At 41.1% G+C, this 60,611-nt stretch overlaps 1 protein-coding gene across 3 annotated transcripts; it reads left to right on the top strand.

The window, feature by feature from the left end:
• Positions 1-662: 662 nt before the first annotated feature.
• mapk8ip1b (mitogen-activated protein kinase 8 interacting protein 1b) lies at positions 663-52,984 on the top strand. 3 transcript variants are annotated; one of them, XM_067426690.1, is made up of 12 exons: positions 663-1,113; positions 7,954-8,065; positions 12,269-12,508; positions 30,888-30,969; positions 33,491-34,363; positions 41,104-41,179; positions 41,572-41,747; positions 43,953-44,056; positions 45,522-45,629; positions 51,339-51,409; positions 52,008-52,106; positions 52,198-52,984. In XM_067426690.1, the coding sequence occupies exons 1-12, from the start codon at positions 1,058-1,060 to the stop codon at positions 52,268-52,270; spliced, it is 2,070 nt and encodes a 689-aa protein (XP_067282791.1). In that variant the 5' UTR covers positions 663-1,057; the 3' UTR covers positions 52,271-52,984. The 3 variants fall into 3 exon arrangements, with proteins under 3 accessions (XP_067282791.1, XP_067282710.1, XP_067282875.1); XM_067426609.1 differs by having other exon boundaries at positions 664-1,113; positions 12,266-12,508; XM_067426774.1 differs by lacking the exon at positions 7,954-8,065 and having other exon boundaries at positions 664-1,113; positions 12,266-12,508.
• Positions 52,985-60,611: the final 7,627 nt, after the last annotated feature.

Genomic DNA, 60,611 nt, shown 5'->3' with positions numbered 1-60,611 from the left:
AATGTTGCCTGGTCTGATGAGTCTTGATTTTTGTTGAGCCATTCAGATGGTTTCCACTGTGCAGGCTGTTGGTGGTGGTGTAATGGTGTGGGGGGATGTTTTCTTGGCACACTTTAGGCCCCTTAGTGCCAATTGGGCATCGTTTAAATGCCACGGCCTACCTGAGCCTTGTTTCTGACCATGTCCATCCCTTTATGTCCACTATGTACCCATCCTCAGATGGCCACTTTCAGCAGGATAATGCACCATGTCACAAAGCTTGAATCATTTGAAATTGGTTTCTTGAACATGACAATAAATTCCCTGAACTAAAATGTCCCCCTACAGTCACCAGATCTCAACCCAATAGAGCATCTTTGGGATATGGTGGAACGGGAGCTTCGTGCCCTGGATGTGCATCCCACAAATCTCCATCAACTGCAAGATGCTGTCCTATCAATATGGGCCAACATTTCTAAAGAATGCTTTCAGCACGTTGTTGAATCAATGCCACGTAGAATTAAGGCAGTTCTGAAGTCAAAAGGGGGTTAAACACAGTATTAGTATGGTGTTCCTAATAATCCTTTAGGTGAGTGTACACCACATTTCTCTCGAACACTGAGGGAGAGGTGTGGGGGATGGGTGACTTTGGAGACAAGAGGCAGAGAGGAGGGGAGATGTTGTGAAATACACGCCTGCTATTGGATCGTCTGCATGATTATGTACAAGCAGAAGAAGGACGCTGTCATGCAGCATCTCTATCAGTGCTAACTCTGCAAAGCTTTAATCTTGCCATTTCTGGAATATTTTTATTTTATTGTTTGTCTCTTGTTGTATATTGTACAGCGAGGATGCAGGTAAACACATGAACAAAGGCAGAGAAATACAGTGAGAAAAATGCAGCATTCATCAAGACGTCATCATAAAGCACTGAACATAACAGTGGAGCTGCATGCGCTGCTGTCATTGAATTCAGTCTAAACTGACTTCAAATACAGCAGCTCGAATGGCAGGCACGGAAATATGAAGAGAGCTTTGACCAGATGTCAACACAATCCCACGCTGCACTGCTCACAGTATGGACTCAAACGGTGATGGCAAAGAAGAATGGTCGGAGGAGCAATGGGAGAAATGGTATGAAGCTATTTTTCTCTATAATACACACAAAAAATGTGTTGTGCAAAAGGAACAAATACTACGGTGCGTCATGTTAGTACATTTGTTTTGATGAGCAGCAGATGCAAAACACATAGCAGATTGTTATTTTTTTGTTGCATAGCAACATTCTGTTATGTCAGGGATCTCCTAAAATATTTTCTGAATTTTTGACCTTTGCCAGTTGTTTATTCATAGATTGAAATATAATATAAATATGTAAGGGCATACTATTTTCTTCACTACTTTCTTTTTAAATAGTGTACTTATAGTACACTATAGTGTACTTAAATAGTGCTTGTTTTTTTATTAATTGCCGTGTCACAGACAAAACTTTTATTTTGAAAGGGACTGAGAAATGTGAATGTGCACAACATGAACTCTTTCAACTCACATATGAGCCACAAGCTGCTTCTGAAATTCTGTAGGTACTCTGATTGATGAAGAGTTGTTAAAAAAGTATGAATTTTTGTAGTATGAATACAGTGTAAGAGAACTACATCCACCATGGTGAAATTGACATGTGACCTTCACTGTTCCCTGCCACACAGTGCATTGGAAAAATATTCACTCCCCTTTTTTAATGTTTCGCCTCATATTTCAAAATCAAATATTCTTAAGTATTCACACCCTTAACGCAGTACTTAGCTGAAGCATGTTTGGTAGTGATTACATGTTTTTTGGGTATGATGGGTCATCTTTAGTCTGCAGCAAGTGGTGCAAACATATTTTTCTCACCTTTTTCCTGCAGAGTTTAGCTCTAACCCCACTTAAACACACCTGAACCAGCTAATCAAAAGGTGCGGACACTTTCATTTTCCATTTAGTGGCAGGTTTTGCTTTGTTTTTTTCAGATAATGTGGATTGGATGCAATGTTTGTCATATAGATGTTTACATGTAGCAACAAAGCGCTTTATACTACATGTATCCGAACAGGCCTATATTAAAACCCTTGTGAAAAAGTACACTTTAGCATATCTTTAAAAATGTATTAAAGGGTTAGTTCACCCAAAAATGCAATTGCTGTCATTAATGATTGATGTCACAATTGATGTCATTACCATCCGGATCGGATGGTGGACCTGCCTGGACATGACCAACGCATCCTGGAGTGTCTGCTGAGCCGTGTCAAATGGTGTCTCCTCCGAATTTGGCATGACATGCTCAAAACCCGTCTTCAGCGCAATAATTCCGATCTTTCATGTATTCATACTCTTGTGTAATCAACGCCCCATCCTAAATAAATCTGTCTCTTCCTTGATACCCTGAAATTTTGAATATTCCAATCTAGTATGATTTCTGACCTGTAAGGTTGCCAGAATAATAATCTTACACGGTGTGTTAATAGGCCAGAGGAGAACTGGCACCCCGACTGAGTCTGGTTTCTCCCAAGGTTTATTTTTCTCCATCATGCACTGATGGAGTTTTGGTTCCTTGCCACTGTCACCTTTGGCTTGGCTTGCTCAGTTGGGGACACTAAAAATATGATTAAAGTTATTCAACTTATTATACAAATGGAATGTATGAATTAGGTCTTGTTTAATTCTGTAGACTATAGTGCTGATCTGCCAACATTGTCGCTATGTGATACATTGGAATGGGCTGATAACATCACTGTTTTCTCCAGAACGACTGTACAGCCAAATCTGGTTTTGTCGCAATATTATCCTGTTTGACACTGTGAAGCTGCTTTGACACAATCGTGATTGTAAAAGCGCTATATAAATAAAGTTGATTTATTGATTGATTAATTTTCCTAATGTCGTTTCAGACTCGTAAGACCTTCGTTCATCTTCGGAACACAGTTTTAGTCCCAGAGCATAATAAAAACTAGCCTAGAAATCTAGACGCACCCTAGCGGCAGCAAATCTAATCTGCCCGTGAGTGTCGTCTAGCAACTCTCACGCTGCGTTCACACCAAGCACGAATTGAGTATCAAAATCGCGTCTACCGCGTCTAGTTTGACACGTGAACATTTTGAATACATTGGACGTGCGTAGAAATCAAGCATTTGAAGCGAAACGTAGACGCGCGTTAAAGGCGCTCCAGGTGAAATAAATTAAGCATTAACAGCCACACATGTGGTTCAGCCAACGCACTACCTGGATTATCTTCACTGCATGTATATTTAAATATAATATAAAGTTATGAAACTTCACTTTGCCCTCATTCAAAATGATTTGGTAGGCAACAATAGATTAATTGGACCAAAGATCGCCCATTAGATGTACTCAAGACGAAGTATATGTCATGTTTAACCTCTACATAGACATCCGAGCCAGCGGCAAATGCCAGAAGGTCTGGCCAAGGAAAGGCTGCTCTCGCTGGGGTTAAGCGCTGAGCGCCTGGAGATTGCCTGGTTCTAACAACTACAAAAACGCAAGAGTGTTCTTTTTAAATAGGCACTGTCTTTATAGGTAAACCACATATTTTAGCATATGAAAAGCATTAAAACTACATTTAGTGACAAAATATCATTATTTTTTAATTATATGCAGGGTTTATCCACTAGGTCAGTGTTATATATTTTGTTCAGTTGAGTACTTATAATATCCAAAATGTTTCCAACTATTTGTAAATTGTAAGAAAATTGCTATTTAAACCAAGGACCCGGGACATTTCAGCATAAGCGTTTGAATGAGACGCCTGTCAATTGCGTCATATCTGCGTTTCCTTTGGTTTTATTTGGCAGAAGCACTTTTCTCTTAGCAGTGTGAACGTCATAACATAATTTTAAACACACTTAAATGTACCTAATATGATAAATGAGCTGCTTTACCTTATACTCATGACCGGAAACGTGGAAATAGTGTGCCCGGCGACTGTGTCCCGTCCTGTCATAATAAAAGTCCCGGTGCTCACGAGGTGGTATTTGTGTAACAATCGCTCTAGTGGCCGTGCTCAGCTCCACAACACTCAGTCCTGCTCTGCTTCACACTACAGTAACGTTAATAACCGCATGCATGATTTCTGCCCGTGTCCTATTTTCCACCGGCTGTGAGGTGAAGACCCATAGACAGTAAAAGAAATGGACCGAGCGATCCCATTGACTTCTACGGCGTTAAGTGATGTCAGTATAGGAGCACTCACTTCCTGATGGCTGAGCGAACTGCGCAGGCTCAGACTGAGCTTGACGACTTAGATGTGACGTGAGCCTCCTGTCTGACAGCTGTAGGTCTTCTAGTAGATGTGGAAAGTGAAAGCTGAATCACGTTGTTTAAATATTTTCTCCCATTGCTTTTGGCTCACTATGGGCTTCTCCCCATTCTTCCCCCTTGACTTTATCAGACTTTATGTCTCCACGTCCCACCGACTGTCTCATAGACAGTAAAAGATTGCCTGCGAGCGTCTCCTCAGGTCTATAGGGTAATTTCTCAACTGTGCGACAGGGTCGCGTTGGTTATGACGCAATCGTTAGCCTATTTTTACAAAAACAGCTTCTGCGGGGCGATAGTGTAAGATACAAGGTAATGGAGCCTTTTATACATTGTCGTGTTTCTTTAGAAATAAAAAATGGACAAATGGAGTCTTTAAACGTCTCAGATGTAAAGTTATTCACTGTCAAAGTGACTCAAAAATGAATGGGAGTCAATGGGATGCTAACAGCAGGTGATGGCTTGGTTAGCAATGGCAGCCCCTAGGGGTGGAACGCTTTCCGAGCGCTAGATTACCCCCTTGTGAAGACCACATGTCCCAGGATACTGCGCTAACACTTGGCGTCATCAAACTACGCATTTGTGTTGAATGGGCGACCTCTAGTGGACGGAAAGTTGCATAGTGCACCTTTAAAGGGATAGTTCACCCAAAAATGAAAATGTAATGTTTATCTGCTTACCCTCAGGGCATCCAAGATGTAGGTGTGTTTGTTTCTCCAGTAGAACACAAGTGAAGATTTTTAACTCCAACCGTTGCACTGCGCAAGTCGTATAATGCATGTCAATGGCAATATATGAGAGCAAAACTATCCATATTAAATGAATCCATATTAAATCCTGCGGCTCGTGACAACACATTGATGTCTTAAGACACGAAATGATTGGTTTGTGCAAGAAGCCAAACAGTATTTCTATCTTTTTTTTCTATTGTTTTACCTCGAATGTGATCTATGTCCAACAGCCGTCCGTGAGCTATCACTTCTGGTGAATGAGGTCAATGTACACGATATGGTGTAGAGATACACGCAAAAGATAATTTCCGGTGTTTGTATGATCCCATTGAGATATGTGCACATTGACCTTCTTTTCAAAAAAAATATATTTTCAAAAATAATTTGTGTTCTAATAAAAGAGACAAAGTCATCTATATCTTGGATGCCATGGGGATAAGCAGATCAATTTTTTGGGTGAACTATCACTTTAAATCAAGAATCTGTGATTTGTTAATTCACCTTTATTTAACTGACAAAGCTACAAATATTTTCTAAGTTTTCACTGACCAACTGACCAATATATTTTGTATATATAAACATATTTGATTGGATGGCTGCCGCACACTCAAAAAAAAAAAAAAGTTGTGACATTTCACTTACATTACCTTGCCTTTTAATTATATATTTTTTTATTGTTTTGGAATTGAGGATATATGTACTATCAGCCACTTAGATATCACGTCAAAAGCAAACTTGAAATAGCCAGAAAACATGAAGACTGTGGGGCTTAAGAAAAGCTGATTTAGTTCATTAAATAAAATATCTTGATTAAATTGTTACTGCCTTTAGTTATTATTTTAGAAAAAATTTAAAAATGCGTAAAAACACTACCTTGAAATTTATACTTGGTTTTTATAAATAGATCTTAGTTAGTGTAACATGCAAAATAGAATTGAATTTGGTCTTTGTTTTTATGTAAAGTGTAACAGGGACATCGATTTACATTTGATAGGCCTATGAAAAAAGTGAGAACTTTGCCTCCTCATTTAAAAACACCACACCACTGCTCAGTCTTCGGGACTGAGAACTTAAAGTCAGTGTTTCCCCAAAACAAGCTGAAACAGGACTTAGTCATACTCAATTCTAGTCAGAACATGAGTCTGATACTGCTTCATTGGGTTGTGATTATGGGCCATGTTTTAACCAAACCAGGAAAGAAAATGCCTCTGCACTCAATTGGATAGACCTACAACCAATCAGAGCAACGGATTAAGTGACGGGCGACTCATAGTTGTCAATAGAACTCTGCACGCACGCTGGAAAAAATAGAAGAGGAAGATGAGTGTAAACAATCTTTGCTGGTGTTGTAAAATAATTTAAGGATACATAGATTCCTCAACAAAACGATAATCATTTTTGAGAGAAACAGTAAATGTTAATGCATAAACGAACAAGTTCTCCGTTTAGGATTAGAACAAATTCAACCCAAGCACTCTTTGCGCATCTCTGCATTGAACAGATGTAAAGCTTTCGGTTAGGCTATAACAGGGATTTAGGTTGCATTTCTTGATGCAGCAGCACAGTGTGTTAAGTGTCAATGGTTTTCAAAAGTACTCCTGAGCACATGTGGCTATATTTAACACAGTAGCACAATCATGAGCGTCTGAGGGCTCAAAGGTCATGCACATTCAGAAGAGGTTTCCTGCCTTGCCCTACATATACTGATATTTGTCTGGATTCCCTGAATCTTTTCACAATATTATGTATGGTAGTTGGTGAAAGACCTACATTTTGTGACAATCTTGCATTGAGAAATGTGATTTTTGAATTCTCTGACAATTCTTTCCTGAAATTTGGCACAAAGTGGTGAGCCATCTTTGCTTGCAAATACAGGGTCTTTGGTGGATGCACCTTTTATACCAAAATACGATACCCTCACCTGTCATCAGTTCACCTGCTAATTGTGGACTGTTTTAAAATGGTTTGTCTTGGATAGTCTTTTCACTTTTATTTTGTCTCTGTCCCAACTTTTTTTGGAGTGTGTTGCAGCCATCAAAATGTTTATATTTACAAAATACAATTAATTTGGCCAGTGAAAACATCATTTTACTTTTGACAGTTAAATTAAGGTTAAAGCAGCACTTGGCTACTTTTGCTTTTGGGGTCCGCCTACAGTTTGGAGAAAAAAAATGTCCTCAACTACTGTCGTAAGATCTTTGGTTCAGTTGAGTACTTACAATATCCCAAATATTTCCAACTATTTGTAAATTGTGAGAAAATTGCTATTTTAACTAAGGACCGGGACGTTTCAGCATAGGGTCTGAGGGAGTCGCCTGTCAATTGCGTCATATCTGCGCTGCCCTCGGTTTTATTCTGCAGAAGCATTTAACTGTTAGCAGTGTGAACAAGTGAAGGCACGGAGTACCATCATAACATCATTTTCAACACACATAAATGTATCTAATATGATAAACAGAGCTGCATTACCTCATAATCATAACCCGGAAGAGCGGAAATAGTGCAGGTGCCTTTCGCTAGAAGGATAGAGACAGAGCGTATTTAACGTTAGACCATGCCCAAACGGAGGGAGACGGTTGGTGTACTTCTCTAGTATCAGACGCTGAGTGAAGCCTGCTATTGTCCAGGTTAGAAAAACTTTCCAAAAATGTTGGGGGGCTTACATATTAATGATCCCCAGCGATTGCGTCACAATTGGCGTTATGTCGAGAATCGCCTGTTTTTCTGTGGTGTTTTTCACAAACAAAATTTACATATGAAGGAGGTAAATATATTGTTTGAGACTCACTGTATGTGATGCCCATGTACTAAACTCTTGTTATTCAACTATGCCATGGTTAATTAAATTTTTCATTCTAGGGCATCTTTAAAAGCAAAGAAACAGACTGTCCATTAGTGCCCTGACCAATAACTTTGGTGGTTCTTTCTATAGGCTGACTCATGACATAGGCTTGGATGAATTTGAAGATGCGGACTTGTCTGAAATCACAGAAATCACTGATGAATTTGAATTCAGGGCCAGGCGCAACAACTCTGACATCAAGGTGAGAAAAGGTCTTAACGCGTAAAAATATTACAAATCAATAACAGCCACTGGTAATTACAATGAATTGAGCCTTTGTGTACTTTTGTCCTGAATTTATTTGACTTGTATCTTGTTCTTTTGTGTTTTTCTGTTGTCGTGTGGACTACATCATTAGACTTGGTAAACAACAGGTTTACCGGTATGTCTGTTAGAAATTCTGCCTCAATTGTACTTGCTGACAACTGATATATATATATGCGATATATATATATATATATATATATATATATATATATATATATATATATATATATATATATATATATATATATATATATATATATATATACACACAAGCCTGTATTTAAATATTTCATAACTTGTATGTTTTAATTTCACATTAACTGGTCCTCTCTAATGATTTGCTATAGAGTTGATTTATTTATTTATTTTCCCCTCATAAATTTGTTTTCTGCACCATAGCCCTGTATGTATGCTTGGACTGTTAAAAAGTTTAATATAAAACATATATTAAATATGAATATATAAATATAATTATATTAAATATAAAATATAAAAAGTTACCTATAACTTTAACTATATAAACTATAACTGTTTATTAAATTATAACTATAACTGCTTATTAAATGTTTTAAATGCGGTTAAATGTCAAAATTACTCCCATATCATCACTAGAGTTGTGTGGTGGGAGTAAATTAAGTCTTTGGTCTGTATTAGGTCTGTGCTGCTTAGCTTCAAATCGAGCAAGCCTAATGTGTTCACATAATATTGACTGAAACAGGAAGCTCATCCCCTTTTAAAAAATAGCCAATAGCGTAGCTGTTGATTTCGGTAATGCCAGGCACACGTTCAAGCTCCAACCGGTGCGCAACATTTTGCTATGCTTTCCGGTGGAACGACATGTTTCTTGAAAACATGTTGTGCAACAGTGTGTAACAGAGTTTGAGATTACCACTTTCTCTTGTTTGGAGAGTGTCAAAAATATCAGCCCAATCAGCAGCAACATGTATATAAACAATGTTTTTTCTTTTCATCCTGAAATGAGAGGCAAATATTGGATCACAATAGGGAACCACGGTTTCCACAAATCCTTTCGCTCGATTGGGATGTTCTCTTTTATTCTGGACAGCAAAGGACAGTTACAGTGACTGTAACATATAGCTTATTCTGCAGTATTAAACACATGTAGCCAATATCGACATGATTAGGATCTACAGTACATGAGCATAACCACAAACAACTATTTTATGTGTGACACAAACAAGGCTTTATTAACTAGACTAAATAGGCTAATCAAACATAAACACATACATATATACAGTTTAGCAATGGAAAGAGAGCTGAAGCAGAATGCAGGAAAGCAAGACGTTATCACACATCACATACCATAACTGAATTACTGATGAAGATCACACTTAATATTAGGTGTCTTTACCTACTGCAATAACATAATAATGATAAGTACAGTGTACTTATTGTGTTTATGTTATATTTTAGTTTGCAAAACACTTGTACTGCTGTTGAGGTGGGAAACAGGTAAAGCTAGAGACAGGTTTAGTGGTATGGTTAGTTTTAAGGGAGTGTTAAAGGGTTAGGTTCAAACGGTTATGAATCAGTGAATCAATCAATGATTCGGATCGCCAGTGTCACGTGATTTCAGTAGTTTGGCAGTTTGGCACGCGATCCGAATCATGAATCAATACACTGATTCATAACCGTTTGAATCTTTATTTGAGGATTGAACTCAAACAAGGAAGAGAAGACAATGATGAATAAAGTCATAGTTTTTGTTATTTTTGGACCAAAATGTATTTTCGTTGCTTCAAGAGATTCTAACTAACCAACTGATGTCACAAATGGACTACTCTGATGAGTAGTCCATATGTGTTTTATTCCCTTTCTGGACATAGACAGTATAGTGTGCCTACACTTAGATACGCTCTCGGACTAAATCTAAAATATCTTAAACTGTGTTCTGAAAATGAACAGAGGTCTTACGGGTGTGGAACGACATTAGGGTGAGGCTATTAAAGGTGCACTATGTAGTATTTTTGCAGTAAAATATCCAAAAACCACTAGGCCAGTGTTCTATATTTTGTTCAGTTGAGTACTTACAATATCCCAAATGTTTCCAACTATTTGTAAATTGTGAGAAAATTGATATTTTAACCAAGGACCGGGACGTCTCAGCATAGCGTCTGAGAGAGTCGCCTGTCAATCGCGTCATATCTGCGGTGCCCTCGGTTTTATTTGGCAGAAGCGCTTTTCTCTTAGCTGTGTGAAGTAACAGCAGCGCCGAGTGAACGCATAGTTACGTCATAACATCATTTTAAACACACTTAAATGTATCTAATATGATAAACAGAGCTGCTTTACCTTATACTCATGACCGGAAAAGCGGAAATAGTGCAGGCGCCCGGCAAATGTGTCCCGTGCCATCATAATAAAAGTCCCGGTGTTCGCGAGCCGTGTATTTTGTGTAACAATCGCTCCAGCGGCCGTGCTCAGATCCACAAAACTCAGTCCTGCTCTGCTTCACACTACAGTAACGTTAATAACCGCATCCATGAACATGATTTCTGCCCGTGTCGTATTTTCCACCGGCTGTGAGCTGAAGACCACATGTCCCAAGATACTGCGCTCAAACTTGGCATCATCAAACTACGCATTTGTTTTGAATAGGCGACATATAGTGGACGGAAAGTTGCATAGTGTACCTTTAATGACATCAATTTCATTTTTGGGTGAACTAATGCTTTAAGGTGTAAAGCAATGTTCGCTAGTGTAATTATAGATGTATTTACAGAAATTAAATACAGCTGAAAATATAGCTGCAAACAGCAATTATCAGGGCCAAGCACTAAGAACACAACAGGTCATGCCAACATGCTGGGAGCATCAGACCAAATGCAACAATGAGCATTTAAAGGCATTTTTAGATGATTTTAGACTAAATGGTTGAAAACCTAACCCTAACTATAGTCACTGTTAAAATTATTGAATGGTTTATCACTTTCAACCAATAGGTGGCGCTGTGACCAAATTGATTTGGTGTGGTCAGAGTGAGGTGTCTGACACATGCAAAGTTTGGTGTTACTCTGCCAAAGCATTGCAGAGATGTTCATTTTGGCATCATGCCTCAACTTTGTTGCTGTGGTATACAAAAATGGCAACAAACAACACGAAATTCATAACTTTTTGACGGCACATTCCGAAGATGATCTGACTCGAATTTGGTGAAAATCAGATAGCTACATTGGTATCTATGTTCTCAGCATGTCCCAATGAATCTATAAAGTTTCATTACCATAGGCAAATTTAATAAAAAGTTATTTGCATTTTTGGAAATTTCAATGTAACTTTCCCCGAAACATTTTAAATACTTTCAGGGCATGGTGCCAAAGACACATACTGTTTTGTAACAATACAACAATGCGTTCATACATTTTTTTTTTCTTTTTTTTTTACACAATTCAAAATGGCCGACGTAAGCAAGATGCTCATCTAAACTCATATGAAAAATGTCTTTAGGTGCCACATCATTGAATTCCACCTGGTAAGAAACATGAAAATTACCAACAGCGGCTACAGAGAACAATACACAAGAAGGCAACATGGCAAATGTGCTTGAATAAACGGAGAAACACATGACAACAACAAACAAAGAGAAACTTAAACTAATCAAACAAGAACCAATGAAAAGACAGAACTGATAACAAGGTAAAAAGACAATAAAACAATGACAACAACATATACTAAGGAACCAATCAGAAGATGACACATGAAAAAAGGACAAGATCACATGAGGGGAAAAGGGAATCACATGACAAATACAGAAAGTATTTTAAAAATAAAACACAAGAAAACATGATACAAGAACAAAATTCACAACATGCAGGTATTTTAACAATATGTATCAGATCATGTAAATGTTAGTACATAGTAGTTAAAAAACTTTTGCATATAACTGGAGCTGAAAGCATGCATCTCATTGTAATGCAGTGAGTAAACACCAACATGAATAGTCTTTGTCCCAAACCCCTCCCCCTGTCTCTTGTTCTCGTGGCTTAGCAGGCACCAAAATGCCAAAGTCTGATGTCATTGCTTGCTCTAATGGTTGGGTCAGTGGCCCTCATCTCCTCTCTTGCTTTTTCATTCACTCTCTTCTCTGATTGACAGCCACTCTTTTCAATCCCAGCAGGATCATGTGATTCAAGCACCCAATAGTGGCTTGGACAAGGTGGAGGCAGGCGCAGTGGGTCAGATCCAGGCAGAGACACATCCTTTACATCGCACTGATGCTGTCGATGGGAGCCAAAGAGTGGCTTGTCTATACGACAGCAAAGCGTCTATGGATTCTGCTGTTCCTTTCACCATGGATACCTACCGTCCAAAAAGACCAACCACTCTCAACTTATTCCCACAGGTGCCCAGGACTCAGGTAATAAATAGATGGGTAAAGATAGAGCAGTAGATATACTGCAGGTGTTTTTTCTCTTACTGCAAGGGACACAGTGCCTCCTAAAATATTTTTTTTACAGTGATAGCATCCAGTAGCAATCGACACCTTTTCAGAGGGAGGCATGTTTATTTTTGGGCACATTGTGTTCTACTAATGCAAATTGAGCTAATAGAGTAGGACAGGTAATACCACTTCCAAAAAGTCAAATGACAGGAGGTAATGCCTGAGTGCATTGTGATATGATTGGCTCATTACTAGAGATGAGTGTTGACACCAATTTCACGATTCGATTAAATTCTATTTGATATTGATTATTTTGGACATTAATCAGGTACTAAAAAAAAACAAACAGGTAACTGGAGCCATTGACTTCCATAGTTGGAAAAAAAAATTCCTATGGAAGTCAATTGCTCCAGTTAACTGATTGGTTACTGATGTAACAACAACGAGTTTATGAGTTTAATGTCTCGGGGAATAATTAACTCAAAAGGGGTTCAATATTCAATATTCATGAATTTATGAATATAATTTGCCCGTCATTCATTACGTATTAAAAATTTCCCGATAGGGAAAATTGTTTAATTAAATACAAGTAACCCTTTATGAAATTGCTTGAAATTATCCTACTAAGTTCGTCCACCAAATTAGTTATAGACTTTTCAACTCAATTCTCCATAAGGGATCACTGCTTTACGAGCGCATAGGAAACATTAACTTTACTGATCAGGACAAGTTCAATATTTCAAATGGTCATACAGTTTACTTTACTAACATAGTAGCATAAGCAGTTAGGTAACTTAGATCGCAAGTTTCATTGACTTTGTGTATGTGGGAGAACAACAGACCCAACTCATTAAATGTCTTTCTGGAGGTTTAATAAACACAGACTAAAAATAACACTACGATTCACACAGAGAGTACACACTAAATATGCATCAAGAAAGTAGACATGTAGGTATTAACGAAAGAATACATAAAAGAGAATAATGAATAGACTGAGATTAGAGAGAGATAAAAGAGAGAGATGAGAGAGAGAGAGAGATGAGAGAGAGATGGTAGGCATTTAGAGGTAAAAACACAGCTTTCCTTCAGTTCAACAACTACGACCTTCACGGAGCTTGTCCCAACGGGACAATACACACCTTCTTTACAGCAGTTTAAATTTTATAAGAAGAAGAGTACTTGCATTTCTTTTGGTTTCGTTTTGGCTTCTCGCTTGTGTGTGTGTATATATATTTCTGCGTCTCAGGTAATTCTCTCCGAGGTCGGGAGGTGACGTAGTTTTCCTTTAGCGGCGTTTCGGGTCCACCTCCTGAAGAAGCCTGTGGCTTAAGTTGATGGAACGAGGAACAAAGGATTGTTGAAGACGGAGTTTCCAGAAGAGAAGAGTTCAGAGGAGAGTTTCAGAGGTCAAACCGGGAAGAAGTTTCAGAAGCGAAGAGACCGATTGTGGTCTCCACTGGTCTTTTAAAAGAGTTAATCCGCGCCCCCTTCTGGCTAATTCACCCAATCCAGAGGGTGAATTCTGAGCGGGAGAAGTTCTCTTTGTCTTAGTTTTATGGCCTATTTTGCATGTTCCTGAGGTGTCGTAAAGGGGTGTTGATTTTGTATGGTTTTACTCCCAAGTCGGCTAAACATATTAATGATACATTTCACAATCCCATTTTGTGCATCATTGAGTAAGTCAAAGAAATAGGAATATTTAGATATCAAACACCTTATGGCTGGGAGATATTAAAACAGAGATACAATTTTACACAGGAATACAAGCATTTAAAATGAGCTTACATTGTTTCTATGCCATGACTGAGTAGGCCTGAGTCAAGGAGCATGCATATACACACCAAGCTACCTCGTATACAGTCTAGAATAGTCTTAATTAAAGCTTCATAAGGAGTGTGTGTGTGTGTGAGTCCTTGTGTATTGACAGGAGCCTTGGCGCCTTTCGGTCTGGGGAATGAAAAAGGGGGGGGGAAACAGGGTTCGAGTCGTGTGACCCGATCAGGGCCTGTGTTATTGGACGGGGTCGTAAAACTGCCGAAGTTGTCACTTCCCCCAGACTCTGTGGCGTGGCTCTTAATTTACATGCGGCTAAAAGCTACCCCCCCCCTTTTTACAATCAACACTGGGTTCCTCTTTGATCCTCATTGTAAGAGACCACAGACGCTACAGTTCCCCCTTTTCATCTGACGAAGTCCGTATGACATCGTCGGATGACAGTTATCGTTTTGGTCGGATGACAGGTGGATCATGAGGGTCAAGTGGCTAGTGGTTTCTTAATTGTTGTTTTTCTTCAGCCTTCGGTTCCTGAGGTTATTCTCGGACAGCCTCCCATCACGATGGATGGATGGTAGGTGAGTCGGGCAGTCGGGAGCAGGTGTTTGTTACGGCTGGGGCGCCAGCTCGATGAGGTCCGTCTCTGCTCCGGGCATTGTAATTTCCCTCCGGGGTTTCCATCGGAGACCCCCGGACACGGCCGTTGTGAGCTTGGCTGTGGAGGTTCTCATCTGGTTGAATTTTCAATGTTAAACAGAGTTCCGACGGCGGCAGCGGCTCCGAGCAGCGCTCCCAGGAACCGTTTGGGGCGGCGGTTGTGTCCACCTAATTCTGCCTGGGTGACGGTCATCTTCTCTAGTTGTTTTAGCATGTGCGTGACATCAGCATCGGCGTGGCGGAGAGAGTCCTCTGTCCAGCGAGCACCGGCCCAGCTGTACTGGGCTACTGCACGGGGGTAGTGTGCGTTGTAGACGTTGCGGGGGTCAAGTCGGACATACACCTTCTGAGTGTGGGTTCGGCAGTTGGTGATCAGAAGTCCAGGTTGCTCTCTCAGTACGATGCCCGAGGCTGGACCCGGTGTGATGATGTCTGGTGGTGGCTGGCCTCTGATTGTCTGGAGGCACAGGAGCAGGATCCACAGTGGCATCCTGTTACAGGCAAGAGAGAGAGAGAGAGAGAGAGAGAGGGAGAAAGAGAGAGTGTGTGTCAGTGAGATTTGTCCCAGGTGGGTGGGACAGTCTTCTCGTTTCGGGGACGGCGGTTGTGTTCAGCTTGCATTGGCCCCTAACTGTCTTTCTCTGTTAGTGGCCACATGTCTCTTGATCTGGTTCCTGTGAACCCATTTGAGAACTGGTTCTCTTTGTCCCTGGTTTAGCTGAATCTGGTATGCGACGGGAGAGAGTTTGTTCATAATCTCATGGGGTCCCGTCCAGTGGGGCAGAAATTTCTTTGACAATCGTCGGGAGCCTGTCAAAGGTGGCGGGTTGAAGTTGTAATACCAGACCTTGTTGCCCACCTCCAGTTCTTGGTGTGAGGCTTTGCGGTCGTAGTAGGCTTTCTGACCTTCAGCGCTCTTTTGCAAGTGTTGCTGAGCAAAGGCAAAAGTTGTTTTTAAATGTCTATGGAGCTCATCGAGGTACTGGAATGTGGTGTACGCGGTGACCAGGTTGGAGTCGCCGGGTTGGTACAGCAGGTGTAGTGGCAGAGTCATCTGCCGCCCAGTCATGAGTTCAAAAGGGGATACCCGTGTTGATTCCTGCGGGGTGGCTCTGAGGGCCATCAGCACGAGGGGGAGTTTCATATCCCAGTCTTTTTGGTTAGCAGACACGTACTTTCTCAGCATGGCGACTACTGTGCGATTCGATCGTTCAACTTGCCCTGATGCGATTGGATGGTAACTGACGTGCAGTCTAGCCTGTATCCCCAGGCATTTCCAGATTTGTTGCATGATCTCGGCAGTGAAATGGGTGCCTCTGTCTGAGTTGACTTTCAGTGGCAATCCGAACCGTGAGAAAACGTGGTTTAACAGGAGGTATGCTGTGGTCTGGGCGGTGTCGTTGGGTGCTGGTAGACACTCCACCCACTTGGTAAACTGGCACACCACTGTAAGAAAGTACTTGTTGCCTCTTGTGGACCTGGGCAGGGGTCCTACCCAGTCGATTTGTAGGTCTGACCACGGAAACGTGATTCCTCTGCGTTGCAGTGGGGCTCTGTGGTTCGGGTTTGCCGGTTGGAACTGACAGCAAACCAGACACTCTCTGACGTACTCCGCAACATCTTGCTGCATGCCGGGCCAATATGCCACCTGTTTCAGTGTGTCATACGTGGCTCTGGTGCCGTGGTGTCCCGCACATGGTGTGTCGTGGGCGTACATTAGCATCACCCCCCTTTGCGATCGTGGCACCACAAGCCGTGGCGTTGTGCTGCCATCGGGTGCAAACCACAGAATGTCGTCCTGTATACGCATCATGTGTTTGGAGTTGTATAGTTGCTTGAGGCTTGAATCCTCAGAGAGGTCAGAGTCAGAGATAGGGTGGTCGGAGGGGTCAGAGAGGTGGTCGAAAATTGTCTTAATTGCCGTGTCAGAGGCTTGCATGTCCGCGATGTCGTTGTGTGAAATCTGCGGCGTGAGCGCTAGTGACTGTGCGGCGGCCATCGTGGCAGGTGCTGGTCGCTTGCTGCGGGTTAGCACTGCCACGGCGGGGCTGGGTGTGGGGTTTGGAGGTTCCCACATCTCGCCGTGTAGTGCGCCCATCTTTGCGAGGGCATCGGTCTGGTCATTTAAGTCTTTGTCGGGGCCGGGTAGTTTCGAATGGCCTTTGACCTTTTTCCAGTACACCGTCAGTTCATGTGTACTTGTGATGTTGTCACATTCCTGGAACAGGTGTTGGTGCTTGACTGGCTTGTTGTTAGCGGTCTTGAAACCATTTTGTTTCCAGGTTGGAAGGTGGCAAATGAAACTGAGCCTGGCGTAGTTAGAGTCTGAGCAGATGAGTAGTTCTTTGAAGTTATGGGCTGACGCGATCTGACAGGCTATGAGAATGGCTGCTATTTCTGCATATTGCGATGACTGGGGGCCCAGCATGAAGTGTCGTGGTGGGCACGGCTGATCGTTCACCCATAGCACACCTGCACCTGCTTTGAGGGTGCCGTCGTGGTTGTAGGAGCACCCATCGACGTAGGCCGTGGGCATGTCTTGGCACGCGTTCAGTTCAAAGTACCTGTGACAGGTGAGTTGTTGTTGTTGGGGTTCTTGTTCATCAGCGGCAGCTGTAGGCGTGTCATCGGAGCAGTTCTGGCATGCAGCCAGGCCATTACCCAGCGCAGACTTGTGGTTCTGTGCATATCGTGCCTCAACGTTGCGGCCTTGGAGGGCCATCAGCCATGTGGCGATACGTGAATTAGTGACTACGCCATCTCGGATGCGTTGGCTATTGAGGAACATTACGGGCTGGTGGCAAGTCTCTATGATAACCTTCTGCGCCCCAATGTAGTTGGAGAACCGCTGTATGGCCCACACCGTGCAGAACAGAGCTTTTTCACAGTCCGAGAACTTGCACTCCGGTGGGAGAAGCGTTTTGCTGGCATATGCGACCACCTTTTTGTCTTGGTCATGTCGTTGATAAAGGCCAGCACTAAGACAGTGGTCGGAAAACCCGGCTTCCAGGTAGAATTCCTTCTGTGGATCTGGGTAAGCAAGGCATGGGGCTGTGCATAAATGTCTTTTTAGTGCTGCCATGGCGTGTTCCTGAGCTTCGGTCCAGACAAACGGTGAGTCTTTCTTTAGCAGGGCTGTGAGCGGTCTGGCAATGTCTGAATAGTTCTCGATGAATTGTCGGGAGTAATTGCATACCCCAAGAAAACTGCGTAGCTTAGAGACATTAGTAGGGGGCTTGATGTTTTGAATGGCATGAATTCGGTTAGATTGAGGTTCAATGCCTTGGGATCCGATGAGCAGGCCAACGTAGTTGACCTTGGTTCGGCACCATTGTCCCTTGTGGAGGGCAATCTTGACACCGGCTGCGGATAATTGGTTCAAAACATAGTCTATTTCTTTCAGGTGGTCGTCCACCGTGGCGCTCTTCATGAGAACGTCGTCTACGTAGATTAAGTTGCCTCTTACTCTGGCATCCGGGCAGGCTTTGTTAAGGAAGATGTTGAACTCAGCTGGTGAGTTAGCATATCCGAACGGGCACCTGTTGAAGGTGAATTGTCGGTTGCCAAATGTGAAGGCCAGCTTGTGTTGATCTTCTGGATGCACTGGGATGGTCCAGAATCCAGAGGCCACATCAAGTGTAGAGAAGATTGTGGCCCCCCTTATTCGGGGTATTTCTTGTTCCAACTGAGTCATTGGCCACCTTGACAGCGGCACCTGTTGATTCAATCTCCGATAGTCTATTGTTGGGCGCCAAGTGCCGTTGGGTTTGAGCATGGGCCAAATTGGGGCGGAGTAGGTGCTGTTACATGGACGGATGACACCTTTGTCGAGCATGGACTCGATAATCTTCTGCACTGGTTCGTATGAAGCGATTGGGATCTTGTACTGCTTGACAAACGTGGGAGGCGCACCAGGTTGTGTTGGGATGCGCACCGTGTGGAGGTTTGTGAGACCGCAGTCTAATGAGTCTTTGGCAAAGGATTCTTTAAACTTATAGAGGACTCGTCTGAGTCCCTGACGTTCTGTCTCATTTTGGAGCGCGTTAGCGTCTCGTAGAATTTGTTGCACTTGAGACTCAAAACCGGGGTACGGTTCCTCCACTTGGGTGTCATCAGGCAGTTTGGTATGGAGGGGTGCAGCTAGTTCATCCGTTTCCATGACAGGCTGTTGGGAGACTGTGTATATTACAAGGTGACTGTCCTCTGTCAGCTCCGTTCGGCAGACCTGGTCTTTGGCCGCCGGCATGACAGATGTTATGGCGATGAACTTGAAGGGTACAGTGAACAGGGTGTTGTCTGTACATCCTGCTGGTATCAGTGCGGGTGGAATAGGCCCAATGATGGGTAGCACAAGTTCAAAGTCATGAAAGTCATTGCTGATTAGCCATCCCAGTCGAAAGGCTTTTGGGATGTTGATGTCAATTGCTGTGCAGTTGTTGAACAGGATGTAAACAATACGAGATGACACTTCAGTGAGGGGTGTGGCTTCAAGTGTGAGTCCGAGTTCCACACATTCGGGTGAGGGTTGGAAGGAACTCAGCGTGTGGTTTAAGGTTTGACCACATCGCATGTTGAGCCGCACAGCGACCCCTTTGGTGTATGCTGGTATTGCAGTTCCTTGTTCACTGACAAGCGTGCAGACTTCAGGGATGGTCTGTCCCGACATGAGATTGTCAAGGCTGATGGGAAAGGGTGGCTGTGACGTTAATGGAGCCCATACCATTTCGTTACATACGTCCACATGAGCCTGGAGGCGAATCAGAATGTCTGCTCCGATGTAAACATCGTGGGGCGGGTCCGGCAGGACCAGAAAATAATGGGTAAGGCACCTGTGGTTCCATTTCAGGTGTAACGCACAGACTCCTTTGGCGGACTCCATAGAGGAGGGGTATGAGTTCAAAGGAAAGCGGGTGCGCTTGCTGGCGTAAAGAGTGTGTGGTGCCTTTTCACTGAGTGACTTGAACAGTGAGAGACTAATGGCTGAGTTATCGGCCCATAGTGCGAGAATAATGTTTGTGGTGGTGATGTCATTCAGCTGTAGGTCATTCATGACCCGGGGGCAGAAGGCATCAGAGTCTTTGGTTAGCTGAAATGTGCAGAGTAGCGAACTTGCACTTGGCTTTGGGGCTGAGGCTGGGTTGTCACAGTGTGCTGCAGGGGGTCCCGTGACCTTTGTGACCTGGCAGTCTGGCTCTGCGGGAGTTCCCGTGACCTCTGTGACTTGACAGTCTTGCTCAGACGATGTGTGTGTCTGAAGGGGCAGAGGGTCGCGCACTTGAGCCCAGACTTTCAGCTGTTTGAAGTCCAGTACGGGTTCGAAGCGGTCCAGCAGGTCTTTTCCGATGAGAAAAGGATAAGCGTTCATAGGGGAGACATAGACGGGATGTATCAGGCTCATTGGTCCAATTGTCAGGTGGATGGAAGCTACGTGCTTGAGCTGGATGTCGTTTTGGCTATACGACTGCACATTTAGCTTACAAGTGTGAAGGTTAAGGGTGCGATTTTGCCTCTGTGCTTCAAATCTGAGTCTTTCAAACAGTTGGGCGGATATAAGCGTGAGGTCGGAGCCAGTGTCAACTAGGGCTTCGAGCTTAAATTCCCTTTCCATAGTGATAGTCAGATAGAGTTTTCGAGCCATCCCCTTCTCGATTAGGTTTCCCAGGAGTCTTGGTGTGGGGACCTGTGTGTTGCTTAATAAGCCGTCTGGATATGTGTCAAGTGTCTCATTATGCGTGCAAATAATCAAAACAGCGCTTTCTGGTACGCTGGCCTGCCCCATGATGCTGTCTTGATCAGAGGCTGTTGCTGTCAGCTGTTGTGTGGGTGTGCTGCTGACGTGTGGGGGTGCAAAAGTTAGTTCATTAGTCTGTGGTTGGGGAACAGTGTTCAGGGTGGATGATTCAGTTGCAGGAGGGTCAGGCAGGTTGATTTCAGGTATCATGTCTAGTCATGCTGTGCCTGGTCCGTCCTTCTTGTCTTCCTTGTGAGGTTTCTGTCGGAGGAACTCTTTCAGGGTTTTTAAGAGCTCTGTAACCTCAGAAGCAGCTGCACTTTCTTTGCCAGACGTGGGTTCAGGTCTGGGCCTGCCATTGTCCCGTCGAGGGTGGCCTCGTCGCTGGCTTTCTGGGCTGGGTGGACCCGGAGGTTCGTTTCGGCTCCGTCTGGGTTGTCGGCCAGCTTCCCAGGTGCCCACCCCCTTTTGGTTGTGAAAGGGGCGAGGCGGTTCCCAGGATCTTTCAGAGCGATCGCTCTGATACCGTGGCCGGTCGCCATTATGACCACGCTGCCCTCTGCTGGCGTGGAGTGGTTTGGACTCTCTGTTGACGGGTCGGTAACTGTGGTTCTGTTGGGCGCCCTCTAGGGTTAGCTCTGGGTGGTGCTCAGAGACAGGGCAGATGGTGGGCTGTTTTACAGTCTTTTCAGAAATGGTTTTCTGTTTGACATAAGCTTTGTGAGCCAAGTCTCTTAACTGTTGCATGTCCATGCTGCGCGGGCACGCCAGCACTCCCAGGTGGTGACTGACGGTAGGGTGCAGGTTTCGGAGGAAAAGAGTTTTGAAGTTGATGTCCTCCTCCATGCCTGGGTCGTTACGTGCCCCGAAGTAAGCACGTCGCAGTCTGTTATAAAAGTTCTGTGAGGTCTCGAGTCGGGCTTGCTTGAGTTCCATGGCAGTGATGAGCCCCTGGTCTGACTCGGGATCGGAGTACTCACGAATTAGAGCTTGTCGTAGATGCCAGTAGTCCGCTTTGATGGCCTCTGGTTGTCGATCCAGAAAGCTGCGTACGTCCCGATTAGACGTGGCCCTGAGCAGGTACAGTCTGTCCCAGTTGTTCGCGTGAGCGACAGTTTGCAAGTAAAAGTCTATGTCTTTTAAGTATGCGTGGACGTCGTGTCCTCCTGCCGGGTCTGGGCTGAAGGTAGGAATATTTCTGGCCAGCTTATCAAGGTTCTTTGAGGCTTTGTGGCTGTCGACCTTGACTTCCTGGAAGGGCGTCCTTTCCTCTGCTGCTGACGGGGATTCGTGGAGACTGGCAGGTGATCTTTTACACAGGGGGCTGTCATCCCCCTTCGTAGTTCTTGCTTCTTGGTGCAAAGGTGCGGAGTAATCGGTCAGGGGAAACTCTGTGTTGTGTGTTTCCCCTTTCCGGTCACGTTGCACTTTATATGATTGTCTCAGTTCTCTGTGCACCATGTCAAGTTCATCTTTGAGCTCGTGTCTTTGCTGGATGAGCTCGTCGATCTCGGCTTGTGCCGACTGCAAATGTTTTGCACAGACTTTAGCGTTAATGTCTCTGTCTTTAAGTTCATCATGGGCTCTCTCCAGGAGGGCTTCGCCACGCCGAAGCTTTTCGTCGAGGTTTTTTCTGGCGTCTTTCTCTGACTGTATTCGTCGGTCGGTGTCACGACGGAGCTCCTCCAGGGTCTCTTGAAGTCTTTCTATTTCTTTTCTTTGTTCTTTGTCTGTTTCGTCATCTTTCTCTGTGTCCAGAAGCTGATCTAGACGAAGCTGGGTGAGGGCTTGGTCTCTCCGGGCCTCCTCGGCTTGAAGCTTTAGCGTTGCTGCCTCCTGTTCCAGGTTGGCGTAGCTCCCTTCGCTTAGCCGTGCCTGTGCGATGAGGACGTGGGCGAGGCTTCCGAGGATCTTGGCCACTTCCTTGTTGGAGTAGCTCTGCGTGGGGTCGTGTGTCATCAGCTGGTCTAGCTCTGTGTCCAGTTGTCCCTGGTTCAGCTGCCCCAGACTTCCTTGACTGGTGGCCGTTAGCGCTTCCAGCCATGTCGTTAGGCGGTCCCACGGGACGGCAGGGCTGGGGGCACGGGACATTACTGCGAACGAGAGAAACACAGCACACACACACACACACACAGAGAGAGAGCCAATGCAAGCTTGTTCTAAGCTAACGGGCTATCGTATGGATAGCTGGGAATTTTGGCTAACTGATGTAGACAGTTAGATAATTAGACAATTCAGACAATTAGGTGGGCGGTAGCCCTGGGGGGTCACTTGGTGAACTGCTGCTCGGTTGTCCCGGGACTATCTAATTCTCCTTGGGGTCTCTTGGTGAACTGAAAGAAACACAATCGTGATAGTCCAACAGTGAGGATAGGAAAGAGCACAGTGGAAACAAACACAAGATGAATTGGTCTGTAATGAAAGGAATGTCAGCGTGCGCGCCGGGAGTGTTAGGGAAATTAATTGGCTAAATGCTCAAGATATACTAAAATTCGGCTTGTACTATGGGTTATCCCATTTAGCTCATCCGGGGTGAATTGAGGTCGCTCAAGTGGAAACCCAGCGGTGTGGTTGGCCTTTCAAACGCTTCCAAACACCCACTGCCGTGTCCCCGGTCCCCTGCCACTCTGTGTCGCGTTGCGCCCACTCAAACAGCTTATGACTTTAAACACAACCCGACACACCAGTCCATCAACCGCCAGCCCGCGCAGCAAAATCGGAACGTCCCCAGAACCCTCTTTTTCAAGAGTGGCCCCGCTCAGGCCCCGGTTTAGGGATTAGTCCCAGAGATTGCCTTGCGTGCGTGAGCTGGACTGGTTGACTTCTTTGGAGTGTCGAATTGCTGATGTCGCCACTGCGTGCCGCAGCCGCGGACAGAGATACAAGAAACCGAGACTCACACACAGCCGGTGTCGGTTACGTCGGTCGGGCCACCCCCCCTCCGGAGACCAGCCTGTGACGATTCTCAATGCACCTCGGACGCGTGAGCCCTACAATGGATACACAAAGAGGGTAAACAGGTGGAATTAAAATGAATTAAAAGCTCCCCTGTTCACCGGATCAAAGGCCTTTTGATTGTAGGTGAGAAGGAAGTGGAAGTTTAAATATCAAGAGCAATTTAGCAAAAAGGCAAAAGTTTCTGTCAAGTAATGATAAACAAAAGCACTTTTGATACTGTTTGTAATTACCAGACTGAGCTTTATTCCCACTGGTAGGGGAAAAGAAAAACTTTTGCAGAGAGGAAAAAAAAAAATAATAATAATAATAATTAAAAAAAATAAAATAAATAATAATAATAATTTTTAATTAAAAAATTAATTAAAATTAATTAAAATTAAAAAAATTAAAATTGAAAATTGAAAATTAAAAATAAAAATAAAATTATAAATAAAAATAAAATAAAATAAAAAAATTAGAAGCTCAACTTAATTCAAATTAAATTCAAAGCAAGTTTAAATGAAATTTAAATAAGCCTGTAAGGAAAAATCAAATAAAAGAAAGCCAATCAAAAATCTTATCCTATAACGATTAATCTCTAAGTGGGAGTTATCCAAATAAAAGAATTAATCAGGAAGGGCGTAGGGATTTAGTGTTGCGCTGACTTAACAGGGTATAGCCACACGGTGGCGTCCTTCCTTCCAATTGGACTGTCTGTGACTTAAACCTAATTTCAATTTGGGTTAGAGGAAGTTATGTTTCTTTTTAAACTTCAAATTCGAATAAGGGTGTTTATTCAGCGAGAAAGGAGATTTGGTTGTTGCTAGAAAAATTGTATAAATGAAACTGTGTACAACAGTAAGCAATAAACAATTTATAGGCTCAAACTTATTTTGTTAAGGCAGAATAAAATAACGGAGAGTGAAACTATCCGAATTTATCCACACGATGGCGCTATTGCGCCCGCCCTAGACTACAGTTAGTTAGGCGGAAATGCTCACCAGATGGCTTTGTCTGGTTCTAGAGTCGCCCTCTGGCGGGTTGCAAGCGGCGTTGCAATTCTTGAGTCGCCCTCTGGCGGTTTGCAAGCGGCGTTGCAATTCTTGAGTCGCCCTCTGGCGGTTTGCAAGCGGCGTTGCAATTTCTGGGTCGCCCTGGCGTTCTTCGCTTTACTGGCTCTTGCAAATCATTTACAAATGACTGGTGCTCTAGATGCACGTAACAAGACGGGTGAATGCAGGAATTTTCCGTCTGCCTATTCACGCATTTTACATGGACTCCAATAGACATTTATCAATATGGCTGACGGTTTTCAGCATCTCTGATTCAAATGTTTTAGGTCTCAAGTCTTTGGTTAGCTAAGCCAGACTTAAACCAGGAGTTATCGTTTATCTTAACGATATAATAATTATTCTGAGGCCCCTTATATTGTACAGGAGAGTCTCGTCCTGTCCCAATCTTCCGCACAGAGAGAAACTTTTTGTAGTTCAGATCAAGCGGGATAACGCAACGTACGTGTCTACAGACATCATCAAAATCTCATTATTTTGATGGAACACATAATATATTGCTCGAGTCAAATGTATGGATTTTCTACAATACATTCGTTTGGAAATCACGCGGATAAACCCTATTGCGCCCACGGCTGCAGTTTTTCGTTTCAAAATTGGATTTTTGTACCGTTCATATTTTCATTAATATAATCCGGCTACTTCAACATTTCTCAGCATCTGTTTATGCTTGGGTTCGCCTTGCGCGTACCGTTCAATTCACAAAACAAAACGAAACAAAAACGCGCGTGCAGGTTATTAATACTCCAAAAATACACAATGAATAGAATATGAATATCATTCACACATACACAAACGTTTGAAACTTGCCCGCATTTTTCTCCACCATAAAATATGTAACAACAACGAGTTTATGAGTTTAATGTCTCGGGGAATAATTAACTCAAAAGGGGTTCAATATTCAATATTCATGAATTTATGAATATAATTTGCCCGTCATTCATTACGTATTAAAAATTTCCCGATAGGGAAAATTGTTTAATTAAATACAAGTAACCCTTTATGAAATTGCTTGAAATTATCCTACTAAGTTCGTCCACCAAATTAGTTATAGACTTTTCAACTCAATTCTCCATAAGGGATCACTGCTTTACGAGCGCATAGGAAACATTAACTTTACTGATCAGGACAAGTTCAATATTTCAAATGGTCATACAGTTTACTTTACTAACATAGTAGCATAAGCAGTTAGCTAACTTAGATCGCAAGTTTCATTGACTTTGTGTATGTGGGAGAACAACAGACCCAACTCATTAAATGTCTTTCTGGAGGTTTAATAAACACAGACTAAAAATAACACTACGATTCACACAGAGAGTACACACTAAATATGCATCAAGAAAGTAGACATGTAGGTATTAACGAAAGAATACATAAAAGAGAATAATGAATAGACTGAGATTAGAGAGAGATAAAAGAGAGAGATGAGAGAGAGAGAGAGATGAGAGAGAGATGGTAGGCATTTAGAGGTAAAAACACAGCTTTCCTTCAGTTCAACAACTACGACCTTCACGGAGCTTGTCCCAACGGGACAATACACACCTTCTTTACAGCAGTTTAAATTTTATAAGAAGAAGAGTACTTGCATTTCTTTTGGTTTCGTTTTGGCTTCTCGCTTGTGTGTGTGTATATATATTTCTGCGTCTCAGGTAATTCTCTCCGAGGTCGGGAGGTGACGTAGTTTTCCTTTAGCGGCGTTTCGGGTCCACCTCCTGAAGAAGCCTGTGGCTTAAGTTGATGGAACGAGGAACAAAGGATTGTTGAAGACGGAGTTTCCAGAAGAGAAGAGTTCAGAGGAGAGTTTCAGAGGTCAAACCGGGAAGAAGTTTCAGAAGCGAAGAGACCGATTGTGGTCTCCACTGGTCTTTTAAAAGAGTTAATCCGCGCCCCCTTCTGGCTAATTCACCCAATCCAGAGGGTGAATTCTGAGCGGGAGAAGTTCTCTTTGTCTTAGTTTTATGGCCTATTTTGCATGTTCCTGAGGTGTCGTAAAGGGGTGTTGATTTTGTATGGTTTTACTCCCAAGTCGGCTAAACATATTAATGATACATTTCACAATCCCATTTTGTGCATCATTGAGTAAGTCAAAGAAATAGGAATATTTAGATATCAAACACCTTATGGCTGGGAGATATTAAAACAGAGATACAATTTTACACAGGAATACAAGCATTTAAAATGAGCTTACATTGTTTCTATGCCATGACTGAGTAGGCCTGAGTCAAGGAGCATGCATATACACACCAAGCTACCTCGTATACAGTCTAGAATAGTCTTAATTAAAGCTTCATAAGGAGTGTGTGTGTGTGTGAGTCCTTGTGTATTGACAGGAGCCTTGGCGCCTTTCGGTCTGGGGAATGAAAAAGGGGGGGGGAAACAGGGTTCGAGTCGTGTGACCCGATCAGGGCCTGTGTTATTGGACGGGGTCGTAAAACTGCCGAAGTTGTCACTTCCCCCAGACTCTGTGGCGTGGCTCTTAATTTACATGCGGCTAAAAGCTACCCCCCCCCCCCTTTTTACAATCAACACTGGGTTCCTCTTTGATCCTCATTGTAAGAGACCACAGACGCTACACTGACATTCTTCAAAAAAATCTTCCCTTGTGTTCAGCTGAAGAATGAAATTGATACAGGTTTGAAGCAACTTGAGGGTGAGTAAAGGATGACAGCATTTTCATTTTAAAGTGAACTATCCTAGCCTGACGTAGTCATCTAGTCAGAATATGAGTCTGAAACTGCTCCATTGGGCTGTGATTATGGGGCGTGTTTCAACCGAACCAGGAAAGACATCAATTGGATAGACCTACAACCAATCAGAGCAATGAAGTGATGCATTGTCAAATGTCAACAGAGCTCGACTGCACTGTGTTGACAAGGCCGCTTTTTCTCCGTGGGTTGATTTCTATGTCCGCGGATTGAAGCGACTATTATGTGAGACCTGTGTAAGACCCATGAGTGCGAATTTTAGCAGGCAACCTTGCCAAAATAACACACATTTTACCCCCCAAATGCCATTTTTCCCCGGAGAACCCCCCGAGAAGCTATTGTTTAGGGCTAGTAGTTGGCGGGTTTTGTAAAAACTTGGCAACCCCGTCTGCACACGCTCTGGAATAAGGCTGGAATACACGATCTTTGCCGGTGCTGTAAAAAATAAAATAATTTAATGATACACAGAGTACTTACCCAACATGATCATCATTTCTGAGAGAAATTGTGATGGTGAATGCATAAGCTCTCCTCCGTTTAGGATTTGAACAAATATAATCCAAGCCCCTTAGATGACGTGCATGATTATGTTACTGTTGATCATCTGTCCGTCATCGTCTAAAGCCTGCCCTGATGATTTCATTGGTCTGAACAGTTTCTGTTCGGGGATAATTACTCCTCTATGGAGTGAGGCCAGACCGAACTGCCCGACCTAAAAATGTTGTGGGCGGAGCTAAGTTCGGCTGGCATCCAGGCTAGAACTATCCCTGACATTGTTTACAAGGGGTTTTTATTGACGTATTTTCACTGTTGTAATAGCAATTGAGCAATTACATCAGACATGAAGTGGATTTCGGTAAGCTGTACTGTATCTTTTATCATACCTTCAGATGTTCATTCATGTTTATTTCACGCTGTAACTGCTATTAAAGCAGAGGAGATGATCAGTTCACGTGCCGAATTCTCTTAAAATGAGCTACAAAGTTACAGCGATCTGTGACACAACATTAAAGTGTGCGATTCTTAGGATTTAAGAATCGATATCGGTTCATAAAAATGAGAAATTATGTATTTTTTACCCAGCCCTACTCATTACCCTCTCAGTGCAACGCTCTCCTATCAAACTGGCAACAGGTCAGCACAACGGCCCAAATTTGAGTAATTCGGTCAAACTTGAGTAAACGGGTTGAATTTAACACACACGCTCTGTCATGGAGTGGATAGAGTACTAAAAAAAATCACACTCAAATAAAAGTAATATCACTATTACCAAATAATATATTTATAACATTGCATGCTACAATTAAAAAATGCAGCTTACTGTAATTAATGTTCCTTTTATGGCTTTTGATTAAAAAAACAAAACAAAAAAAAAACTGAGAAAAATATATTTAAATGAATTGACTTTGGGCTTGTTTTTCCATAAATGTCTTTTTTCTAGAATACAGTCATGTGTTTGGTCATGTTAGTGCTTGGCCCCAATTGAACAAAGTATGAGCACTTCATTGTTATTTAGAGGGGTTGATGACGTTCCTTTGTTATTATCTGTTTGAATAAACACTGTGAGTGACACTGTGCTCTCCCCAGAACACGAGCTGAAATGCTGAAAGAGAAACCGCATTTGGTTATGACAGTTTTATTTAGTTTTGTTAAAACCAGTTGGTTATTTCTTTTTAGGAAGTTAAGTAGTAAATACAATATATATACTGAGTAATGCACAGCAAAATACTAAATACAGTACAAGTCCTCCTGAGAATTATTAATTACTTTTAAAAATAAAGTTTCCTAACTGGCATAAGTGTCCTAATTGAAGATTCCATGAATAACCTTTAACATCCATATGATAGAACCTTTTTAATGCACATGTTCTTTATAGTGCATTGAAAAAAGTTATTTTGATTTTCTTCACAAAAATGAGGAACCAAAAATGGCTCTTCTATGGCATCACTGCTAAAAAACAACAACTTTGAAACCTTTTTTAATAATGTATTGTAATGAGTATGTAATCAGTTACTTTACACCTCTTCTTTTATTCATGGTGGTGGAGTGATTTAAAGCTCATGACCTGTGTGGGGAATGTTAATATGGGTCTGTTTGGAAAAAAAGAGAGTGGGCATTATTGTAAGAATTGTAAGCGGTATTGAGAGTGAGAAAGAATCTGAGAAAGAAAGGGAGGCCTTTTGGAGTCCATCAAAACTACTTTTTTTCACATTTACAGAACACTTTTGTATTATTTAAATTCATTGAGTGCTCAGGTTTTGGTGGCAGGACATTTTTTATTTAGCTTTAAGTGTTTATGGTAGCACCAATAACTTCAACCCTGAGAAAATACAGTATGTGCATTGGAGTTCAGTGATCTCAAATTTTCAATATTACCACAGCAGGTAATAGTTGGGCTTATTTGTCTGCTTATAGTACTTAAACTGTAGCTTGGTCCAACCAGGCTCTCATAAATTTCATTTGTATAAAGAGTCTAGCTACTCTCCATTGAGAAGCATTTACTTTCTTGAAGGCTGGTACTCTGTTGAAGTTTAAAACTATTGGATCTGACATAACCAATCACTAACGTCTGGTCGTGACATATGTCATCTCAAACCATAGACTGTATTGCACGACATCAATGTCATCGTTCTCAGCCATTCCCTACGTTCGCTGATTAGACTGGTTAAAATTTGATCTGAAAACAAAAAACAAACAGAGAATATACTGCAATCCCAGACAGAGTACTGAAGGAAAATTAAAATTGAGCTGACGTACGTAGGAAGGCGGAGCCAGGCTACTAAAACTGGCCACGACACTAAAGACTTTATATATATATATATATAGGAAGATGCACTCCGATTACTTATGAATGGGAGAAAGTGCAACCCCCAATATGGCGAATAAGCCCTGACTTCTAAATGAAACAGACAACCGTTGATTAGTAAAGTCATCATGTCACTGCAGCTGCCGTTAGAAGCTCCGGTTTCTATAAAAAACAGTCAAGTGTTCTGAGACACAAGCTTTAAAAATGTGCTTTAGCTTCAAATAGGATTGAAAAAATGTATTATTTTTTTCATGATTAGAGCGTTTAGAAACAAAATGTATGAGACCATTATTGGCAGATTTCATTGTGGATTTCAAATATGAAAAGTAATCAGAAGTTTGGCAACAGTTTTGGAGAATTTGACGTTTCCCCATTCATAGAGATAGGAGCTGGACTTGAATGCCTGAGAGGTGTTTCAGAAATGACTACCGACTTGTCTTAAAGGAACTTTGATGATACCCAGTAAAACCGTGATGATTAATAATTGTTCAATTATTTTCGGTTATTTAACGCATTCTTTTACACTGATACAGTTGGTTAATAGGGTATACAAATTATACTACAGTATACTGATTAGTTGGTTATTCCATACTTTTAAATTTGCAGTTTACATATAATATATCGCAAGACCACTATAAAAGTATGCTTAAATTTGTCTCTTGCATCTCACCAACAGGACACTTTGAACAACAACTCATTTGCGAAGAAGTACAGCTGGCAGCAGAAAATCTCTCAGGCCTTGCCACCCCTTAAAAAAGGTGAGTGCAGAGATCTTTGTTTATGCTGTAAGCACTCAGCTGGAATTGGAAAGTTGGCATGACATGACAGCGACAGCAGTGCTCTCCATTTAAAACAAGTCATTTTTTAGAGAAAATAAAGTGCACTTAATTTTGCTTAAGTGTACTCACAGAAGGTACACTTTCATGACTGTTTAACGCATTTTAGTATAAGAACACTTTGTAATAATGTCAAATTTAAAGTTAAAATTGTACCTACATTTTAAATCCCTTATTCTGATGTGTTGACTAACACACTTATACACATGTAAATACTTAATTATAATTTGAAGTGTGTCATTTCATTTTACACTATTTTACATAACAAGTTAATATATTTGAAATGTACTAAATTGGGTTACACTATATTTGAATCTGTCATGTTGAAGTGTAATTAGACATTTAAGTACTGAGTAATATTAATGTACTTACTATTGGGTTAGGCTGGTTTTAGGGCTAATTGTATGTAATTATGGCTAATTTATAGTTATTACTATAGTAAATACATGTAACTTGTGTAAAAAGGACACATTAGAATAAAGTGTTGCCCTAAATCATTACACATCTGTACAAATATGTTTAAATACATGACATAGAAGTTTTAAATAGGAATGTCAATGATGAAATTACAGATAAAATTGTCCTTCAGTCCGTGTGTCAAAAAACACTCTAAGGTTCAGCTAACTGCATGTAATATAAATTTAAACTATAATACATTTTAATTTAGCTGGTATGCAAATAAGTGACTGAAACAATTCAGTTCCCACTTAAGTATATAATTTTAAAACTATATAATTTCAGTAATAAGTACATTTTGTAAGTAATTTGACAGATTATGAGCTAGCTCACTGTATGCCAAACATCCCTCACTCTGTTGTCTCAATGACAAAAGGGCAGCAATGTTTTCTGCCAACTATGGTCATGTGAATTTGATTTAGTCTAGTCATCTACAAAAACATGTTTGCATGTGCAGTCTAGCCTAACAATGGGTCACACTGGCATACCTAACTAATGTTGGTTCCTCTGTCTGTCAAGAACAACACAAGCCATCCATCAGAATGTAATACACTTCTATCACTGACCTCAAATAATATTTTACTAATTAAAGTGCACTGCCATATATTTGTGTGTGTGTGTGTGTGTGTGTGTGTGTGTGTGTGTGTGTGTGTGTGTGTGTGTGTGTGTGTGTGTGTGTGTGTGTGTGTGTGTGTGTGTGTGTGTGTGTGTGTGTGTGTACTGGCTTGACCTACATTATGAGGACACAAAGTCCTTATACAGTTTGTACAGTATAAAAACCATTACTCTTTAACCGCTCATGGAGACCTGAAAACCACATATTCAAGCATGTGTGCGTGTGTGTGTGTGCAGTATGAAAGCTTGTTTCTGCCTCGAAGAAAAAAATTAGCAACATTTTATCTAACAATTCTAAATTGTTCAAATTCCAAATTCCAATCAAAATCACATTTGTAATGCTATAAACTCGTAATTGAATGCTTACATCTCGCAATTTTAACTTATCTTAAAGGGTTAGTTCACCCAAAAATGAAATTTCTTTCATTAATGACTCATCCTAATGTCGTTCCACACCCGTAAGACCTCCGTTCATCCTCGGAACATAGTTTAAGATATTTTAGATTTAGTCCGAGGCCTTTCTGTCCTTTGAATGTAAGTGTATGCCCACTTGCTGTCCAGAAGGTAATGAAAACATCATCAAAGTAGTCCATATGTGACATCAGTTGGTTAGTTTGACTCTTTTGAAGCATCGACAATACATTTTGGTCCAAAAATAACAAAAAATACGACTTTATTCAGCATCGTCTTCTCTTCAGCGTTCCTCAAATAGAGATTTAAACAGTCATGGCTCAAGATTCGTATCGCGTGTCAAACTGGCAAACTTGCGACTGATTCGCGACTGTTTGATTCTTTATTTGAGGCTTGAAAACAAATGTGGAAGAGAAGACAATGCTGTATTAAGTCGTATTTTGGTTATTTTTGGACCAAAATGTATTGTTGACGCTTCAAAAGAGTCAAACTAACCAACTGATGTCACATATGGACTACTTTGATTATGTTTTCATTACCTTCTGGACGCAGACAGCAAGTGGGCATACACTTACATTCAAAGGACAGAAAGGCCTCGGACTAAATCTAAAATATCTTAAACTGTGTTCCGAGGATGAACGGAGGTCTTACGGTTGTGGAATGACATTGGGGTGAATCATTAATGAAAGAAATTTCATTTTTGGGTGAACGAACCCTTTAAATCTGAGTTTATACTTGGCTATGTTTTGTTGTTGTTTTTGTTTTCACAATAAAAAGATAAATACATAAAAAGAATTGCAAGTTTAAATGAATTTGCAATTCCAAAGTCCAAGAAACAAGTGTGAATTGTGACCTAAAAAGGCACAATTACCTTTTTAATTTGTTATTTTGTAGCAGAAAAAAGCTTCCATGGCTTTTACTTGATTGGTAATCTATCACTTTTCTGTGCTTCTGCAACCAGGTGAACTGACGCCATCTCGTGAGCACACATGTCTAAGCGATGAGGAGAAACACCAACCAGGCAGCGGTCGGAGTCGGACTCAAATCAAAGACTGTGGCACCTCTACTGACAAGCCCAAACTCACTCAAGCTCCGGCTCCTTCTGCTGTACTCTCTGTCCCATGTAAAGCCAGAGATGTACACAGAGAACTGGGGCATTGCGAGCGGATCCGTTATCATACGGACGTTCGGCTTGAGCCTACAGAGGAGATCTATCTGACGCCAATACAGCGTTGCACTGAGGCTCTGCAGAATGAGAAAGCGCCAGCACTTTCCCAGGTAATCTTAGTCAGCTCTGACAATGAAGCCCCCCCTCCATACCACGAACAGGATCTGCAACCCCCTTCCTATTTTTCTTGTGTGGATGCTTTGGCCGCTGACTGTAGCTCTGAAGAAGTAACTGGAGCAGAAGATCTGTGTTATAGAGACTGCGGTGCTGGCGAGGCTCATGCCCATCGCGAGAGCTTGTCAGGAATGCTAAAAACGTCCTTGAGCAACTCAGACGCAAGTGGACTTTCCTATGATTCGGTCAAATACACATTGGTCGTGGATGAGCACGATCAGCTGGAACTTGTCAGCTTAAAAGAGTGTTATCGCGGCTACAGCGACGACAGTGATTCGGCCACCATCTATGATAACTGTGTTTCCTCTCCATATGAGTCGGCTCTTGAGAAAGAGTATGAGGAAGATGAGAATGAGAATGAAGACAAAGGAAGAAAACAAAGTGGGATCAAAGCTCCAACGTGTCTGTCAGAGGACTCTACCCCGGAGGCCGACATGCCATTTTCTCGAAAATTTGTTAATGTTTTCATGAATGGTTACTCACGCTCCTCAAGTAAGTGGTATGCTTTTATATCGTTTTTATCATGTAAACTATTGGTCAAAATTGTGGAATAATTAAGATGATCACATTAAAATGTTACAAAAGATTTCGTTCAAATAAATGCTATTCTTTTCATCAAAGAATCCTGAAAAAAAATGGCTTGCACTTGCATATTAAGCAACTTTGATACCATTATTAATACCGGAGCACTAATAATTAGAGTAATAATAGGACCAAAAATGTATTAATAATGCAGAAAATTACACAATATATTTTTTATTTAAATGTAATTTATTCCTGTCATGCAAACCTGAATTTTCTGCATTATTAATACATTCTTGGTCCTATTATTACTCTTATTATTAGTGCTCCAGTATTATATATATATATATAATATATAATATATATATATATATATATATATATATATATATATATATATATATATATATATATATATATATATATATATAAAATTATAATTATTCAAAACGTTTGACCAGTAGTGTATATTTTTGTTTCCATCAAATGTCTAGATACAAAAGCCCTTGTCTTTTCTACATTTCAAAAGTTTTCTGCATGTTTTGCTGATCAAATGATGATGAGCGTGCATGTTTGTGACAAATGAACAGTAGGCTGTTCTGGTTGCAGTTGTTTTTGCCAGTCACAATGTGCTGCATTATGCCTGCTCGGCTGCTCGAAAAGTTTTGGATGAGAAAAAATGTACAGTACAAAAATTAAAAATATATGACAAATTGTGAGATCAAAAGAGCAAATCACTATTTTTGCTCAAGTTGCGCTTTCCAACAGATTTTCAGAGTTTTTAGAGTCTCTGATGCCATCTTTGAGCTCATTGTTTTCTTATTGTGATCAAATGAGGCGTTAATGTGATGATTAATATCAGTGTTTTCCGGAAATAGATGGATTGGTTATAAAGTAAACAGTTCACTCACTGGTATATGACCACTTTTGTTCATGTTCAAATGTAAATAAAATTCCTGGTTAAGTGAACTTCCTAAATCAGTTAAATAATCTACCTTGTTCAATGTTTATCATTAATCCTTGTTAAAACAAAATGCGATTAGAAATGTCATAATTACCGGCAGTATCAATCAATCAGTCTATCTATCTATCTATCTATCTATCTATCTATCTATCTATCTATCTATCTATCTATCTATCTATCTATCTATCTATCTATCTATCTATCTATCTATCTATCTATCTGGCAATCCATCTATCTGACAATCCATCTATCAGAGGGGATCAGCAGTCCATGTTGAAAAAAACAGCATATGCTGGTTGGGCATGTTTTGAAGCATGACAGCTGGTTTGAGCTGGTCCTGAGCTGGAGCTAGTTGCTTAGGATCAGCACTTGACCAGCTTAAACCAGCTCATGACCAACTAAGGATCAGCATATGATGTTTTTTTTTTTTTTTTTAACTGGGGTTTTATGCAAATTACACTAATGAGTTATTCAACGCAATTAAAAGGTTAGTTCACCCCAAAATATTTTTAATTTATTTATTACTCACCTTCATGTCGTTCCAAACCTATAAGATGTTTGTTTATCTTTGGAACACAAATGAAGATCTTTTTGATGAAATCTGCTAATCCATATGAATTTTAGATTAATTGAGCAGTTTAGGCCAAATGCTCAGAAGAGATTTGATCACTTTATATGATGAACAGATTTAATTTAGGCTTTTATTCACATATAAACATTGATCAGTGAACAGAAGCTCAACCGAATCTGCTTGACATGCAAGAACAAACCTCATTGGTTCTTGGCTGAAGCTTAAATGTGATGCATAACACAAGAATTAACCTTATTGGTTCTTGGCTGAAGCTGAAACGTGATGCGTAACGCAAGAATGAGCCTCATTGGTTCTTGCTGAAGCTCAAACATGTAGCGTAACGCGAGAATGAGCCTCATTGGTTCTTGCTGAAGCTCAAACATGTAGCGTAACGCGAGTATGAGCCTCATTGGTTCTTGCTGAAGCTCAAACATGTAGCGTAACGCGAGTATGAGCCTCATTGGTTCTTGCTGAAGCTCAAACTTTATGCGTAACACAAGAATGAACCTCATTGGTTCTTGCTGAAGCTCAAACGTGATGCATAACACAAGAATTAACCTCATTGGTTCTTGGCTGAAGCTCAAACGTGCTGCGTAACGCGAGAATGAGCCTCATTGGTTCTTGCTGAAGCTCAAACGTGATGCGTAACAAAAGAATGAACCTCATTGGTTCTTGCTGAAGCTCAAACGTGCTGAGTAACACAAGAATGAACCTCATTGGTTCTTGGCTGAAGCTCAAACGTGCTGCGTAACACAAGAATGAACCTCATTGGTTCTTGGCTGAAGCTCAAACGTGCTGCGTAACACAAGAATGAACCTCATTGGTTCTTGAGGAAGCTCAAACGTGATGCGTAACACAAGAATGAACCTCATTGGTTCTTGAGGAAGCTCAAACGTGATGCGTAACACGAGAATGAACCTCATTGGTTCTTGGCTGAAGCTCAAACGTGATGCGTAACACAAGAATGAACATCATTGGTTCTTGAGGAAGCTCAAACGTGATGCGTAACACAAGAATGAACCTCATTGGTTCTTACTGAAGCTCAATTGTGATGTGTAACACAAGAATGAACCTCATTGGTTCTTGCTGAAGCTCAAACGTGCTGCGTAACACGAGAATGAGCGTCATTGGTTCTTGAGGAAGCTCAAACGTACTGCGTAACATGAGAATGAACCTCATTGGTTCTTGCTGAAGCTCAAATGTGCTGCGTAACACAAGAGTGAACCTCATTGGTTCTTGCTGAAGCTCAAATGTGCTGCGTAACACAAGAATGAACCTCATTGGTTCTTGAGGAAGCTCAAACGTGATGCGTAACACGAGAATGAACCTCATTGGTTCTTGAGGAAGCTCAAACGTGATGCGTAACACAAGAATGAACCTCATTGGTTCTTGCTGAATCTCAAACGTGCTGCGTAACACGAGAATGAACCTCATTGGTTCTTGAGGAAGCTCAAACGTGATGGGTAACACGAGAATGAACCTCATTGGTTCTTGCTGAATCTCAAACCTGCTGCGTAACACGAGAATGAACCTCATTGGTTCTTGAGGAAGCTCAAACGTGCTGCGTAACACGAGAATGAACCTCATTGGTTCTTGAGGAAGCTCAAACGTGATGGGTAACACAAGAATGAACCTCATTGGTTCTTGAGGAAGCTCAAACGTGATGCGTAACACGAGAATGAACCTCATTGGTTCTTGAGGAAGCTCAAACGTGATGCGTAACACGAGAATGAACCTCATTGGTTCTTGAGGAAGCTCAAACGTGATGCGTAACACGAGAATGAACCTCATTGGTTCTTGAGGAAGCTCAAACGTGATGCGTAACACGAGAATGAACCTCATTGGTTCTTGGCTGAAGCTCAAACGTGATGCGTAACACGAGAATGAACCTCATTGGTTCTTGAGGAAGCTCAAACGTGATGCGTAACACGAGAATGAACCTCATTGGTTCTTGGCTGAAGCTCAAACGTGATGCGTAACACGAGAATGAACCTCATTGGTTCTTGAGGAAGCTCAAACGTGATGCGTAACACGAGAATGAACCTCATTGGTTCTTGAGGAAGCTCAAACGTGATGCGTAACACGAGAATGAACCTCATTGGTTCTTGAGGAAGCTCAAACGTGATGCGTAACACAAGAATGAACCTCATTGGTTCTTGAGGAAGCTCAAACGTGATGCCTAACACGAGAATGAACCTCATTGGTTCTTGGCTGAAGCTCAAACGTGATGCGTAACACGAGAATGAACCTCATTGGTTCTTGAGGAAGCTCAAACGTGATGCGTAACACGAGAATGAACCTCATTGGTTCTTGAGGAAGCTCAAACGTGATGCGTAACACGAGAATGAACCTCATTGGTTCTTGAGGAAGCTCAAACGTGATGCGTAACACGAGAATTAACCTCATTGGTTCTTGAGGAAGCTCAAACGTGATGCGTAACACAAGAATGAACCTCATTGGTTCTTGAGGAAGCTCAAACGTGATGCGTAACACGAGAATGAACCTCATTGGTTCTTGGCTGAAGCTCAAACGTGCTGCGTAACACGAGAATGAACCTCATTGGTTCTTGAGGAAGCTCAAACGTGATGCGTAACACGAGAATGAACCTCATTGGTTCTTGGCTGAAGCTCAAACGTGATGCGTAACACAAGAATGAACCTCATTGGTTCTTGAGGAAGCTCAAACGTGATGCGTAACACGAGAATGAACCTCATTGGTTCTTGAGGAAGCTCAAACGTGATGCGTAACACGAGAATGAACCTCATTGTTTCTTGAGGAAGCTCAAACGTGATGCGTAACACAAGAATGAACCTCATTGGTTCTTGAGGAAGCTCAAACGTGATGCGTAACACGAGAATGAACCTCATTGGTTCTTGGCTGAAGCTCAAACGTGATGCGTAACACGAGAATGAACCTCATTGGTTCTTGAGGAAGCTCAAACGTGATGGGTAACACAAGAATGAACCTCATTGGTTCTTGCTGAATCTCAAACGTGCTGCGTAACACGAGAATGAACCTCATTGGTTCTTGAGGAAGCTCAAACGTGCTGCGTAACACGAGAATGAACCTCATTGGTTCTTGAGGAAGCTCAAACGTGATGGGTAACACAAGAATGGACCTCATTGGTTCTTGAGGAAGCTCAAACGTGATGCGTAACACGAGAATGAACCTCATTGGATCTTGAGGAAGCTCAAACGTGATGCGTAACACGAGAATGAACCTCATTGGTTCTTGAGGAAGCTCAAACGTGATGCGTAACACAAGAATGAACCTCATTGGTTCTTGAGGAAGCTCAAACGTGATGCGTAACACGAGAATGAACCTCATTGGTTCTTGGCTGAAGCTCAAACGTGATGCGTAACACGAGAATGAACCTCATTGGTTCTTGAGGAAGCTCAAACGTGATGCGTAACACGAGAATGAACCTCATTGGTTCTTGGCTGAAGCTCAAACGTGATGCGTAACACGAGAATGAACCTCATTGGTTCTTGAGGAAGCTCAAACGTGATGCGTAACACGAGAATGAACCTCATTGGTTCTTGAGGAAGCTCAAACGTGATGCGTAACACGAGAATGAACCTCATTGGTTCTTGAGGAAGCTCAAACGTGATGCGTAACACAAGAATGAACCTCATTGGTTCTTGAGGAAGCTCAAACGTGATGCGTAACACGAGAATGAACCTCATTGGTTCTTGGCTGAAGCTCAAACGTGATGCGTAACACGAGAATGAACCTCATTGGTTCTTGAGGAAGCTCAAACGTGATGCGTAACACGAGAATGAACCTCATTGGTTCTTGAGGAAGCTCAAACGTGATGCGTAACACGAGAATGAACCTCATTGGTTCTTGAGGAAGCTCAAACGTGATGCGTAACACGAGAATGAACCTCATTGGTTCTTGAGGAAGCTCAAACGTGATGCGTAACACAAGAATGAACCTCATTGGTTCTTGAGGAAGCTCAAACGTGATGCGTAACACGAGAATGAACCTCATTGGTTCTTGAGGAAGCTCAAACGTGATGCGTAACACAAGAATGAACCTCATTGGTTCTTGAGGAAGCTCAAACGTGATGCGTAACACAAGAATGAACCTCATTGGTTCTTGCTGAAGCTCAAATGTGATGTGTAACACAAGAATTAACCTCATTGGTTCTTGCTGAAGCTCAAACGTGCTGCATAACACGAGAATGAACGTCATTGGTTCTTGAGGAAGCTCAAACGTACTGCGTAACATGAGAATGAACCTCATTGGTTCTTGCTGAAGCTCAAATGTGCTGCGTAACACAAGAGTGAACCTCATTGGTTCTTGCTGAAGCTCAAATGTGCTGCGTAACACAAGAATGAACCTCATTGGTTCTTGAGGAAGCTCAAACGTGATGCGTAACACGAGAATGAACCTCATTGGTTCTTGCTGAAGCTCAAACGTGATGCGTAACACGAGAATGAACCTCATTGGTTCTTGCTGAAGCTCAAACGTGATGCGTAACACAAGAATGAACCTCATTGGTTCTTGCTGAAGCTCAAATGTGCTGCGTAACACGAGAATGAACCTCATTGGTTCTTGCTGAAGCTCAAACGTGATGCGTAACACAAGAATGAACCTCATTGGTTCTCGAGGAAGCTCAAACGTGATGCGTAACACAAGAATGAACCTCATTGGTTCTTGAGGAAGCTCAAACGTGATGCGTAACACAAGAATGAACCTCATTGGTTCTTGAGGAAGCTCAAACGTGATGCGTAACACAAGAATGAACCTCATTGGTTCTCCCAAGTCAAGCAACCATGCTTAAGCTTCTGTTTCCCGTAACTAATGTTAAATGCAACTGTTCATGAAAGTTTGTGAATTGCGCTTAATTCAGTTTTACGATCTTTTTGATTCAAGTCTCTTCACAAAATATATTTATTTAGTAACTATATATATAAACATTATGCCTATATTATATTATTTTAAAGTGTTACATTCTATGAAGATCACATAACTACAGTGTTTTTTATTCACATCTTTTGGTGTAGCAGCTTAATTTAGAAGTTGGATTAATTCTTCAATTAGTAAGGGCTGATCATAATGCAAAGCTGGTGTTTAAGAATAGACAGTATGACCATAAGAATATACAGTACTGATTTTGTGAAAGGGTTTGTATCATAGGCTGAAACATTTTTTTGCTGATGTCTTTAGGTACAGAATCGTTTGGCTTGATTTCCTGCATAATTAACGGAGAGGAAAGGGAGCAGACACACAGAGCCGTCTACAGGTGAAACACATCGGCACGCCACTATCAATGAGCATTGCACATGTGTACATTTTAAATGCATTTGTATGATTTTCAAAAGATAATACTTTAAAAAAAAATATATATATATTTCTAAATATGTAAATGGTGAAATTTATTTAATAATGCGTCTTTACAACCCAAATATATAATTGATTGGTGGGGCCATGCAGATTGGATGATATGAACAAACAAATATCTAAAAATAAAATATATATTTATTGATATTTTATTTTTGCACTAAACTAAGTTTAAATATGCAAACAAGTTTAGTATCTAATTCATTATATCAGTAGTAATTCAATAGGACACAAACAAGATGCACATCTCACATTTGAGAAAGATTCCTCACCTCACGGATGTGTTTTTGCCAGATTCGTCCCTCGTCACGACGATGAGCTGGAGCTGGAGGTCAATGACCCTCTGCTGGTGGAGGTGCAGGATGAGGATTATTGGTATGAGGGATACAACATGAGAACAGGAGCACAGGGGATCTTCCCTGCCTATTACGCCACTGAGGTCTTTAAGGAGCAAGAGCTTACTTTAAATGGTAAGAGTTGGAGATTAAGATGACCTGATTCCATTCCCCATCTATGAAACGATTTCACTTCATAAAAGGGCTGAAGTTAAGAGTACAATATCAGTCAAAAGTTTGGAGTAATCAAGTTTTTTTTTTGTTAAAGTTTTTGAATGAAGTCTCTTCTGCTCACCAAGGCTGCTTATGATTTTGATCAAAAATACAGAAAAATTGTAATACTGTGAAATATGATATACTAGTTTAAAGGGGGGGGGGGGGGGTGAAACTCTCAGTTTCAGTCAATCTCATGTCAATCTTGAGTACCTATAGAGTAGTATTGCATCCTTCATATCTCCAAAAAGTCTTTAGTTTTATTATATTTTTTAAAAGAAATTTAGGCTGTACCGAGTCTTTCCGGAAAAAAACGAGCGGCTGGAGGCGTATCGTGTTGGCGGAGCTAAAGAATGACGAGTGCGCACAAAGCGGTGACGTCCTCAAGCGTGGAGAAGAAAACGCTACCCTAAATCAGATTCAACTAATACAGATATGATCCAGAATCAGATCCGGAGGCTGAAATAAATTGAACAGGAGAAACAGCAACAGCAGGACGTCCGTCTCTGTGGTGTGTACTGTATTTAGTGGCCTGTCAACATTTGTGTGTGTTTACTCGCAGTTTATGAGGACATGATTCGGTTTATGGACTATTGTACACGACTAAACCTTAGCAGTAGCAAGCAAAACGGTTTTGCACGTGAGACTAGTGTAACGTTATACATAGAACAACAATGGAGTAACCGTTAGCGCATTTGAATGAAGCACGCTTTGTGAGAACGCTAGGTTTAAGTTTGGGTCGTTTTACAATAAACAAACTGACACCTATAGTGGTCAGCTAAACAAATGTATTTAAACACACACCATAGATCGCATGCTCCATTGATAAATTATCTAACGTTATACACGATCGTGTTGTTTACTGATGTTTACTTACGAGACGATAGCTAATAACATAGACAGTTGAAGCAGTTTTACTCACCGCCTGCTTCCAAAGCAGGACCGAACCTTTATCGCCGGGGCCGCTCCATCAAAAACACACTTCTTTGGTAACTGTTGATTTGGTGATGTCCTGTGACAGCAGTGACCGTGGAGATCCACTTTTGCAACACGATTGAAGCGTGATGTTGTGACACTTCCCATCATTTCTGCGTTCAAATCGGTTCAAATGCAGCGCTGCCTTCCCGGAATGCTGTGCTGAAGCGTTGAAGTCGCTCAACGTCACCCATAGAAATAAAGTGAAGCGCGGTGTGACAGAAGTGTTGCACGGACGACTGGATCTGCACCTGAGAGCAGTGTTTATGGGCGGTGTGCATCTAGTCACGCGCGCGCGCGCACCCTACCGGGAGAAGAGCCCGTACGGCCCATACAAGGACCTTCCGCTCTGTCGACGTCAAGCGGACCCATACTCGAAAAAAACTCTCCGAAACCGGAAGGAGTATTTTTGACACAGAAATACTCCATCAAACGTCCAACATTAGTTTTTGAAATTTTGTCTATGTTTAGGATGGGAATCCAAGTCTTTAACAGTGTAAAAAGCTCAGTATGCATGAAACAGCATTTCACCCCCCCTTTAAAAGAACTGTTACTTTTAACACATTTCAGTTTCCAGTTTTCAGCATCATTACTCCAGTTTTCAGTGTCTTATGATGCTTCAGAAATCACTGTAATATGCTGATTTACTGCCTAGTTATTAATAATGGTTCCTATAATTATCATCATCATCATCATCATCATCATCATCATCATCAATTTTGAAAGTTAAAAAACCTGCTTCATATTATTGTGGAAACTGGGATCATTTTCTCAGGATTCTTTGATGAATAGAAAGTTCAATAATCTTTTGTAACATCAGCATGTTACAATGGTTTCTAAAGGATCATGCGACACTGAAGACTGGAGTAATGATGTTGAAAATTCAGCTTTACATCACAGGAATGAATGACATTTGAAAAGATGTAAAAATAGAAAACAGTTATTTTAAATTGTAATAATATTTCACATTATTAGTGTTTTTACTGTATTCTTGGCACTTTATTGTAGCCTTGGTGAGCGGAGGAGACTACTTTTTTTTATTTTTTATTACCTTTTGACTGAGAGTGTATACAGATGACTGTTATGTGGTTTAATTATTTAACAATACCGACTAATTCTATAGTCTTTAAATATCTTTCTTGTTCCCATTAGCAAAGAGTAACGAATGGATGGAGAAATATACAATGAAATTTCTTGGCTCAGTTCAAGTTATGAATCATAAAGGCAATGATGTTCTTTGTGCAGCTATGCAAAAGGTTTGTATAAGATTTACATTCAATTTCACTCATTAAATGTTTTAAATATAGGGGGGAAATGGATTTCTTGAAGTAATGATGTTTTATGCAAAACTTGTAACTCTTGCAAACTTTATTTAAAACATTGAGTAGCCTATGTGAAAACAAATGTAGTGATGGAATTAGGCTGATATGGTAAAACATCCCCTAAGGGCACGTTTACATGACAATGATGTACTAATAACGAAAAAGTTTTTTCGGTACAAACGATAACATTGTCAACTTTGTAAAGAAACTACGTGCCTGAAATTGTAATACGGGTGCGCAGGACGTCACAGTTTTCAAAAATTCACAAATTCTTTACCTAGAGATGATAACAGAATCATTTTCAAAAACTTGCACTGAAACCCGTTTTCAAAAGCTTGCCTTTTCATGCCCGCAGTTAAAATGTTGTTTTTAGTTGAAAATGGTGTTGTGTAAATGGCACCTAAATTATGGTGTTTAAAGCTTCTTAATTAGGGCCGTTTACACAACACCGTTTTCACCTTTTTATTCATTATGGCTATTCATTTACACTACACTGGTGTTTTGGGAGCCTGGAAATGCAAACTTTGAAAAAGGGTTTCAACCATAGACAGTAAAAGAAATGGACAGAGCGTTCCCATTGACGTCTACGGCGAAAAAATGAAGTCAACCTAGGGGCACTCACTTCCTGATGGCTGAGCGAACTGCGCAGGCTCAGACTGAGCTTGAGGACGTAGATGTGACGTGAGCCTCCTGTCTGACAGCTGTGAGTCTTCTAGTAGATGTGGAAAGTGAAAGCTGAATCACGTTGTTTAAATATTTTCTCCCGTTGCTTTTGGCTCACTATGGGCTTCTCCCCATTCTTCCCCTTGACTTTATCAGACTTTATGTCTCCACGTCCCCCCGACTGCCTCATAGACAGTAAAAGATTGCCTGCGAGCGTCTCCTCCTGTCTATACGGTAATTTCTCAACTGTGCGACAGGGTCGCGTTGGTTATGACGCAATCGTTAGCCTATTTTTACAAAAACAGCTTCTGCGGGGCGATAGTCTAAGATAGAAGGTAATGGAGCCTTTTATACATTGTCGTGTTTCTTTAGAAATAAACAATGGACAAATGGAGTCTTTAAACGCCTCAGATGTAAAGTTATTCACTGTCAAAGTGACTCAAAAATGAATGGGAGTCAATGGGATGCTAACAGCAGGTGATGGCTTGGTTAGCAATGGCAGCCCCTAGGGGTGGAACGCTTTCCGAGCGCTAGATTACCCCCTTGGTTTCAACATGCACGGTTTTGAAAACGATACCGCTATTGTCTCCGTGTTTTCAAACTACAAAAAACGTAAATTGTGAAAACGGGCTGTAGGCGTGTAGTGGTCTTTCCTAGGTTTGCTTACGTTTCTGTTAGTTCATTGTTGTGTAAATATGCCCTTAGACTGATAATGCTTCTTCATGATTAATTCCAGATTGCAATGAACAGGAGACTGACTGTACATTACAATCCTCCGTCATCCTGCATCCTGGAGATAAACGTGAAGGGACTCAAACTCACAGTGCAGGATGATTTCGACATGGTAAAACCACAAGCAAGAACATCTGTTTTCTGATTGCACACTTTACATTCTGCTTTTTACATTTCAAGACTTTCCAAGAAAGTGAGTAATGAAGAATTATACTATTTATTTTTTTAGTTAAAGGTGCAGTGTGTAGCATTTATGAGGCTCTATTAACAGAAATGCAATATAATATACGTTTTCAGTGGTGTATAAAGACCTTACATAATGAATCGTTATGTTTTTATTACCTTAGAATAAGCCATTTCAATCTACATACACCACAAGTCCCCTTATAGAAAAATCGCAGTTTTTGTGGCGTCATGTTTCTACAGTAGCCCTAAACGGACAAACTGCTCTACAGAGTACTAGTCACGCTCTATTGTAGCCTGACAAGCTAGACCCACATCAAGATGTTTGGTCTGGAAACTCACCATAGACAGGGCTCAATCCGAGGGGCGGGATAAACGGTTGTCTTTCAAACTCCCTCTGCACGCGATAGGATAGCGCTACACCAACCAGAGCAACGAAGGTGAAGCAGAGCTCGCTGACTGATTAAACATTCGCCGTATCCGGTCGGCTAAACTCCGAACACATCTTCCCTTTTTAAGAATGACTTCAGTGCCGTTCTTTGTTCTTTTCTCAGAGAAAAGCTTAACTCCAAGTCTTCCAGAGTCACGGTCAGAGCTGATTCGAAAGACCGCCGCCGTTCGCCAGTTTCTGTGTTTACTAGAAGCACGCAAACGCAACTCGGCCGTCGTCATTATGGCCCCGCCCGCCGACTCTATACATGATGTGATTGGGCCGTCCAGATTTTGAGGAACACAGCTCAGAATGGTATTGAGAGTTCCTAGACGACACTTGCAGGCAAATTAAATTTGCTGCCACTAGGGTGCGTCTAGATTTCTAGGCTAGCTCTATTGTCTCCGACGAAGACATTTTTGTCCTGTGTCGCACACCGTAGCTTCTCTATGTGCTTTGAAAAGGGAGCAGTGACCGGTTGCAATTCGCAACCTCAACACCAGATGCCGCTAGAACTTACACAGAAAATATATATCCAGTAATTATAAATAACTAGAAAAGACATGGAAATACACTGGTAAAAATGCGTGGGACTAGCAAGACTTTGTCATAATCAGATTCCAGTCAGAACATGAGTCTGATACTGCTCCATTGGCCTGTGTGAATATGGGGCGTTTCAAATTGCACTCAGTTGGATAGACCTACAACCAATCAGGTGACGAGCGATGCATAGTTGTCAACAAAATGCAACTGCACACACACACACACACTGGAAGAAGTAGAAGAGAAAGATGAGTGCAAACCACTAATCTATATAGAGATCAGTGGTGTAAACAATATTTGCCGGTGTTGTAAAATGAATTTAAGGATACATTGAGTACTTACCAACACGATCATAGAAATAATACTATTAAAAATAGTAAAGGTGAATGAATATACGAACAAGTCATGGGCGTCTGAACCATTGTGTGTGGGTGGGACAAGACCCACCCACTTTTTAAGACCAATGATATTGGACCCCCTCACTTTTGTCTCTAATTCAGCCAGTAGTATATTCCTGCACAACCGGAGGCTGCAGTTTCAGGACCCCAGTTTCAGGACCCCAATTCTAGGACCCTCGTTTTTTGTGACAGCGCCACCTACAGAACTGGATGATATAGCGGTGTGCTGCAGTTTCAGGACCTCAGTTCTACGACCCAGGTGGTTTAGTTAGTAGCCTACATAGTATCAAGATATTTAATCTCAGGAGTATATTTTATGTGATTTTTTAAATTCAAAATGCATCAGAGGTTAATTACAAAGTGTGTAATACCTGCTTTGATGCACAATTTTAAATTTAAACAAATTAATTAACACAAAATATAAATAAAAAATGTATATCAATCTTTAAAAAAAAGTTGAGTACCTTAAATCTTAATTTCTTGAATTATACTCTGTATTGATTAACCTCCTTAAGTTTAACTAATTAGTTCATTATCAGGGAAAATAAAGATGGAATCAGTATATGCAGTCACTAAATTACAGTCAGATATTTTAAAGTTTGTAGAGAGGCAAGGCAAGACTCAAGAATGATTGAAGAATATATATTTGTCATTTTTGCAATAACAACAGCACCAAAAAGACCCCTTTTTCATCAGTTGCTGCACAGACAGAATGATATATATATATATATATATATATATATATATATATATATATATATATATATATATATATATATATATATATATATGAGTTAAGTTAACACTTTTGCACTGCACTGTTGGAGTTGTAGAGAGAGAAAGCCAAACAGAATATTAATGTTACTCATGTCTAATTCCAAACTCCAAATGTGTAAGTATATAAGAGCTATATCCACCAATTGAGACCATGGTGCTATACAGTTGAAGCTGCATACAATGTGAGGCAACTCACAACTGTAAACATTTCCTATACATTTTACTAAGCTGGATGATGACTGACAGTCCTTATACTAATCTGGTGAACATGGTAATTTTGATAAATGAGCCAAGGCACAAAATGAACTGTAGATAAAATTAATAAAAAACTGCACAAGTTATAAAAACCAGCAAGTGTTACAGAGATGAATATACAAATATATATTGTTATAACCATCCTATTTTGAAGCGCTCCATCAGAAGAAGACACCACCAGTTTCTAATGAAAGGCATGTCCATCTGAAAGATGTGTGACATTGACAGATACTATATTAGCATATGCTTGGCAAAACAAAAACAACAAAAAAACACTGATGAGACTTTATCCCGCAGTCATTTCTACAGTGATGGCGTGGCAATCCCTAAAAGCAAAAAAAAAAAAAAGGTAACACGTCAAAAGCCATTGCCATCTCGGTTACATTATGAAATTTACATGATATGCAGAATGGAATATAATAATATTTATTTGGAGAGGCTAAATATGCATTTATTAATTACTGCAATGTTATGCCCAGTCTTTTCAGTCTAGCTCCAAGGATAACAAAAAAACATTTGTGCAAGATTCATACAGAAAAATTATTTAAAAAAAATTAAAGGATTAATTTTCAACTTTTTAATCCTTCACAGATATCAGTACAGGCTATAAGAACGTAGCCAAAGTATAAATGGCTGAACTTGTCAAACATTATGCATCATTTAGACAGACTAATATTGTAGTGCAACCAGGCAGTCAGCGCAGTTATATTTTATTCTTAACTATGGTAAAACAATGAGTATTCAGCAAGTCTGCCCTCTAATACAGTAAGCTACAGGTAATCGTACACACCCTTAGCAACATGCTTTTGTCATCTTTTTAAGTTTAATTAATGTGCTGGCAGCTGGCTAGATGCATTATAGTCATTAAAAATCAAAAAGGATTTAATAAATCTCAGCCACACCACGATCAAGAACATCCTAGCCTAATTAATAAAACTAGCACACAAATTCTTAATTCGTGTGAATTAATTCTTAATTCATAGCAGTTCACTTACGTACATTTTGTTTCATGTAAAAGTTATAAAATAAAATTTGATTGAATATCAGTACTCACAGTCTGATCGGTGTCCATAGTCCATCTTAAATTAGTGTTTTGGTGATTAAATTCGGTAGGTGGTGCTGTCACAAAAAACTAGGGTCCTAGAACTGCGGTCTTAGAACTGGGGTCCTGAAACTGCAGCCTCCGGTTGTGCAGGAATACCCTTCTCAATTCAGCACGTCTGCTTTATCCCTTAACTGAGAAACTTATTATTAAACACATGTTAAACGCTTTATTTCCCCTTTTCTAATATTATCTATTTTTTTATTGAAAATAAATACCTGTCCGATCTGATATGTGATGGGGAAAGCGAGTAGAGTGAGTGTGGCAAAAGGTGGATTCGAACATATGCTCGCGATTTGCGTCAAAACTTGATACCATGCGTCTTACCCCTACTCTATAACTCCAGTAAATAATTCAGTGATTTCTGTAATTATGTCTGTCCCAATCAATCGTTTAGTAAACGGCACTTTTTCTGTCTGGACACGGAGCATAAGAAACATGCAACTTGTTCATTATCATTATCTGTGAAACTGTTGATTTCTATGGCAGTTAAATGAATATAGCCTTTTTATTAGACTATTGGTATTGACTGGTTTGAGGTCTTTTTTGGTATAGGAAAGGGATATGGCCTAAAACGCACCATAATGCAGCCCTACTGACCCACCCAATTTTTATTTGCTTCCGACGCCCATGGAACAAGTTGTCCATTTAGGATTAACTAATTCAACCCAAGCGCTCTTTGGTGATGTGAACGATTTCGTTACGTTATCTGTCAATCTTGTATAAAGCCCACCTGACAATTTGCTTGGTCCAAACAGCTCTGGTTCGAGCAACGGATCAAGTCCAGACCGAACATGTTGTGGGCGGGGCTAATTTAGCTGGCATCCAGGCTAGCATGGAACCATATAAAGAACTATAGGTGCAGGGTTGCCAACTCTCACGCATCTGGCGTGATTCTCACGCTTTTAGGCTCTGTCTCACGCTCTCACTCCGCCCAACTCAATCTCACGCCAAATTGCCAAACCTGCTTTTGATATTAAACAAAGCTATAAGCTTTAATTTTTTTAAATGTGTTTTAATGAAATTCAAACAATAAATAGCGTTTTGGCGCTAATGTGGCATAATGTTAAAGCCAGAGGCGTTGAAAAGCGGAGTTGCATGCTCTCGTCTCCCTGCGGTGCGCGCTGGTCACGTGGCCCATGAGCGCTCAATACTTCTAGCGCTCTGCCAATGCATTAAAATGGCTTAAGCGGATACACAACAGTTTCACCATATAGATGTTTGCTGCAAGTTTTGGTAAACAGTACAGCATAGTGTTAGTGTTTATTGATTATTAAGTCAGCCATATTTACAGGATCGTTTTTTTATGGAGAGTGAATAACATTAATGTTATTCTTGTATTTAGCCCTCAGGTATTCCTTACTAATAGGCATAGACTGTAAAAAAATACACTTATAGGTCACACTCATACTCATTAAATGATATTTATTGAATATTTTGAGGAGATCTTTTGGTACTAAATACTATTTGTGCAACAATTATTGTCAATAAATGACCACTTAAAATATTTTTCTTCTAATATTTGTATTTCTTCTAAAATTTATATAACAATTAGTGTAGTAATTAATATTAAAATAGAGAATTCCAATTCAAAGAGGCAAATTAGAGTCATTTTGTGGCTAAAAAATATTAATGTTTATTTGTAATGCCATTAGGTGCCTTATGGCTCTTTAATAAATATACATGTATCTAATCTAGTTGCTCAAAAATATATTGCAGCCTTTGCATTCTAATAAATATTTAGATATGATGATCAAACACTAGATTTCTTTAAATGTGAAATTTCAAAACTTAAATAACTTGCATCCTAATCTTTTTAATGAATAATGATACTTATATAAGCAGTCACAAGTGAATATTAAGGAATGGCACATATAATTTGACCCAAGAAATCTTTAAACTAGTGCCAAAACAAACATATTATTATGTACAGTATATATACTAGATATAAACTGATACTGAATCAAGATCAAAAGCATTACCCCCCCCCCCCCCCCCACCCTGCCCCCCAAAAATCTCACTCCAACCTGAACTTAAAAGTTGGCAACCCTGTAGGTGTTTCAGCGTGTGTGTAGGGTTATAAGTTTGTTTGTAGACATGCAATATAATGGTTTTATAAATGTGTTTCCACAGAGTAGCCAATATAGCCACTTTTTCCATTTGAAAAATGTTTCATTCTGTGGCTATCATCCCAGGAACAAGAAGTAAGTAAATTATTTTATCCCTTTTCACTGACAAAGATGATGGTTTTCTTATTATTATGTCATTTACTACAATACCGTTCAAACATTTGGGGTAGCACGTTATTTTTTTTCTTTGAAAGAAAATAATACTTTTATTCAAGATAAAAAGCATTAAATTGATTTTTAAAAAACTGTAAAAACATTTATAATGCCAGAACATATTTTAATTTCAAATAAATGCTGTTCTTTGAACTTTTTATTCATCAAAGAATCCTGTTTAAAATATATCAAAGTTTCAATGAAGCAGCAAAACTGTTTTCAGAATGTTTTCTCGAGCAGTAAAATAGCATATTAGAATGATTTTCTGAAAAATTACGAATAATGATGCTGAAAATTCAGCTTTACATCACAGGAATAAATTACATTAAATATATTTAAATAGAAAACAGTTATTTTAAATTGTAAATATATTTTACTGTATTTTTGATCAAATAAGTGCAGCCTTGGTGAGCTTAAAGGACTTGATTAAAAAACGTACCGACCTCAAACCTTTGACCAGTTGCTCTGTGCGTTTTATTTACCAGTCAGAATGTTATCATATGGTTTGAAATCTCCTCAGGTATTTTGGCTTTATTACAAAACATCCCGCTGATGAGAGATTCGCCTGTCACGTCTTTGTGTCTGAGAACTCCACTAAACCCCTGGCAGAGTCTGTGAGGTCAGTTTTATTTTCCTTTAATGTAATGTATTTCCTGCTTCTACTGCTGGATTTGTTTAATAGTCATAGTATATTCTGTCTTCATCCACAGGAAAGCATTTCACTTGTACTATAAAGAGTTTGTGGAGGTCTCATGTCCAACAGAAGACATTTACTTGGAATAATCTCTGATTACAACGAGCTGCACAGTGATGTATTTAACAGCTATGCTAAATAAATATATGAGAAATAATAATGTGTATATAATCAAAGACTAATATATATGACAAAAAGGACCAAACAAGATGAAGAGACTTTGTGTTGGAATTCGTCAGACTGACGCACAAGAGAAGAACCGAATGAAAAATTGTACATACAGTATAAAAGGCTGAAATTATTTTCCAGGATATTGAGGATTTTGGATGCTTTGGATGAGTGTTCCCCAGCTAACAGGGAACGTTCTCAGAACTTTGGCTAACGTTCTGGCAAGGTTCTCTCAAAGTTATGAACAAACGTTTATTTCAGTAACATTAATAGAATGTTCTTTCAAAGTTATCTGGTCTTTAAAATTGTTCTCAAAATGGCAACATAAAAACAATCAGCGTTACATTATTCATGAAACTATTTAAGTTAAAAGTTTGTCTAACATTTTATTTTAAAGCTGCAGTCTGTAACTTTTTGCGCTCTAGCTTTTAATAAACAGAACCGCATGTGTCTTGCAAAAGAGCATTGCAGCCGGAGCTACTTCTCTCTGTTTATATCTATTGCGAGTCACGCAGGGACTGTGCTCCTCCGCAGCAGTTCCTAAAATAGTCCCAATATATAATGATTAAGGGTAAGACAAAAACATGGTTTGGAAAATGTATTCATGTTGCACACTCTCATTATATATATATATATATATATATATATATATATATATATATATATATATATATATATACTGTATATATATATATATACTGTATATATATATATATATATATATATATATATATATATATATATATATAAAATCTTGAACACAAAAAAGTTACGGACAGCAGCTTTAAAATACTACTGTTCAGAGTACCGTTCTCATAATATCTGCAAAATGGAATGTTCCCTTAACGTTAGCATAACGAAGACATTTTAAAACATTAAAAAAAATGCTCAGCAAACATTCAGAAATAACGTTTTCATATCTTAATGTGAACATTAGCTAAAGGTTCTCAGAACATATTTTTATTAGCTGGGTTTCATCCGTTGCTGTTCTTGCTGCTGCGCTGTGGTTCTGTGTTTGCTTCAGGCTTAATAGAGAATATTTTTTCATAGCAAAAACTACACAGACCATTCATTCAAAGTAAAACTTATTAACAAATCTGCCATTTCAGCTGTTTGTGATGTCTTGATGTCTGCTGCGTTTTACAGGTATACCAGCATAACTAATTCCTAAAATCTGCCTGTAAAGTGGTTCATAATTTCAAATGGCAAAATAGGGCTCCTTATCTATTTGTTAGTTAGTCACCAAATAAAAGAACAGTATGGCATTTTGATCATATTAACAGAAGTCATTAACAGTTTTAAAAAATGTTTTAGGAGTTTCAATATTTTTTTGTTGATCATCCACTCATAAATTCAATGAAAATGGTAAACAAAATAATAATAAAACCAGTGCCATGGATTTCCTGTTAAAGCTTGAGTGACTATGGAGGTTGTTGAAGAGATATTTTGCTTGCCTTCTGTTTGAGGTTGACACATGCCCTTTATTTGAAAGAAAGAATAAAACACAAAAAACAAAACAAGAAAACTCCTGAGGTATTTCTTATAAAAGCAAGACCTTATTACATCAATATGAAGAAATTATGTACAAATGACATGCTCATTAAAGGCTTGTTCAGCAAGACACACTTGTATATCACTGGTTTTATTTAAAGATGTCATGAACTGGCTTATTTCTTTTTTTATACTATCTGAGGTCAACTAATGACATTCATGTGGTTTTTACATTCAGAAACGTCATAACTAATAAGTAATAGGCTATTTTCTACTCTGGTTTTGAGGCTCTCTCTTGAATGCTGGGTTTAGATGGGCGTGCCGCACTGGAGACTTGGAAGTAAACGCCCACAGCTAGGATTGGATACGATGTGCATATTTAATGAGCTTCAGCTCCCCTTTCAGTTCAGTTTATAGGATGGTTTGTTTTGAAAGTGGCAACCGGAATAATTTTCTCACGGGGCTCGTAAACGTCTTTATCTAACAAACACAATTATTTATTTCTCATCCACCCGCGATTGATTGGACTATTATTTTTGTGTTACATGGCCCGCATACGGTGGCCCAGTAGTGCAGCCATACTAAATTAAACCACAACACAACGAAATCGCCACAACACTACGGAAACGTGCCACAACACAACGAAATCATCACAATACAACGGAAATGAGCCACAACACAACAGAAACGAGCCACAACACAACAGAAACGAGCCACAACACAACAGAAACGAGCCACAACACAACAGAAACGAGCCACAACACAACGGTAAAGAGCCACAACACAACAGAAACGAGCCACAACACAACAGAAACGAGCCACAACACAACAGAAACGAGCCACAACACAACAGAAACGAGCCACAACACAACGGTTAAAGAGCCACAACACAACAGAAACGAGCCACAACACAACAGAAACGAACCACAACACAACAGAAACGAGCCACAACACAACAGAAACGAGCCACAACACAACGGTAAAGAGCCACAACACAACAGAAACGAACCACAACACAACAGAAACGAGCCACAACACAACGGTAAAGAGCCACAACACAACAGAAACGAACCACAACACAACAGAAACGAACCACAACACAACAGAAACGAACCACAACACAACAGAAACGAGCCACAACACAACAGAAACGAGCCACAACACAACGGTAAAGAGCCACAACACAACAGAAACGAACCACAACACAACAGAAACGAGCCACAACACAACGGTAATGAGCCACAACACAACGGTAAAGAGCCACAACACAACGGAAACGAGCCACAACACAACGGTAAAGAGCCACAACACAACGGTAACGAGCCACAACACAACAGAAACGAGCCACAACACAACGGTAACGAGCCACAACACAACAGAAACGAGCCACAACACAACGAAATCACCACAATACAACGGAAATGAGCCACAACAGAAACGAGCCACAACACAACAGAAACGAGCCACAACAGAAACGAGCCACAACACAACAGAAACGAGCCACAACACAACAGAAACGAGCCACAACACAACGGTAAAGAGCCACAACACAACAGAAACGAGCCACAACACAACGGTAAAGAGCCACAACACAACAGAAACGAGCCACAACACAACAGAAACGAGCCACAACACAACAGAAATGAGCCACAACACAACAGAAACGAGCCACAACACAACGGTAAAGAGCCACAACACAACAGAAACGAGCCACAACACAAAGGTAAAGATCCACAACACAACAGAAACGAGCCACAACAGAAACGAGCCACAACACAACGAAATCACCACAATACAACGGAAATGAGCCACAACAGAAACGAGCCACAACACAACTGAAACGAGCCACAACAGAAATGAGACACAACACAACAGAAACGAGCCACAACACAACAGAAACAAGCCACAACACAACGGTAAAGAGCCACAACACAACAGAAACGAGCCACAACACAAAGGTAAAGAGCCACAACACAACAGAAACGAGCCACAACACAACGGTAACGACCCACAACACAACAGAAACGAGCCACAACACAACAGAAACGAGCCACAACACAACAGAAACGAGCCACAACACAAAGGTAAAGAGCCACAACACAACAGAAACGAGCCACAACACAAAGGTAAAGAGCCACAACACAAGAGAAACGAGCCACAACAGAAACGAGCCACAACACAACGAAATCACCACAATACAACGGAAATGAGCCACAACAGAAACGAGCCACAACACAACAGAAACGAGCCACAACAGAAACGAGCCACAACAGAAACGAGCCACAACACAACAGAAACGAGCCACAACACAACAGAAACAAGCCACAACACAACGGTTAAAGAGCCACAACACAAAGGTAAAGAGCCACAACACAACAGAAACGAGCCACAACACAACAGAAACAAGCCACAACACAACGGAAACGAGCCACAACACAACAGAAACGAGCCACAACACAACAGAAACGAGCCACAACACAACAGAAACGAGCCACAACACAACGGTAACGAGCCACAACACAGCGGTAACGAGCCACAACACAACGGTAACGACCCACAACACAACAGAAACGAGCCACAACACAACGGTAACGACCCACAACACAACAGAAACGAGCCACAACACAACGGTAACGAGCCACAACACAACGGTAAAGAGCCACAACACAACGGTAAAGAGCCACAACACAACAGAAACGAGCCACAACACAACAGAAACGAGCCACAACACAACGGTAAAGAGCCACAACACAACAGAAACGAGCCACAACACAACGGTAAAGAGCCACAACACAACAGAAACGAGCCACAACACAACGGTAAAGAGCCACAACACAACGGTAACGACCCACAACACAACAGAAACGAGCCACAACACAACGGTAACGAGCCACAACACAACGGTAAAGAGCCACAACACAACGGTAACGACCCACAACACAACAGAAACGAGCCACAACACAACAGAAACGAGCCACAACACAACGGTAAAGAGCCACAACACAACAGAAACGAGCCACAACACAACGGTAAAGAGCCACAACACAACAGAAACGAGCCACAACACAACGGTAAAGAGCCACAACACAACGGTAACGAGCCACAACACAACGGTAACGACCCACAACACAACAGAAACGAGCCACAACACAACGGTAACGAGCCACAACACAACGGTAAAGAGCCACAACACAACAGAAACGAGCCACAACACAACAGAAACGAGCCACAACACAACGGTAAAGAGCCACAACACAACAGAAACGAGCCACAACACAACGGTAAAGAGCCACAACACAACAGAAACGAGCCACAACACAACGGTAAAGAGCCACAACACAACAGAAACGAGCCACAACACAACGGTAAAGAGCCACAACACAACAGAAACGAGCCACAACACAACGGTAACGACCCACAACACAACAGAAACAAGCCACAACACAACGGTAACGAGCCACAACACAACAGAAACGAGCCACAACACAACGGTAAAGAGCCACAACACAACAGAAACGAGCCACAACACAACGGTAAAGAGCCACAACACAACAGAAACGAGCCACAACACAACAGAAACGAGCCACAACACAACAGAAACGAGCCACAACACAACGAAATCATCACAATACAACGGAAATGAGCCACAACACAACAGAAACGAGCCACAACACAACAGAAACGAGCCACAACACAACAGAAACGAGCCACAACACAACGGTAAAGAGCCACAACACAACAGAAACGAGCCACAACACAACGGTAACGAGCCACAACACAACAGAAACGAGCCACAACACAACGGTAACGACCCACAACACAACAGAAACGAGCCACAACACAAAGGTAAAGAGCCACAACACAAAGGTAAAGAGCCACAACACAACGGAAACGAGCCACAACACAACAGAAACGAGCCACAACACAACGGTAACGACCCACAACACAACAGAAACGAGCCACAACACAACGGTAACGAGTCACAACACAACGGTAAAGAGCCACAACACAAGGGTAACGACCCACAACACAACAGAAACGAGCCACAACACAACAGAAACGAGCCACAACACAACGGTAAAGAGCCACAACACAACAGAAACGAGCCACAACACAACGGTAAAGAGCCACAACACAACAGAAACGAGCCACAACACAACAGAAACGAGCCACAACACAACGGTAAAGAGCCACAACACAACAGAAACGAGCCACAACACAACGGTAAAGAGCCACAACACAACAGAAACGAGCCACAACACAACGGTAAAGAGCCACAACACAACGGTAACGAGCCACAACACAACGGTAACGACCCACAACACAACAGAAACGAGCCACAACACAACGGTAACGAGCCACAACACAACGGTAAAGAGCCACAACACAACGGTAACGACCCACAACACAACAGAAACGAGCCACAACACAACAGAAACGAGCCACAACACAACGGTAAAGAGCCACAACACAACAGAAACGAGCCACAACACAACGGTAAAGAGCCACAACACGACAGAAACGAGCCACAACACAACGGTAAAGAGCCACAACACAACAGAAACGAGCCACAACACAACAGAAACGAGCCACAACACAACAGAAACGAGCCACAACACAACGGTAAAGAGCCACAACACAACAGAAACGAGCCACAACACAACGGTAACGAGCCACAACACAACAGAAACGAGCCACAACACAACGGTAACGAGCCACAACACAACAGAAACGAGCCACAACACAAAGGTAAAGAGCCACAACACAAAGGTAAAGAGCCACAACACAACGGAAACGAGCCACAACACAACAGAAACGAGCCACAACACAACGGTAACGACCCACAACACAACAGAAACGAGCCACAACACAACGGTAACGAGTCACAACACAACGGTAAAGAGCCACAACACAAGGGTAACGACCCACAACACAACAGAAACGAGCCACAACACAACAGAAACGAGCCACAACACAACGGTAAAGAGCCACAACACAACAGAAACGAGCCACAACACAACGGTAAAGAGCCACAACACAACAGAAACGAGCCACAACACAACAGAAACGAGCCACAACACAACGGTAAAGAGCCACAACACAACAGAAACGAGCCACAACACAACGGTAAAGAGCCACAACACAACAGAAACGAGCCACAACACAACGGTAAAGAGCCACAACACAACGGTAACGAGCCACAACACAACGGTAACGACCCACAACACAACAGAAACGAGCCACAACACAACGGTAACGAGCCACAACACAACGGTAAAGAGCCACAACACAACGGTAACGACCCACAACACAACAGAAACGAGCCACAACACAACAGAAACGAGCCACAACACAACGGTAAAGAGCCACAACACAACAGAAACGAGCCACAACACAACGGTAAAGAGCCACAACACGACAGAAACGAGCCACAACACAACGGTAAAGAGCCACAACACAACGGTAACGACCCACAACACAACAGAAACGAGCCACAACACAACAGAAACGAGCCACAACACAACGGTAAAGAGCCACAACACAACAGAAACGAGCCACAACACAACGGTAAAGAGCCACAACACGACAGAAACGAGCCACAATACAACGGAAATGAGCCACAACACAACAGAAACGAGCCACAACACAACAGAAACGAGCCACAACACAACAGAAACGAGCCACAACACAACGGTAAAGAGCCACAACACAACAGAAACGAGCCACAACACAACGGTAACGAGCCACAACACAACAGAAACGAGCCACAACACAACGGTAACGAGCCACAACACAACAGAAACGAGCCACAACACAAAGGTAAAGAGCCACAACACAAAGGTAAAGAGCCACAACACAACGGAAACGAGCCACAACACAACAGAAACGAGCCACAACACAACGGTAACGACCCACAACACAACAGAAACGAGCCACAACACAACGGTAACGAGTCACAACACAACGGTAAAGAGCCACAACACAAGGGTAACGACCCACAACACAACAGAAACGAGCCACAACACAACAGAAACGAGCCACAACACAACGGTAAAGAGCCACAACACAACAGAAACGAGCCACAACACAACGGTAAAGAGCCACAACACAACAGAAACGAGCCACAACACAACAGAAACGAGCCACAACACAACGGTAAAGAGCCACAACACAACAGAAACGAGCCACAACACAACGGTAAAGAGCCACAACACAACAGAAACGAGCCACAACACAACGGTAAAGAGCCACAACACAACGGTAACGAGCCACAACACAACGGTAACGACCCACAACACAACAGAAACGAGCCACAACACAACGGTAACGAGCCACAACACAACGGTAAAGAGCCACAACACAACGGTAACGACCCACAACACAACAGAAACGAGCCACAACACAACAGAAACGAGCCACAACACAACGGTAAAGAGCCACAACACAACAGAAACGAGCCACAACACAACGGTAAAGAGCCACAACACGACAGAAACGAGCCACAACACAACGGTAAAGAGCCACAACACAACAGAAACGAGCCACAACACAACGGTAAAGAGCCACAACACAACAGAAACGAGCCACAACACAACGGTAACGACCCACAACACAACAGAAACAAGCCACAACACAACGGTAACGAGCCACAACACAACAGAAACGAGCCACAACACAACGGTAAAGAGCCACAACACAACAGAAACGAGCCACAACACAACGGTAAAGAGCCACAACACAACAGAAACGAGCCACAACACAACGGTAAAG

The sequence above is a fragment of the Pseudorasbora parva genome, chromosome 1 (assembly GCF_024679245.1).
Source record: "Pseudorasbora parva isolate DD20220531a chromosome 1, ASM2467924v1, whole genome shotgun sequence".
In the NCBI taxonomy this organism is placed as follows: Eukaryota; Metazoa; Chordata; class Actinopteri; order Cypriniformes; family Gobionidae; genus Pseudorasbora; species Pseudorasbora parva.
This window is presented reverse-complemented; position numbering and strand designations above follow the sequence as displayed.

Excerpts from the sequence above, each read along its gene's own strand:
- mapk8ip1b (XM_067426609.1), top strand. The coding sequence starts at position 1,058 with ATGGACTCAAACGGTGATGGCAAAGAAGAATGGTCGGAGGAGCAATGG. Across the intron at positions 34,364-41,103 it reads TGGTTACTCACGCTCCTCAA|GTACAGAATCGTTTGGCTTG; the intron begins GTAAGTGGTATG and ends TGATGTCTTTAG. Across the intron at positions 52,107-52,197 it reads CCCCTGGCAGAGTCTGTGAG|GAAAGCATTTCACTTGTACT; the intron begins GTCAGTTTTATT and ends CTTCATCCACAG.